At 45.9% G+C, this 66,138-nt stretch overlaps 2 protein-coding genes across 2 annotated transcripts; one reads left to right on the forward strand and one right to left on the reverse strand.

Annotated features, from left to right (window-relative positions):
* The first annotated feature begins 7,921 nt into the window (after positions 1-7,921).
* On the forward strand, positions 7,922-21,355 carry LOC103913536 (cytochrome P450 3A29-like). Its single transcript, XM_009320034.1, has 13 exons — positions 7,922-8,027; positions 9,052-9,145; positions 10,273-10,325; positions 11,681-11,780; positions 12,202-12,315; positions 12,919-13,007; positions 13,611-13,759; positions 14,265-14,392; positions 14,736-14,820; positions 15,811-15,971; positions 16,185-16,411; positions 17,883-18,045; positions 20,205-21,355. Exons 1-13 carry the CDS (start codon positions 7,960-7,962, stop codon positions 20,298-20,300), a joined length of 1,527 nt encoding a protein of 508 aa, XP_009318309.1. The 5' UTR covers positions 7,922-7,959; the 3' UTR covers positions 20,301-21,355.
* Positions 21,356-47,931: 26,576 nt separating this feature from the next.
* Positions 47,932-59,255, reverse strand: LOC103913537 (cytochrome P450 3A9-like). Its single transcript, XM_009320036.1, is given in 14 exon segments — positions 47,932-48,030; positions 48,251-48,413; positions 49,248-49,474; positions 49,913-50,073; positions 50,474-50,558; positions 51,225-51,352; positions 52,394-52,542; positions 53,556-53,644; positions 53,912-54,025; positions 54,641-54,700; positions 54,702-54,741; positions 55,860-55,912; positions 56,345-56,438; positions 59,185-59,255. Coding segments are annotated over 14 exon segments (1,533 nt in total).
* Positions 59,256-66,138: the final 6,883 nt, after the last annotated feature.

Raw genomic sequence — 66,138 nt, forward strand, 5'->3', positions numbered from 1 at the left:
GGGAAAGATTCAAACTGCTAAGGAAAGAGCTCGTATTCTCCTGTTCCTGAAAGGGATATTATAAATAATGCAATGTTGTATAAATACAGGCAGCCCTCTGCGGCTGGTAGCTTGTAATAACCCAGAGGTATCGATGTACCCATTTTGAAGATGAAAATCCTCAAGCCATAGAATTTCGTGAGCGAGACATTATTCTGCAAAATTGCCGTAAGATGCAGAAATGCTTTTTTGAGGTCATTCGGCTCCGAAGCGTATCATCCTCCCGCTTCCAGCCCTTGCTCTTCTCAGGACGCATTTCCTCCGCACGCGTTTTTATGGTTAGGAGTGAAGCATGGGCATAAACACGGGAGTGGATGGGAAATCTGCCACGGCATTTGTAGCCTAAACAATACCAGAGAAAACAGATTGGCTTCCCGCCCTGCCCTGAACAGCACAAGCAATGGCTCGACTGAATCGAGTAATCTGGGCTTTCATTACTGACCCTTTTCCTGCTATTTGTCTCATTTGTTTCCTCTTCTTCCCCCTGCGTTTTTGCTCCAGGGCTATTTATTTTTCTCCTTGCTCCTTTTATTTTCATTTTTTTAAGCCTGCTTCTTGTTTTTATTTTTTTTTTCTCCTCCTCTTGCCTCGCCAGTTATTTTCATTTCAAACCTGTGTTTCCCACAAAATCAAAAGGAACTTTATCTGAACACACGTTTTTGTTGGGTTTTCATTCACTTCCACTGTGCCCCAGGAAAAGGAGTCCTTTTGCTTTGCTGCCTTGTTTCCTTGGAAATGCAGGGCACGTCCCTCTAAGCCAAGGCAACCTGGCCGCTGCCTTCCCAGGCCGGTAGAGACCTTCATTAGGTAGGCAATCGGCATGTTCATCACCGTTCGTTAACAAGTTAGGATAATCCTAAGTCAGATGAGTCTGACATGTGAAGTCATTCTGTGAAGTTTTACAAGTCAAATTTCTCGCCAGCGCGGAAGCCGGTGAAGTCATTTGCACAATCAGAGAATCTGCACCTACGTATGGAGAAACAAGCAAACTGCAAACTGTCGGTGCCGAACGGTGACGATAACGCGTCAGAGGAGGAAGCGACCAATGCCCATGATGTCATTCAAAGGAACTTCCCTGCATTGTGCAACTTCTAGGGGGTTCAGTGCACCGTTCATGCTGATCTGGCTCAGATATGCACCCTAGCAAAGCAACAGTGCACACAGCGGCGAAGCCGTGGGCTTGTTGTTTTTCACCTTGATCCTGGATAATCTGAGTTCGTGCAAATCTTTGCACTTTGTGCACTAAACAGATGATGCAGGTAAGGCTAAAAGGCAAGTCTGAAAAAACATGTGTAATATAGCCTGGGGCCTCATGCCAAGAGTGATAAAATGCCTTACAAACACAGGTGACTTCACCACAGCCCTGTCAAATTGGAAAGGATTAATATCCCTCTTTTGGTAGAAGGGAATTGAGGCATAGGCCAACTTTGCCTGTGGGACCAAGCCACAGTTTGTGTGACTGCTATCAGTGTGCCCAAGTGGCCTCAACTGCAAATGTCCTCAGCACAGGGCGAAGAAAACACATCTTTCTTACAAAACAGCAGGATGAGTTATTTTTGGGTCTCTATAAATTGTCTGTTTTCAGCACTATCATTCATACCCTACCAGGGGAACATGACTGACCTAATTAGAGTCTAATTCCAACAGTACAAGACTCAACTTGTAAATACAAACTCTTTTTTTTAAATTTTGATTTATTTTTTATGTATGTACAAGTGCATCTGATTGGTCTAAACACCCCAGAGGTGGGGGGCAGGGGAGGAGCAGGGCAGTAGGAGTCATCAGAGAAGCTGAACTATAGAAAATTTGGGATGAAGCAGGGCAAATTTCCAGAGTGATTTATGAGACTGTGACTTAATCTGCTGGGAGACTGGATCCTCTGGGATTAAACCTCACGTAACCTGATGGAAATTAAGAAATGTTTTAACCCCCACCACGGAAAGGACTGGCAGAGGAAGGATTCAGCATTTCAATCGTCCATCCAGCAAAAACCATCCAGTGTGACAGATGAAGACACTTTGATTGATCCATAGCTCTCTCTGCACCACAGAAGAAATTAAAGAGGTGAGAAAATGATGCTCATTTTCAATGAAGCCCATTTCATGAAGCAAGTAAGGGTTAATCCAACCAGCCAAAAGCCTGGCTTTAGTTGCTATAGAAAATCCTCCCAGTGAGGTTGAGTGAGAAACCTCCAGCCATACCTGCTGGGTTTCTCGGGAGGGACTGTGCCCAGACGTTCTCGGGATGACTCACATCCAGCACCCACTGATAAGGAGCCCACAATGCTAAATTAATCAGGAGCCAAATAGCTTCATCCCTGCCCTTAGTCCATGTGCTGGATGCACCCTGGAAAAAACAACCACAGGCCAGGCACCGGTGCTGCCGGAGACAGAAGCGATGGGCCAAACTCTGCCCTTGGGCAGTGATGCCGCTCTGAGCGCCGGGTCTGGCCCAGCAGAGATCCTGGCTCTAAAATGAATCACATCCACTGGGCTGTTTTTAACATGTGTCCTCGTGAGATAGGGTGGGTTTGGAGATAAAGGGATCGCGGTAGAAAGGGCTGTATGTCGCGTGTTTAAAGACGATGTCTTCAGGGCTGTGTCATGGGTTTTGGTTTTTCTCTGGCTTGACTTCTGATTTGGAAGTGGCTTGGCAGAAATTGAGGTCATTGCAAATGTGGCAATGCCACTTCACTTTCTGGAAAGCACTGGCCGCTTCATCAAGTAAGCCCGAGCTACCAGCTGGGAGGTCTCAAAAGACAGAGAAGTTCTTCTCTGGTACAACATGAGACGGGCAAAGGAGAGGCTGTCCTTGGAGGAGCCGGTGTCCAAGTGCGCACAGCACTGCCCCCTCCGTGCTTTCTGTAATTGGTTTTATGCTGTAACACTGGCTGTGGTTTATATTTTTCCATCCTTGCTTGGAAATTATAGAGGAGTGAAAGGGAGATGGGTTTCAGCTGTCGATGCTTCAGGACCATTCAGCAGCGTTGCTGGATGAAAGGAGCAACATGGTGTTTTTGCTCTGCAGAGGTCTCAGAAATACCCAGGCATGAAGTGCTCTGTGGTTTTGGGCTCGGTGAGAATGAAGGCAGGAACCAGTGCCAGCCCTCGGTCATTCCCTGGCTGCTGGAGCTCTTCTAGGAAGTCGTACATCTGGTGCTTTCCCATTTAGTCCTTTCAAGAGGCTTATTTGAGAGCAAGGTTTGTAAGGAAGAGCCAGAAATAAACAGCTCGTGATCCCATTTGTGGGATGAGAGGATCAAAACAAGAGAATTGTTAAAGATGGGACAATCAGTGAATAAAAGCCTGGTTTTTAACAAGGCTGACATTTTGGTATGTCCATTAGAAGACCGTTGTCTGTTACAATGTGAATTTTTCCATAGCATGTGGAGGAAAGGAAAACCTTTGGGTCTACAATACAGCCACTAAAGAAAAAGCTTGAGATGTAGCAGAGGACGTGTCTCCTGGGGGTGGTCTTCTACCTGTTGGTCTGTGTCCACGCAGGACTTCTCTCTCCTTGGTCTCTTTCAGTCCCGCCAACCAGACGGTGGTAAAATCCCCTCTCCTCTGGGGACGACTCTGCAGTTTAATAGTTTATGTACCTCTGCCTCTCAAGGAGTTTTTACAAGCAGAAGGGGTTTTCGTTTGTCAGCCCTGGTCCTCTGAAGTTCTGCATGAGGTTTAATACCATCTTCTATGCCCCATCAATTCAGTCGTCATTTCCCTGGTTGCCCTAAGATGCATTGTCCCATTTTTACAGCTGTGACACTACCAGTGACTACGGCCAGTTATCACAGCTCAAATCACCTTGTTTGTATCAACCATGGTGACCATCAGCTTTTGAATCCCCACATATCTACTTTGCTTTGCCACCTGTCCTCTCTCGGCGTAGAGGAGAGGAATGCAGGGTGCTGGCCACAGTGGAAAGGCGCTGTGCTCCGGGATGACAGTAACACAAACGCAGGTAGAGTATCTGATGCATGAAAGCCAAGCACCCTGGCACTGCTGCGATGAGGAGTGGTAGATAGCATGCGAGTTAATATTGAACCAGGGTTGTTGCCAGGGTGGTGTGAGAGGAGCAAACACTCCAGGAGCCACCACGGTGCGATGGACCACGTGGTGGCCAGCAGACGAGCGTGGGAGGCATGCAGGGTCATGGCTTTGGTGGTGTCAAGGACCACTACAGGAGACCTTGCCATGGGGGAAGCAGGGGTCACACTGAGTCAATCCTCCTCGCCAGTATAAGAATATATATAGTCTTTTTATAGCACTGTGCACATCACCAGGAATCCCGCAAGCCTCTTTAGGGTCCTTGGGTTTTCTTACTAATGGGGAAAGCAACAGCACTGTGTTGGTCTCAGCACGAAGGACGATGTCAGAGGGGCTGAGGCCACGTCTGCTCATGACCCCCAGGAGGAAGTTCCTTTTGGATTACTCTGGGTCAGATAATTAGACAGATTATCTGTCTATTTATAGACAGATAATTAACCCTGGAAACATCACTAGGGCTGTAAACCATCTCTGTCTTCTCATATATAATGGTGCCTGTAGCCCGGTGCACTGAAGAGGCTGCTGGCCGTTGATGTGACTCTTACTGATGGGTTTAACAGCTCTCACAGAGACGTTTCATATTAAATAAGTTATTATCTGAAATGGGGGGGGGGGAAGTGACAATTTTGTGAAACAGGTGAAATTAGAAGCAGCATTGATGTCAACTCGCAGTCTGCTACTGCTGCTATTTTTCATTTGTTTTAGCACATCTGCTGCATGAGCAGTGTGGGGAGCACCCGTCGCTTCCCCTTTCAGTACTGCAGGACATTTTTTCAAGGTCACCAGCCTTGGACAGATGAGAGCTGTGTAGGGACCCCAACCCAAACTTGGGCAACTTTCTTCCCTTCTCTCAGACAAGGTGCTGGGATGCCGCAGCAGCCTCACCTGCAGCACTGTTGTGTGGTTTTCTTGCCCACAATGCTAAAACCCTTTAAATGTTGCCAGGAAACATGTTCTGGAGAACCTTCCCCTCTGCTTTATCCCTCCTGGGTGCCATTTCAGTGATACTCACATTAAAACAATAGCCTCAGTAAGTACACACTCTACCATTGCATTTGGTCCAAAGGGCTGCGTAAGTATAAAAGCATCGCTTTAATACCTCCATTTTGTATAAAAGTATGTGATGCTGAGTGTTCAGGATTGCCCCACCTGCAGCTCTGACCTGTGGTTGCAATTTTCGTTGGGAGGTGGAATTTTTATCAACTGATCTTCTCAAATCTGTGGAGCCAGGGAGACAACAGCACTCTGAGAGACATGCGGGAAAAAAGCCAACCCCAAAACAAAACAAAAATCAGGTAAATAAGGAGTTTGCAGAAGTTCTGCAGCCATGAGCGTAACCGGCGGATGTGGCTCTTGTCGGGGACGCTGCAGAGCCCGGCTGTGGGAGCCCTGCGCAGTAACATCCTCGCCGCCAGCCATCAGGGTTTCCCCTCCTGAGCGTTCGTCCCTGAAGGGTCACGGGGAGGTTAGGAGAGCGTGTCGCTGCTGGGGAGAGAAGTGGTCCTGATGTGAAATGGGTCAGGGGGATGGTGTCACTGTCGTCCCCCCCCCCACCGGCTGCATGATGGAGCACCATGGGTTTGATGAGGCCCTGCATCTTGTCTTCTCCTTAGAGTGTCACCTCTAGATCAGCAGATTGCTCTCACTCAAACCTATTTTGGACAAACGAGCAATTTCCTTGCATGTGAAGTTGCTGCACAGTTTATTTACTTCTTTTTGAGGTAGCTAACATCCTTGTTCTCCTCTGAAGTCTGGCTTTGCCTCAGTTTCTGTCTGAGAGAGAAGAAAATACTGATCCGTAAACCTGCTTCCCACTGAGAAATCACAACGGCTGTTACAAGAGGTTATTGGAAAATCAAAGGGTTTGTGCGAGGGAAGAAATGCAGCTAATCCTGGCCAGGGGGTTGCTGCCCTGGCACCTGGTTTCTCCTCCCACCTCTCATCGCAGTTCTTGATGCCATTCTGGTATGGGACCCTGTGAGGGGGAGAACTGGCCTTTGGATGCAATGCTAAAGGATATCTCCCAGGGTATGGTTGCTTCAAGGTGTCTTATAAGGGGGAGACGCCATAAAATGGAGAATAAGGTTCCCGCCGCAGCCCTCAGCCACAGCACGCTGCCGGGTTTCAGCTCTTCAGTGCAGCCTGGGGAAGCAGGAATCAGGCACATGCCTCCATAAACCAGCTAATAGACTCCTGTCAGCCCCTGATTACATGAATCATGGAGCACATCGTGGGCATGCAAAGCTGGGGATGTCTGAGATGTTGTCCTACCAAAAATGGCAGTGCTGCTGCTTGGTTCTTCTACGTGGGTGTGGAGGTGACCTCTGGACCTGCTGGTGGCTCAGCACCCGCTGCATGTGTTTTATGAGGCAAAATAAATATTCGGGCAGAGGCAAAGAACGCTGCTGGCCTCTGGGCACGGCCACACGCAATCTGCCTGCGCTGACTGGCAGATAATTGCAAAAGCACTTGGGTTTCTTCAAGGCTGAGTGTGCCCAAGGCAGAAGAGCGATGCCTGGTGCAGGGGAGTACGGTGCATGTGGGCTTCTCATCTAGGGCTCGTCTCCCCTTAGCCATGTGGGTCTGCCGGTGGGCTCAGGGGACACGGGGAAGGGGACTGCGCTGGACTGCACAGAATAGGAGACTCATGGTCCTTCCCAGTGTGATGGGGGCAAAGGAGACCACGTTCTGACCCATCCCCACAGCCACCCACCAGCACAGAGAGTTTGCATACCTGGAGCTAAACTGGCCAGAGGCTCCACTGCACAGTCTGCCCGTATGCATAATGCATTTTCCCCATTCCTCTGGTAGAAAGCAGCTGGTTCCATGTGTGTGTCTGGGGGACACTGAGCTGCCTAAAGCCAAATAACAAAAGACATCTTGTGCAACCCCACGCCTGAGAGCAAACAGAAAGTCAGGAGCAGAAGTGGAATGGAAACCCATCCCAAAATGCCATGGCTGGGGAGCGTTGGCGCTGGCTGACCTCCTTGTGAGCGCAGTGCTCAGCGTGCCAGCGGATTGCTCAGTCCTCAACCACCTCCTGCATGGATGCCTATGCCCTGGTCGCTTCCTGGGGCTTGAGCCATGGGCAGGCAAGTCAACAAAGCCACCAAGCTGTGCAGTGGGACGTCAAGAGAAACTCCCATCGGCTCAAGTGCACACACAGGTTGTGCTCCTCACCAAGTCTGAGGTCCAGAGGGCTCTGCCTGAGGATGACAGACCCCTTTCAGTCCTGGGCAAGTGTTTCCCAGCAGGTCTGTCTCCTCCAGCCCCTTCTCTCCTGGGCCCTAAATAGGAGGTGCGGGAGGACAAAATAAAAGGGGATGGGAGCGGGGAGGCACGAGGGAAGGTATATGGTGATCTGGGCAGCCAGAAACCCCCCAGGAGCTGGGTCGGGGAACAGTGGCAGTTCCTGGGCCCTCCCAATTATACCCCTCAATAAAAGCAATGAAGCCAGCAAAAGCAAGACTGGACAGGGTAAGGGGGAGCAAGTCTGCTTCAGCATCGCTGCTGCTGCAGGAACAGCCAGGGGGTCCCCCTCAGGCCCACATGAACCTCGTGGCTTTCGTGTGAGAGGCAGGAAGAAAGGGTTAAGGAAGTTCATGCCCTTTGCTACCTTTTCCCCTTGTAAAAACTGTCCTTTCAACAGTTTCAAATCTCAAGACATGTGGCGCTGGGCATCTTATTGACATCTCAATCCAGGGAGAAACCTGCCCAAGGGTTAAAGTTTGAGCAATGGAGCAAACAAGACAACTCCTCCTTTGCCGTCATGAGGGCATGGCTGTGGCTAAAGGCCGGGGAAAAAAAAATTATAAACCAAAGCTGCGGCTTCACAGGAGACGGGTGCTCCCAGGACAGGCTGGAAGACACAATGGTTCTGCCAAACTTTTCTTTTGTCACTTGGCTGCTTCTCATCGTTTTCCTTAGCCTTCTGCTCCTGTAAGTAGAGGCTGGTCCCCCAGGGTGACCAGGGTGGAGGAGAAGCCTGTGCCTGCAGCTGGGGAGGGGCTGGGGCAATCACCCTTGGTATGAAGTGCCCAAGTACATGAATTAGTGTTAAAAAAACCTGATCCTCAGTCTTCCTGTGCTACCTTCAAGGCAGAGGCAACGGCTGATAAAGGGGGGCTGCAGGGCTCCCCTGCGCCCTCCCAGTGCCAGCTGGAAGGGAAGGAGGAAACTGGGCTGGGTGGGGAGGGAAATAAAAAGGAACTTCTTGATTTTTTTTGCTTTTCTCAGCAGATCCAAAAGGAGAAGTAACTTCCGTGCTTTTAACCGCAGCAAGCTCTGGCTGGCTGCAAAGTGGACAGGGTGTCCCTGGCTGGGCTGGGCTCTGAGAGCTGGGAGGCAGGGCAGTGGGTGATGTCCATGTCTGCCCGTGTGCTTGTGCCAGCAGAAGCCCCTGTTTAAATAGTTATGTTGACAAAATTGCCCTTTTGCTTATGTCACTCAGGGGAGCTATAGTGAGCTATACAGGCAAAAACTTAATTTTGCTATTATAATTTATGTCCCTGCTCAGCTGCTGTGCTGCTGTGGCTCTACCACCTGAGCATCACAGTAGGTCTTTGCAAAGACAAACACAGGGGCAGGTCTCAGCTTGAGAACTTAATCCCTCTGAGACCTCTCTTCAGCCACCTGAGGCACAGATCTCTGATCTGGAGAAATAAGTGAGGCCCCTGAATAAAGACCTGAGGTGCCCAGGTATGCTGTGTTTGCCTAGGCTGGGCTACAGCTCCTTTCAGCCCTTGTCTTGTATCAAAATGTACCCTGAATTATCTTGTACCCCAAGTGATCCTGCATTTATTGCAGGAAGAGGGTATCCTCTGCAGGTCTGCTGCTGCCGCTCCATAGTTTCAGCTTTCTCTGGGTGGCAGGAACTGGCTATTTAAGCTGTTCGCTGTACTCAGGATGAAGAACCTTCTCTTTTCATTGCATAAATGTATCTCACATGCTCTTTGCTTGGCAGCTATGGGATATGGCCCTTCCAGGCCTTCAAGAAGCTGGGCATTCCCGGGCCACGGCCTCTGCCATTTTTAGGAACTCTCCTGGAGTACCGGCACGTGAGTACCGGCAGCTGCTGCTCCGTAGCTGCCTGAGATTCTTACTTGTAGCTGGTGCTGCTTTTCCCATCCTTTGAGCATCTCTTTCCTCTGCCCTTGATTCAGTCGGGTGGAAATGATGCTTTCAGGTAGGAAGTTCTTTGGACACACAGAGAACGCAAAAATTACTTTAGAGTCTGGTTGACCTGAATGAGGTGTGCTGCGTTTTTCAACTATTTTGTAATTTAAGTTATTAATTTCTCCCCGGATTTCTACCTGCTCCCCAGCAGCTGAAGATCTGCTGGAAACAAAGAAAAAAATAAATTAGAGAGGTGCTTAAGACTGCTAATTTCTGAGAACTGCATGTTTCTTTGTGCTTTGTGTCATCCCCATGAAGAGGCTGAATTAGCCCCAGCAATGCCCCATCTAGCCACTTGCTGTTGGGCCAGCCTGAGACTAAGCCAGGTGAATAGATTTCTAAATAAAACTCAAATATTATCAAGTTACCAAACCTTACCAAATAACTAGGTAGTAGCTGGTCCCAGGTAACTGACTGTAAATGCAGAACACAATTTATTGCTTCAGTGAAAGAGGTGTTTTAGCTTGTGTTTTCTGGGCTTACAGCATGCATGTGGTCTCCCACTAATGGTTTAGTTGATGCATGGTGAGTGTTATGTGTCCCATAAGTTTCATCCTTACATGTAACATCAGTTAAAACCTTAATGGAAACAAAGCAAAACAAAAAAGCCATCATCACTCCGGTTGAGTAACTGCAGTGGAAGATCTCATGAGGACAAGGCAGAAGCAGCTCTAACTTGTTGAGCTGAAGATGAAAGGACACCCTGGGATCTAGTTCTGCCTGCTGACTCTGCTCACGCCAAAACTGTGTACCCTCTCATTCCTTGTCTTCATTACATTTTTAGCTCAGGTTGGCTAGTGGAAGTTGAAAGTGTTGGGTTTTTTTTCTCTCTCTCTGCTCTCTTTTCTCCCTCCAGTGCAAATGTCCCCTAAGCTCTTAAGAGCTACCATGCATCCCCCAACCTCTGCCACTTACAATGGGTCTGTGGGATGCACTGCACTGCCAGCTGTGACCTGCTTTGATCACTCTTCGCTGGCAAACGGTTCATTTCTCCTTTCTTCTTTTGCAGGGAATCACGAATTTTGATTGGATGTGCTTTGAAAAGTATGGCAAAATCTGGGGGTGAGTTTCTTTCTGCAGAACGAAACTGCCTGTTTGGGGTGCTCCGCGGCCCCAAAATAGAATGGAAAAAAGTATGATGCCACCATGTCTCAGCACTGTAATTCCAGCAGTGACAGCTTGGGTCACGGAGAAAATCCAGGTTCACCACCGGCAAAGCCTCCAGCCATCTCTCCAAGGCTTTTCTCCTGCTGGGATTTCAGTACGGTGCAGGGCTGGGATGACGGCGGCCGGTCTGGAGGGTCATTTGTTTGCATAAGCTTTGAAAATAACCTTTTTTTCTTTTTCCCTTTGGGAGCATTAAAAACAAAACAGCAGTGTTAGTGACCTCGGGGCCAGGAAAGCTTGCACCACAGAGCACCCAGGGAGCTCCCCTTGTCCTCCAACACCCGCCAAATCATCACGGCCATACCTTTATCTCTTAGCTCCAGATGCATCAGTGAGGGAAGGCACCAATCATTTCCCAACCATGCAGCCTGCCCAGAAAACTCCACTGCTTGGTGTCAAACTGAGCCTCATGCCTTTGAAGCTGCTCTTCTGTCTGTCTTGAGCAGAAAACGAGCTGCAGGCTGCCGCAATGTTTTTCATCTTGCTCCCTGCCTCTCCCAGAGCCGAGGCACGAGCTACCTTTCAACCTGCCTCCCCGCTTCCTGCACAGCGCTGGTTTTGTGCAGGGGCCTCTTATCATGCTTCTCTTGGGAACCTCTCAAACTGAAGCAAAATTGTTGCACAAAAAAAATCCTAGGAGGCTTCATGAAACCTAGCACATTTTTTGAAAGATTAAATGTTCTCAAGCCTCTTGAAGATGGCAGCTTCCCTCGGCTGTGGCCCAAGGCTTCCTGCCCTTTAGCCCACACCACGGCTTTTAAGTTTTTCTGTCTCTGTTGATTGGAAAATGGAGGAGACAGACGAGTTTTTCCCCTCTCATTGCCTCATAGGCCACGCAGAGAAATCTCTTTACCCCACAGGTAGGCTATTCGGTGTGGATTTATTGACTCCAGCTACCAGTTGTGGAAACAGAGCTCAGACAGCCCAAGTGCAGGGGATCAATGTCATGGCAAAAGCTGCCTTTTATCTAAACCCACACTGCTTTGGCAACACTTTAATACCACAGACGACTGCTAGAAATGCTCATGCTGTCTCTGTTTGGCACTTTCTTTCCCTTTCTCCTGTTTTACTACATAATAAAACAGTTTCAGCCTCATCCCTTTGGCTGTTTTGTCAGAGGGGACTCAGCTGGCCCAAACCCTCTGGGCTCCAATAGTCAATGTGCATGGCTCTGGCCACAGACAAAGCAGGCTGCTTTTGCTCCGACTGACCGTGAGCGATGGACTGACTGTGGGTTTCTCTTGGCTTAGGATTTTTGATGGCAGGCAGCCTGTGCTGATCGTTTTGGACCTCATCCTCATCAAAAACATCCTGGTGAAAGAGTGCTATACGGTTTTTACCAATCGCCGGGTACGTATCTAGTCCTGTGCTTTCCTCTCCAGTACAGAGTGCATGGAGCAAGAAAGAAATTGTTTCTTCTTGGTCTCTGTTCTCTTTGAGCCCTTCAGCAAGTAGTTGCTCTCCGTTGTGTCCCAGTTTATTGATGGTACCAACAACAAAACTAGGGAGGTGTAGAGGCCACTGTGGCTGGGACGTGGGGACATCAGCCTGGATGTACCCTAGGACCGATGTCATTTATGACTCTTACGCTTTTATTTCCATTTCTGTTGTTTGCTAGTTGAGGTAGACCTGATAGGACTTCAGGGGCCAAGTCAATACTTCATGGTGGGGGTTTTTTCTGACATTGCTGTCACGTTGAAGGGGGTTGGAAACCTTCACCCATCTCCATGTATAACCGTGTCCCTTTTGCTGTAAAATTCTCCTTGTGCAGAACTCCAGTCTGAACGGGATCCTGGAGTCGGCCATCAGCGTGGCTGAAGATGAGAAGTGGAAAAGGATTCGCACTGTGCTCTCTCCAACCTTCACCAGCGGGAAGCTGAAGGAGGTAAAGCAGAGGCCACTGGTACTTTGCATCAATAGCTGGAGGAGGACCGGGCCATTGCCGAGTACAAACCTTCCCCTCAAATGGGAAAGTCACCCCATTTGTCAAGACCACATTCATTAGCACCTGTGTTGTTCGGTGCAGTTCAGCAACACGGTGGCTGTCTACCATAATGGGGAGGGAGTCAGGAGAAGGGTATGGGGGATGAAATGTCACACAAGGTATTGCAAGCTGAGGCTGTTGGCCCTATGACCTGTATTTTCTTCTTGCTAAGCGCATCACTCAGACCATGGGTGCCCATTTTCCATGCACTTGGAAGCCATGTTCACTCCCAGCTGGAGTGGAGGCTTAGCTGGAATGGGAGCTGCGTGTGGATTTTGGGAGGAGAACCTTGCTCAATTATAGAGCTCAGATGAGCTCTGTGGACTGGTTATTAAGATGAGAGAAAGCCATGTCTGAGGCCTGGCAATGATACCTTCCCCATGCCTGCCCTTCCTCAACAAGGCAAAGACTGGGCAAGTTGCAGAGGGCAGTGTGGAGTTGCCCAGCCTTGTTTGGTGGAGGTGAAAGAGTCAACAGTGCCTTCTGCTTTGGTTTTCCTTTCAGATGTTCCCTATCATTAACCACTATGGTGAAAAATTAGTGAAGAACATTGAGAAGAAAGTGGCTAATGATGAGTTCATTACCATGAAGGAGTAAGTAACTGTGTGGGGCTGACAGGAAAGAGTTTGTATTCAGTGTGGGGAAGGGGCTATTTTGGAGAGCCTTTTCCATCCTGCAGCATAGATCCCTTGTCAGCTATGGAGGCAAATCCCATAGTGGTCATGGGCATGGTATGTTCCTCTGCAGTGGGCTTGCTGTGCTCTGTTCAGACGGGGTGGCTGTGCTCTATTCCCCGTTTCGTTTCTCTGGGGATGTATTTTGAGGAAGGAGTAGGGCCATTCCAGAAGCCCTGCAAGATATGGTATTTTTTAATGCCATTTTTACAATCTCTTTTACAGACGGAAATCAGAATACAGTCTTTGTTACCCAGGACTGCAGTGCTTTCCAACTGCAGCCTAGGTTTTTGACACTGAGAAAAATTGGGGGATGAATGCAACTGGGGAAACTTGGAAAAGTATAATGCCAGTTACTGCCAAATCAGGACAGGACCTACTATGTTAGGACTCTGCACTGAGTCCTTGATTAAAAGAGATTCCCTCTCAAGGGATTCCCTATCAAGGATTGTTCCTAGAAGGGCTCTTATTTACTACCCTGGTTGGGTTCATCCCATTCACTCTCTCTTCTTCTCTACCTAGCATTTTTGGAGCCTACAGCATGGATGTGGTGGCCAGCACTTCTTTCAGTGTGAATATTGACTCCATGAGCAACCCCAATGACCCCTTTGTCACCAACATTAAGGAATTTCTCAACTTCAGTTTCCTAAACCCCGTGTTCATACTCTCAGGTATGACACAGCTCATCTCACACAGCCCTGAATCGATGTCAGAGGTGGTGACCACCTCCATTTCCTGGTAGCTCCCTTAGTAGCTCTGAGTCCTCTTTGCCATGTGGGAGATGCTTAGCGCTTTGCAGGATTAGATTCACCCTAGCAGGTCTGTAGAAACATGTAAACAGGGAATCCACAGTCAAGATTTGTATAACCCATGTGGGTCTTTGCAGCATCCTCCTACAAGCAGAGACCCTGTTTACAGAGACGCAATGGAGAGCTTCTCTGTCACAGACACCTGCACTTACTGTGGCGTTGTGGCCATACAGTGATATATGGAGGAGATTCTCAAGTGCTATTGCATGCCAGCCATGGTTAGGTAAAAAGAGAGCTGAAGAAAACAAAAACCAATTTTTTTGGGTCAGGGTCCAGATTTACCCCTCTCCTTTCTATGCTTTGTGCCAGTTTTTAGTTTCTTGGGCCCCTTTGAGCTAAAACATATCGTTCTCATCTCTCCTTTTAGTGTTGTTCCCTTTTGTTATCCCAGTGCTGGAAAAGATGAATGTGACAATATTTTCCTCAAAGGCCATGGACTTCTTCAAGGGCGTCTTCATAAAAATGAAGAAGGAACGGGAAAAGGGCAGCAGCACGGTGAGTCCAGCCCAGGTGGCCTCTTCTCTTCACTGTGCTGTCCTTCTGAATGCAGGAGGGACTTGGTAGCATCTTCAGAAGCTGTGGTGTGTTGCCTACTCTCCATAACAGCTCCCAGCTCATCAAACCTGGGGAGGGCCAGAAGCATGCCCCACCTGGGCTTCCATGTGGAGAAAGTATCTGTGTTCACAGAGGGTCTCTAGTCTGAACCTCAACATGCATTGAAGCCATGAGACTGCTGGTGGGGCTGCAAATGGAGCAGGTGTCTCAGCAAGGAGCTTGTGCTAGACAAGGTTTGCCTCCTCCCCACCCACGTCTTCTGACTGCCTTTGTTTCTCCACAGGACCGGGTTGATTTCCTGCAACTCATGGTTGACTCGCAGTGCTCACATGACAGCTCCAAGTCTGCTGAGACTGACTCATACAAATGTATGTCTTGAGATCTGTCCTCCTCTCAGCAGAAAGCACGGTAGTTCCTCGTGCGGTTAAAGGAAGGAAGTAGGAGAGGATTTTAGGCATTAATCCTACGCGAGATTCAAGGTCTCAGTAGTTGGGCCGTAATGATGTTTATCACATATCAGCCATATTTTATTATATCCCATTTCCTGGGATAAATCCTGAGGTCTGTTTGTGCAACAAAGAGCAAACAGAGTGAATATCTCCTTACTCCCATTTCTTATTTTATCTTCTCTGAAAGCCAACAAAGTTGGCTGTATTTCATAAAGCACACAAAGCACATATGCTGCACGTACCTTGCTCATCTGTGAGCTCATCTCTGTTCCTCATCCTAGGTAAACTGTTAGATTTAGAAAATAATGGCTCAGCCAAGGCATAGGCCCAGTCCATCAACCTCAGTCAAGGCAGGACGCTCGTAAACTTTTGAGGTGCCAGGACAGGGTATTTGTACGGCACCCTGCACTGCAGGCTGCATCCTGGCAGCGCCTGGACACTACTGCAGTACCAGCGTTAAATCCTGTATTTTCCTTATTAACAATGCCACATTATGCTCAGGGCTACTAATCCCTCAGCAGCACAAGGCTCACCTCGTGGCTTAGAGGAGCTGCTGGACATCTCTTCATCTCTGATTTTTCCTGGCATGTGCCCCTATTTTTTTTGGCCCAGGAGCATGGTCCCAGAAGATAGCAGAGACTTTCTGAATCAGGCTCAGGCTGCACATACCCTGATTCTGCTCTTAAAGAAAGCAACGTAACACTGCTGATTTTGACAGCAGTTTTCTGGCTGTACAACAGTGCCAGACCCACCCCTTTGTGGTACCAGAGGGTTAGCTGGATGTTTCCTTTACCAGCTGTTAAGAATTATGAATAGCGTTACCTAGATTGACGAGTGGGATCCTGAATTCCCAAGGGTTAATCACTGTAGTTTTCAGCTTCTTGCATGTGCTTTTATGCCTCTTTTCAGCATTAAGTGATGAGGAGATTCTGGCCCAGGCTCTTATCTTCATCTTTGCTGGTTATGAGACCACCAGCTCCACCCTCAGCTACATATCATATAACCTGGCCACCCACCCTGACGTGCAGCAGCGACTTCAGGATGAGATCGATGCAAACCTGCCCAACAAGGTAAAGGAAGGTGGGGAGATGCTGGTGTTGTTCCACCTGTGCCTTGTAGACCCTCAGCCAAAAGCCAGGTTGGAAACAAAACAGAGTGGAGGAGGTGCTGGCACTGAGATTTCCCCTCCTCTGGTCTCTGATGCCTGAAGGGGAAGTGTTGGGGGGGTGTTGGGGTGGGGAGTGAAGTCCCGTGTTCATAGCCATCCTGATTCCTCTCCCCAGGCTACTCCCACATACAACGCCATCAAGCAGATGGAGTACCTCGATATGGTGGTGAACGAATCCCTCCGGCTCTACCCCCCTGGGAGCCGGCTTGAGAGGATCTGCAAGAAGGCGGTGGAGCTCAATGGTGTGACTATTCCAAAGGGCATGGTAGTCATGATCCCAGCCTACGTGCTACATCGTGACCCGGAGTACTGGCCGGAGCCAGAGGAGTTCAGGCCTGAGAGGTGAGGGACAGGCAGGGGGAATAGCTGCACGCTCAACCTCAGCCCTGGGAGTGGAAATGGCAGGGAAAGTGGGGAATACATGATTATAACATTTAAATTAGGCATTTATCATTGTCTGACATCTAGTCCCAGCATTACCGTGAGGGGAGTTTTATGATCTACATCCATAAACTGTGCATGGAATTTAATTAACTGCATTGAAGGGAGCAACAGTGAGAGCAGCTCCCAGCAGCTGTAACACTGAGGGGTTTATGGCCAGATATTAAAACAAGAGCCATTGGGTGACTGGCACAATGCCGTGCAAATCAGCAGTGGAAGGGCAAAGACAGGTAGGAAATAAAACTTAATTTTCAACTCAAGTTATGAAAAAATCCTTGCTCAGGAGTCTCTGTCAGACCCTGCGAAATGAGGCAATAGCCCAAGGCAGACCCAGGAGACCCTGGGCCTGCCAGTCTTCAGGTGGCACAAAGACACTGAGGGCTGGTCCAGAGAGAGCAGAACCAGATCTGTGCCTTTGCATCAGGAGTTGAAATGCCCCTGGAAGCTAACCACAGTGTGGAGATGTGATTGACTTTTGAGACAAAACGTGGCAGCAGTATCAGGCAGAAGTTAGGGAGGGAGATGGGTGCTGCTGAAATCCCCTATGGACCCCTATGGTCACCTCGTGTTGAATGCAGAAGGAACCACTCAAATGGGAGTACTCTGGCAATGGGCATGTTACACCAGTTGCTCCAGTAGCTGCATCCTTACTCCAGTTGACAAACTGGGCATGGGTAGCTGGACAGGAGCTCTTTAGGGATCACTTGCCTTGCTGGGAGTTCATCAGAGCTATGTGCTGGTGTCTCAGTAGCGAGATACTTCACTGCTGACTTAGCATGGCTGAGGTTTGTACCTGGACCTCAGGCACCGGGAATGAAAAGCTTTCTGACATGAAAACTGACTGATCACTAAGCAGTATTACTGAAACTGCTCAGTGGCAAATTTCTCTGTGAAACTGATTGTTCTTCCCTGTTTTTCATGATGAGGAGAGGAATGGCTGGCATGTCTCAAAAGCAACCCTCCCTTTTGTCACACAAGGGGAGAACGTCTTTGTGTTTGCTCAGTCCTTTGATCTAAAGGGAAGACGTGAAGCTGTAGACCTCTGTGGTTTAGGGTTGGAAATCCGGGTTTAGTTTTTGAGCTGAGAGGGAGTTCTGAGAAAAGTGTAGCTGTGAAATCCATTAGCATATTTCAGGTATTCCCTGTTCACCTGATGCATCTGGAGACACACAGCCAACTCCAAGCAGCAGGATAAAAGCAGCGGCATAAGGTTTCTATTGAGACAGAAATAAGGGACTTAGCTGGGTTCTTCTAATACATACAGAAACACAAAAAGCTTTTGCCTTCGCAGACCTCTCATCACTTCAGATCTGAAAGCTGACATATCCTGGAACAGTAGCTCTTTCTAACTTTTTTTTTTTTTTGTAAACAGGTTCAGTAAAGAGAGCAAAGACTCTATTGACCCCTACACCTTCCTGCCATTTGGGGCTGGCCCCAGGAACTGCATAGGAATGAGGTTTGCTCTCCTCATCATGAAAGTAGCTATAGTTGTCCTGTTGCAAAACTTCTCATTCAGAACCTGCAAAGACACTCTGGTGAGGATATGGGATGATGTGTTTTATTACCTGCCCTTTAGTCCCACTGAGATGGTCCTGTGCGCTCTCTTGCCTACATCTCAGGACAAATGGGGAACAGTCTCACATGCACATTAAATACCTCTCTTCCCCAAGGAGTTCAGAGACCACTGAACCTTGCCTGTAGACTTGAGTTTTACTACTTCACACAGAGATCAGGGAGGAAGATTTCACTGTGGATTAGAGAGGCATATGGGAATAACTGTATTTAAATCTTCTCAGTTAATTTAAATGGTTTACCACAAGTTACTGATACATTTTTTTAAGCCTCTACAGAAGCAAATTTAATGTTGGTGGAATATGTCAGGCTGAAATCCCCAAAGTCCTCTGCGTCTCTTTGGGTGTACCTAAGTTGTAGGGTGCTCGCTCCCCCATGGTGCACTGCCAGTCTGCCCTGACCCGGCTTAGGAAGACCCTGCTCCAGCGAGCAGAAAGGGAATATCCCCCCAGCCCGCTCCAAAGCTGCGCTTTGCCGCACAAACATGTTTATTCTCTGTGAGAGATCCCAAGACACCAAAACTCATCTCTTACGGGCCACCAGGCAGTCTCTAAAGGCTAACAATTTTCAAGCAAGCGCAATCTGAGCTAAATTTGAATTGGCGACCCTCTCCCCCTTTGAAGCTAGGCAGGATCCCTCCAGGTTTTGGTTTTGCCCGGCATCCCAGCGAATGCCGCATGCGGTACTGATGGGACAGGCCCTGCAAGATGGGGCTGTTTGACATAAAGTAAATGCGATGGCTGTTGGAAAGTGTATGTCAAGCAAGCCCTCCTGAAAACATGGCAACTCCCTGAGACTCAGAGGCCGGTAGCACTATGTTTGGTGTTAGTTTCCAGCCCCGACCCTGCTCTCTGCACTGACTGCTGCAAAAGCCTGTGCCATTAATACATTTCGTTCATGAGGCGAGCTTGGGAAACCAGAGCAGAGGGGGCAGCAAGTGTACTCAAAGGACATTTCTTGTAAGAAACAGAAAAATCCTTATTAAATTGTTACTTGGCATGGGTGCTCGGCTGGAATCTCTGCAGATTCAGATTGCAACTCAACTAGTAACCTGGAGGTGAAAGACTGTAATAGTCCATTAACAATGCAGTGACCTATCCACCCTCCCCCGAGTCTAATGACATTTTTCTAGTCCTCTGCAATCCATAAAATTGATTCTTTTTATAACTTCCTTTAATTAAAAGGAGACAAGTTAAATATGTATTGTATTATTGGTGCCCATAAGTTTATGGGGCTCTTTCAGCCCTTTTTTCTACAGAAGATGTCATGTACGTGAGATAAGAGCAGGAGGGAAAAATTCATGCCAGAACATCCCTTTGGAATATGTATATGGAAGCTGCAGCCTCCTCTCACTCCTCCACTGATGGCACATTGGGCTCCAAGCCACATTGTTTAAATTTCCCGAAACAAAGCTTACTGGGATATGGGGATTTTAATGTAGCTTGTTGGGCTGGGGGTGTATCACCTTTGTCCTGATGGGGAGAAGGAGAGCCGGGATACGAGCAGCATCAAATTGATGGGGGAGACTTGGTAAAACTCTCTTCCCTCCCCTGTAAGATGACTCTTTCCAACACCCACTTTAAATGTTCTTTTTATTGAGATTTCCAGCCTACCCATGGGAGCCTCTCGCTTTTCTGTGTGAGGATGCTTTTTCTTTGGTATTCAATCTGAGCAGCAATCTTAGTTTCGTTCTTCCCAGAGAGGTTATTGCTTCTCCAGCTCCCATTACGATCTAGCTCCCCTTAGCGCTGACACACTTCAGCATTAAACAAAATGGCACTGCGTGCCCCTCCTTAGCTGCAGCTCCCCAGGTGGATTTTGGCTGCTTTTCCCTCCATGTGCAGCCTGTTGATCAGTGCACTGAGCTCTCCCTACCATGCCATGTGAAAGCCAGAATTCACTAACCAGTTTACTCAAGAGCTGAGGGCTATTAAACCCTAGCTCGTAGCTGTTTTGCATGAGCAATAGTGATGGTCCTGCTATAAGTACACCTGTAAGTTAGGAAATGCGTTGAAAACAAGGGGTGGCTGAGATGTATGTGGGCTGTAGGGGTCCTGTCAGTGTCATGACTGTCCTTTTTCCCAGCTTAATGGCTATTTTGGTTTTTTGCCTCCTGCTCTAGATCCCGCTGGTTCTGGACACAAAAGGTTTCATGCAACCAAAGAAGCCCATCGTCCTGAAGATGGTCCCCAGAGCCCATGCTGATCTGGAGAAGTGAAGGAAGCAGGAACAGATCAGAGACTGTTGTTTGATGGTGCCTCCTCTAACTCTTGAGAGGAGACCCAGGTTGATGTGTGTGCTGTAGAAATGTCAGTGGTGCAACCCCCCATTTCACAACAGGGCTTGAGGGGTTTGGCCCAGCATAAATACATGAGCATTATCCTAATGAACACGAGCCCCAGGTCCTGCTGTCCCTGATCACAATAGGCATTTTGCAAGACCATTTGCACTCAAATTATTTGGGCATTTTTTTCTCTCCCTCTGAAGAGGTACTTTTCTAAGCAATTTGATTCCAGACACTGTCAGTCTCTTCTGGCAGTGTAATTCAAATCAAGATAGGGAGAGCAAATTGCACATAGTTAAGTAATGCTACCATTGCTCCTGTTCCTACTGCCTGCTGGGTGACTCTGTATGTCTTCTGGTTCTATTCTTGTGGGAATGCAGAGTTGTCCAGGGCTATTTCCTCAGCTGTGTGCTATGACCCTGACAAGTGTTAAAGTGGTCACATCCTTGTAGGAATGAATGCCTGCGGCAAATTTTCTGATGCTGATTTATTTAGATTTTCTTATGGTTTTAGATGGCTTTTGCATGATTCAGATTGCAGATGAGTTAACTGGAGGAGGCCAGAGATAAGCAGTTACCCCTAATGACTGGAGATTTGCAGAATGGGAGAGAAGTGCCCTGCCCGTTTGCTTATTTTACCACGGGCGTGCAGCCATCTCCCATAGAAGGGATTGTCAACACAGGCACCATCTATACTGCCGTCATAACACCTTTTAATCTCTGATTTATATTAGGCCATTGTAAGACCAGCTTAACTGAATTAATAATGATGCAGGGTGCAGCACTGAGAGCCTTCAGATGTCCTGGAGAACCCTAGTCTGGAAGAAAGGTGTTGCCTTTGGCTATTGAGAGCCGGGAAGTCTTGCTAGACTTTGTCATTTTTGTAGATTCTAGAAGACCTGTATGCTCACATTTCATATTATTCCTCCAGAAACTGCTACTGGAGGGCTAAATGCAATAAAAAGCTCACTTTTACCTCTTCTGTAACCAGCTGATGCCAGTCTCTGATTCTGTTCTTTCCTCTATACACAAGTGAATCCATCTGTAGGTCTCATAAGCCATTGGCCAGACAACGATGTGGTCTCATCACCTCTCCCAGCTGGGCTTCCTCACTTCTTTGGTGGGATTCTCAAAGGAATTCCCTCTGCCTCAAAAATCAGTGCCACAGAGTGGAGATAGAAGTCCTGTCTTGCAGTTCATTCTTCCACTGTCACCTTGTAGCACCACAAATTACTGAGGGCGCAGCCTTGCTAGTCTCAGCCAGCATTTGTCTTTCTGTGAAAGCAGAGGGCTTTGATTCCAGCATCTGCTCCATGCTGCAACCAGCTGACCTCATGCAGGGTGTAAAGTGCTCTCCATGCTCTCTCCTAAACACCTCACGCACCTGCTTCAGTGTACCCTTCCACGGGAGGATGTCTTCTGCTTCCAAGCTGTCAAATTTCAGCGCTGGGTGAAATACTTGCATGTGCATATGTATCTAACCCGGTCACTACCATGTATAATGCTGCTTGCATTCCTAGAGGATGAAAACTCATCATATCCTGAATGAATCCAAGGCGTTACCCCATGTGTACCATCAGTAGTAAGAACTGCTTCTGGAGATGCGGCGTTTAAGATATCCCAGTCCAAAATAAATAGCTGAGCAGAGCCATTGATGGTGTGAGGTGTTTTCCATTGCGAAATTGGGCTGAGGAACTTTAGTCACCAGACAGCAGGTTTTATATTTCTTTTGTATTCTTAGATAGATAGACAGATATATTCTTTTTGTATTTCCTTTCTATATTTTTGAGGAATTGAGTAGAAAACCCCAAAAGAGACATAATAACCTTTCTGCAGTAGATTAAACTCCCCTGTGAAAGACACCCTTGCCTGGAAACGTAAGGGGAAGAGTAAGACTGCTTCTCTAGAGAGTCACCAATGAGCTGGGTGAGAGGGTTAGAAAATTCCGAGCAGCTCGGGCAGCCACGGCTTCCCCTTCTGCCTTCGTAATCTGCAGCAGTGCAGCTCCCTTCAGCCACCAATGTACAAAAGCGACAATTTGTCTTCATTTTCAGCTGTTACTGTCCTTTTTTTAAAGCCATGGCACTGTGTTTGACTGTGATGGCACATCTCAGGGGAGAACAACAAAATATAGAAGCAGTCAGAGCCCTGGAGAACAAACAGCCGAAAAGTGCCTGCACCGTCACAGCGGTTCACAAAAAGGGGCATGGAAAATCCTCAGGTCTCTGCCTTGAGAGGTGACCGAGAAGATGAGGGTGACAAAGTCACACACAGTGTCACAGGTCAGGGATGAATTAATAACCTTGCTGGAGCAAAGGCCATAGCTTGCCCGGTTGGCAGCGAGGGAAGGGTTTTGCCTCCTCGCTCCATGCCTGTGGTGGAATTAATCACTCACATGCAAATGTCAACACTATGGAAAACATCCTTCAGGATAATCTCTCTCACAAAGCTGCTTAACATTTTGGTAATATACAGTTCACTTGCAGGTGTCAAAGGATTTCAGCCTCTCTCATCTCTGTTCAAAGGCGTCTTCACCTGCTGGCATCCCGTGCCGATGAAGCGGGTGAGCAGGCTGCTGCGACCGGCAGCACCGACGTACCCGCGGAGAGACCGACCGGCGAACGCACAGCACCGCTTTATCTCCCGGCACCTGCGCGGGATTCTGGCAAGGGACAAAATGATGCTGAGGCATGCCAAATCTCGTCTTCATTTCACTGAATTCGGTCGTGCTTAAGAGCACAACCCCTTAAGTGCACACTTTTGCCGGTTCCCACTTGTCTTAGAGGGAGGTTTGCCATCAGATTTTGGCTTTGTGGAGTAGCTGGGGGTGACCTTGCAGTGGGGAATCACTCGGATGCAGTGAGCGTACCAGCAGGCACAGCACACAGGACACTGTTTCTTGGCTTTATTCCAGACTGAGCAGCTATTTGGGGGTTGTTCTATGTGAACCCTTTCTGGTCCGATTTCTGGGGCTAACGAGCATGCACCACTCCCCCGTAGCTAGAGGGAAATAGAGCTGTGCTCTTCAACGGCTGCGTGCCTCAGTTTACCTCCATGTAAAATTTTTTTTAAAATTCTTTACAGCTAGGCAATAGTGAGCTTTGGCGTGCATCCACCTTATGCCATGCTTTGATTCAGATCACAGCAAGGTCACAGAGTGAGCAAATGGGTTTCCTTTTGGACGACGCTAAAGCAGAAGTGCTTCAGCTTATCTACCGTGCTCCAGCTGCTGACAGCTTGAAGCAAGTCCCCCTAAAAAACATATAGGATGAATATAGGGTCCTCAGCATCAACTCCTTTGCTCTACACATCCCTCTCCTATAGCACAGCACCGCTTCCGAACGCAAACATAGCTTCAGCTTAGCAACAGCTCCTTCTGTAAGGATAGTTCACCATCAAGTTGCATCATTCAAATCTGGCCCCATTCACTCATGCTTCAATTATTTAGGCTGGTTTCAAGTGAGAGCACCCACTCGCACTTAACATGGTGCTCACTCGTTGAAGTTGTATCGCTGCCAGGCTTAACATGTGTTCGAGTGCTTTGCTGGCTCTCGGTCCTCTGCCATCGCTGCGTGAGCTGGCGAGCGGGGGGTCCCCCGGCCGGTCCCTGGTAGAGTGGTCGTGCCTGGCGCAATTTGCAAGGCGCTTGGAGCTTTCCTGACCCTGACCCAGGCTTGCATAGAGGTTGTCTGTATTATTGCTGCTGGTGCTGTACTGGACCCACTGCTGAAGAGAGACAGGCCTCCGGACACCCTTATTGAATGCTCGATTTGGTTAAAATCGATGGAATAATCAGCCCACAGAGTCTGCCTAAAGGTCAGGAAGCAGTGATTTTTTTTCCTGCAGCAGCTTTGCTCCTGAGCTCTTGTTTTAGTGTGAGGACTGTGAGCAAAACCACTTCAGCAGGTAGGTTATAAAAGTGTTATGACTGCTGGTATTAAGCTGAAAGGCTAATGTAAGAAGTGCATAACAAGGTCTCCTAAAATAGAGAGGTAAATTCTTTGCAGCGGTCATTTCTTAGACAACTCAAAAATGAGCTGGTGACGGACACGGCACAGGCTGGGCTGGAGTCCTGCAAGGCAAAATGCAGAAGAGCCTCAAAGAGGAGCCAACCAGCTCTACCAGGAGGTAGAGGGTGCCAGAAGAAGGGGTGCCAGACTGCAGGACGGGACCAGGTGGAGAGACCCCCTCTTTCTCACCCCATTCTATCCCACGGCCCCAGAGTTCGTCCCCCCCACCCTCTCCCGTCTGTCTGTCGCACAGACACACCTCTGTGGCTCTTCAGTCCCACGTGTGCCAGCAGCAGTCATATGCGGTGTCAAAGGACACGACAACATCACCTTAACAGGAGGACCCATCTTTACACCTCTAATCACTCAGGCACATGTATGCTATCGGCTAGACACACGACTTACCGTGGCCTGAATTTGCAGAAACACTTTGATCTTTCATTTTTAAGCCCAGTGATTCAATCTCCCACAGAGCTAAGGTAAACGGCTGCGATGCTGCTTCGGTGGATTCAAGGTTTCAAGTCAAACAGCAGTCATTTAACCACTCTTTTAAAGTTCATATCATTTGAATGTCATATGTCAAACAGATGCTACTTCCACTGAAGGCAAATACATGTTTATTCCCCTCGCAGCTGGCCAGCAGTCTGACATTCATTATTGAAGCCTTGCAGCTGCCAGGGATTGAAGCTACCTGTAGGAGTGCATCTATCAAAGCCTTCCACCTCTTAAGGGTTATTTCCTGTAATATCAACTCATACGTTTTAGTTCAGACTCATTTTATAGCTGCCATAGGTTTGCAGTTGTTTTTTCCTATGTCTGGGCAAGGTCAGGCATTGTTTTTTGCCCATTCCCTCCAAAATTATGTCGTTACTTCATTTTTCATGGCTTCTCCTGGGTTCAGACTCACCGTCACTGTGCACCAGCCCCTGAGGTTTATGATGTGAATGTTTCTCTGCTTGGTCTTATGGCTGTGGGCAGCTGCCAGCCCACAGGACCACAGTGCTGGTGGCCCAGCCGTGGCATCTTGATGCAGCTTCAGCCCACCTTGGGGCACTGCAAATTCTGTTTCTGGGGAGTAAGTTTATGCATGAAATACCTGATATTTTGCAGCTTATTGGGCATTAAAATGTTCAATTGGTGCAGAGGATTTTACAGAAAAAAAAAAAGACAACAGGGATGATCAGATTCATTTGCATTTAGACGGTGCCCTGAACCTCACAGAGCAATTTACACCTGTACGAAGAGCCTGCGGAGTTATATTGAATCAGACCTGGAGCATTTTACAGCCACTTTGCATGAGCATAAATGATAACATAAGGTGCAAAGGAAACAGCCAGCCGGACAATTACAGAGCGTCTTCACACGCCTTATTAATCCTCATTACAGCCCTCTGTGCTGAGACTCGGCATCTTCCCTTCGCCGACAAGGGCCGGTGAGGCTGTGGAGCCAATTTAGCCACCTGCCAAACTCGCAGTATCTGACTGCTGGTATCAACGTGTCCTTGGTCCTGGAGAGCTGGCTGCTCCTTGCCAGTGTCTGAGATGCATCTTGCTAAATTACAGTGATGGAGCTCACAGCTGCCTCCTGTCCTACCAGCCTTCTGAGCAACCTGTGATGTTATGCTCAACTATATGTATGTCTTTGTCTATTTTTTTTCCCTAAGCTTACCTCCATAGGTATCTCAGGAAGGGGGGTGATGTTCATCCGAAAGACCACGGGCCCCAATTCCTTGCCTGTGCTGATACCCCCATGAAACAGGTCTGGATGCTGTGTGTGCATGCAGGGTCGTTAGCCTCAGGACGCAAGGAAATGGGCTAAAAGAGGGTTATTCAGCCGCTCTCGGAGCGAGAGGCTGAAAGCACCACCGGCACGTGTCTGAGCTGTGCTTGTGCACTCAGGTTAACAACCCAATATACAGCTGCCGGCATCGCTCTGTATCTACAGTAACATTTCATGAGCAGTATGATTGTTTGCCATAGCTCTTACATTTATGTCTGATACTGAAACTCCTTAAAAGAGAGCAGCTACTCGGTGTTTCTCAGCTCTCCCAGAGCTCTTGCCCTATTTCCCACTTGGAGCCTCTTGCTTAAAAGCTGGTAGACCTGAACTTTTCCCACTGAAGATGACAAGAAAGACCTGGCAAGTGTTGAGCTCTGCAGGCAGGAGACAGCCTGAATAGTTAGACCAGTTGTACGCGTTTGGGAGACTGGCTGTCTACTGTTCTTTCTGGGAATCTTATTAATGTTATCTTATTATTTCATAATAGATATAACCCATGTGCTAGTGCTGGCAGGCCGTAATTGGGCCTTGCCAGGGAATTACTCATATTTTTCATTCTTGAAGGAATGAAGAGCATATTCGGTTATGCTAACGACCTCATTTGTGTGGATTCCATTCACTTGATATGTCTCGCCTGTGAAGTATTACAGCTAAAGCAACGATTTCTCACTCAAAGTAAACGTCGGGGTGTCTCGAAGCAGATGCTCTCCTCTCCAGATGCTGAACGGATGCCTGTGCTGTGTTTGCCTCTCCTTTGGCAGCTGCAGACTCATCCAAAGGTGGTTTTTTTTTTTGCAGAACATGTTTTGCTGGTGGTGATGGGCATCTTTCCTCCGCTCTCAGTGTCTCGGGGTGCTGCAGGAGACATGGAGCTCTTTGAAACGGGGAAAAAAATATTTGTTATCTGTTGCTGTTTTATAAATCCTTTCTACCTATTTACTAACCCTTATTTGGGCCTCGGGCCTTTTGGGGTGGCTTGTAAAACACTATAAGAGGTAGAGTGTCTACCCAAGTTCTTAGCTGAGGGGTTTTTTAACTCTCCACAGGGTACAAATGATGATAGTTTCAGCCATGCAGAACCTTCCTCCCCATACTTACAATTACGCTCGTTTGTGCACATATCAAAACACAAGCAACATATCCTCATCAATAAAAACCCTTTCTAATTCTTTTTTATCCTCCCCAGGGGAGTCCTTAGAGCCCTGTGGAACCTTGAACAGCCCTTTAATTCATCCTGCTTTGGTCCTCGCCGCTGCTTGGGGCCGGTTGTTGTAGCAGCCGCGCTGGCTGTGAAAAATGCTGTTCCTTAATCGAGCAGAGCGGTGGCTGCTGAATGACACAAAGCATTACCTGCCCACGGGGACCCAGCGCGTTGGCTGTTTCTGCAGCGTTATCAAAAATGTTTCCATGCATTTGTTTGTAAAATGTCTTTATCCAGCCAGGAGAAATGTCCCTTGAAGTCAACTAACCAAGTAAATAAATAACAGTCAAAGACAATACAGCAAAAAAAAGTTTCTAGAGGGAAATAACTGACAGATTGAAAGAGATTTGAGGCTGTTGTGTTGTACAACTCGGCGCACAATGTGACAGGAGAGAGTCTTCACTACGCTGCTTCCTGGTCTTCCATTTTAAATGAAGCCCTAAAAATGCTGATTTAAAAGAGTTGGAGAAACAAAATAAAATAGCCTGATGTACACTTGAACATTTTTTAGACTTTCTGAGTTTTTTTCATAATCCATCTGCTGGTAGCCATGTCAAAATGAAGCTCTTTGACCAGGGTGCAGGAGGGATGCTGGAGCTACTAGAAGTTTTTCAGTGTGTTCATGCACAAATCTGAGCAAAGAGAGGAATGATTTCACTTTTCACATATAATCATAGCAAACAACAGGAATCCTGACCTGGAATTTGTCTTTGCTTTCCAAGAGCATCCCTGAGTGGTCTGTGGAGACCAGAGGAAAATGCTGATTAATACCACCATTAATGAAAATAAACACAGGCTAAAATTCCAAGCACCGCGATTGCTTCTTAAAGCATCCAGGGATAGCAGCAGATGCAATAAAGCAGAAATCCACTTTGGCTGCCAAGGGATAATGTTTCCTACTGCAGACCCAAGCCTGGGGGAGGGGAACATACCACCCATAGCAGAGCAGCCCATGACCTTGAAGCTCTCTCATGTTTGAAAAGCCATCTCAGAAATGCAGCAGACCTGAATGCTCTCGAGGGCTGCGAAGGGTCTAATATCATCTACTGTCCTGCATGGGACCTGGATACTGTTCATATGTATGTTCATTGGCTTTTTCCATCTGCATATTTATCTCATTGATTTGACCAAAGGAATTACAGGATTGAAAGAAAATGAATAGTTCCCTGCCCAGCCAGCTTCTTATTTTGATTCATTCCATTCTTGTCACTTTGAGAGAACTAAATAATTAATCGTGCCACCGAAAATAATTAGGGCTAATATCACACAGATTACACTCGCCAGTTTCAACAATACTGTTGGTAAGAACATCTAAATAACCTGATATTTAATTATAGTCTGGCTTGTTTAGTGATATACAGATTTGGGGTTTTCTCTCGCTCCAAATTTTGGCCAGCTACATTGATTAAATGAGAATTTTTTATAGCTAGTGTTCAAATTATCAAATACTTGCCTAAAGCAATCCCATTGATCAAGTGTATCATTTGTAATACAAATGTTTTTATTAGGAGGCTTTGTTCAAGATAAATGAAGGATCAAATTAACTGGAGATTGGATTGAGTAGAAAATGCTGCAGCTGGATAATTTCAAGCACTGAGGCTGAACATTTCTTTCGAATGACGAGAAGTCATCAACTAAGCTAATATAAAACATGTACACGCAGAGGCATCTCTGTATTGATTTCTCTCATTGCTGTGGCACACTTTATACAAAACACATTCAGGTTTTGTAGGATAGGCTACAAACCCATCACCTCACTGCAACTAAAACAGTCTGAGTTTTTATTCTGGCCAAAATTAGGTATGCTATCAAAACACCAACGTGCACCAAACCCCTCTTCCTGCTCCCTCATTTTTCATCCATGTTCTGCTGCCTCTGCTACCACCCAGTAAAACTCCTTGGGCAGCTCTGCTGTTAACCCAAACGCCTCTTTGGCATCCAGAATGGGGCAATCATTTTCCTCTTTTTAGGAAGGAAAACCACTAGAAGAGAGCCAGCACGAATATTTAACTATTCCAGCATTTGTGGTAGCACAGCAAGGTCTGGACGTGATTGAGAGTTTATCCATGACCAGCCAGTGGAAAATGACCATGTGAGTGAAATGCTGTTACTTTACATATATATACACATTTTAATACAGTCCGAATTAGGAAAGCTATTTGGGATTACATTTTCTTGGCTGTCATGTAGAGCTGTAGATATTAAGTAGTTGCTCTCTGAAATAACTCTCCCTTCTCTACATCCTGCTCCCAGAGCGTGTAAAGTGTTTGCTGATACAGGAATTACAGATGTTGGAGGAGCTGCTATAAAACCTCCCAGGATTTACATCTCCTCCATGAGGTTTCTCCATGGGCTGACTTCACAGGGAGAGGTTTTCCAGGCATTCGGGATCCTTTTGAATGTATCTCCAGAGGCATTTGCAATAATTGGAGGAAATCCCTTGAAGCCCATCAGATAAAACACACAGACTTAGGAAGGGAGCGCGGAGGTCAGTTAGTCCCCATGGACAAACTATTTTTGGCTTATTCAGGGACACGAGGCCAAGTTTCCAACTCATGCTGAGCGCTGGCTTTGTGAAGACCTCCAGATGCTTGCAGCCTCACCGCAGCTCCAGTCTTGTCTGGCTTACAGCATGAAAATAAATGTATATCTCCTAAAACTGCTGGGTTTCTTCTTAATTTGGGGTGGAGAGGAAAGTTCAGCTCTTATACCTGGATCTAACCACTCCTAATGCCCGTCCCAGCACTCCATTGATGTGCCAGGCTGGTGCTTAAGCGGTGAAATACGCAGCACAGCTTTTAGGGTGAATTATTACTTTATTCATTACTTCAGTGAAAGAAGGAATGAGCCCAGGTGGAATTACAGGTCATAAAAAACAGAGACTTGTTTTTCTCAGATATCAGTTGTGACCACTTCAACTATATGTATATGTATGTATGTATACATTTTTATATGTATGCAAGTACCATCCGTATGTAACATACGTATAAATGACAGATATACAAAGGATTACATATATATATGTTTGTCATGTTACATCCATATTTTGGAGCTGCAGGCTCTGGGTTGTGAGGGCTTGTATTTTGCTTTTATGTTGTAGCCAATAATAGCTTATTGCCCTCATCGTAAGGTTTAAAACCTGTGACCATTACATTTGCTGAAGGAGGCTTAAACTTCACTTCGGAAAACTGCGGTGTATTGGTGCGAGGTGTATTTTCTCCAGAAGAGCTACAGCTATTGTAATAAAAACAAGCAAACAATCAAATTTATGGGTTATATTTAAAGAGATGGGGAGTGAGAGCAAATCACCCCCTTTACGCTGCAGCCAGGGCTGCAGCACAAGGACATGGCTGCCATCTGCCCAGGAAAGTGAGGAATGAAAGCAATGGCATGTATCGATAATGGGGAACTCGGTACGAGTCAAGCCATTTCATTTCTATAGGGAACCCGGTGATTGAAAGCAGCACTAATACTGATTAATCCCCCTCCCTCTTTTCTGTCTCCTAATTTCTGGCCGCTCGGTGCTCTTTCTTCCTTTCAGCTGATTTCCACTGTACGTGTATGTCAAGACACCTCATGCTACATGCACTGAATACAAGTAAAATCCTGAAGATTACACTGTTGCCTTTCTTAGCCTGTATCACAGTTTACACCACTGTGTTAATCTCTGCTAAGTCTAAAACAATTTATATAGTTCATTTAATTTCTGTTTTAGTAATTTACCACAAGAAAATCTAGATTTCTCATCAGACTTTCAGGGTTGGTTTTTTTTCAGGTGAGATTTTGCAGCATTGCGTCCCTGTTCAGTTCCCAGGGCCGTTCTCAGAGGATGGGGATTGATGGAATATACATTCCTTCCAGCCTCTTTTCTCAGCCTGGTCCCAGGTACAAGGACAGATAAAATCAAAGGGGAGATAAGGTCATGCTCCTCATAACTGTCCTCATTTCAGGAGAGCTGACCCAGCTTGATTTCACCAGTAATTTTTTGTTTGGTTTGGTTTGGTTTAGTAGATAATCTGATTTCAGGGGGAGGAAAACATGATCTAGGTTTAGCAGTTACTCATGTTTGGCCACCCAAACAATATAACAGCTCTTCAACTCCTTTCTACGTTGGGAAATCTCAGTTAAGTTCAATATCTCACCTCTGCCTCCAGCATCTCCTGGAAAAGCCGTTGAAGTGAGTCATGGGTTGCTTCATCCGCCAAGACCTTTACTGGTTGCTGCTGTTGCAAAAAGAGATTTCCTCATCTGGGGCAGCAGCTGGGCTGCTGTGAGTGGTTGAAACTGCCTGTGAAAGCAGAGGATGTCTGGGAGACAGGCTGATACAACGCAGTTTCAGGACTGAGGATGAAGCTTGGCAGGGAAAGCTGGAAAGGGGAAAGAGCACAGAAGTTGCAGGAACAAAATCCTGATTTTTCTAGCATTGTTTTCAAAAGGAGGGTGACATTTCTGGGGGAAGTGCCAGGATTTTCAGTACATGGCTTTCTTTTCTGAGTGTCAGACAGGCCTGCCCAACAGACATAGTGGTGAGGTTTAATTGATTGGTTTTGAGAAAAAGTGTTCCAGTTACCAAGGCGGCCAGGCTGTATATGCTGCTTAAGAGCAGGCGCGACTTATGTGATCATCTTTATTATCATGCATTAATAGTAATAATAATAATAATAATAATAATAATAATAATAATAATAGGAGAGCTAACAGAGGTTCTCCTTAGGATGGAATAATAAAAAAATATATGGTTTGGGGCAAACTAGTTCTGACGTCTGCCTGAGGTTATGGGCATGAAGTCTATCTGGTCAAGGAAAAACAGTAAAACCACGGTCAACCGGTGTCAAAGAGATGGCTGGGCAGGGGGAGAGCCTTTAGTCGGCCAAGAGATTGTAAACTCTTGCACAGAGAAGCGGTGTCTTGGAGGACTGACAATCAGCCAGGTTACACTGGAGGCCAACGGACTTCAGACTTGGTCCTTGCTGTCACAAGGAGCATAATCCTAGCACTGCTGAGGTTGATTTTACATCTGACTTCAGCCAGAGCAGGCTCGAGGATTTCGTTATTCAGCACCCACTCCATCTGCTTTACTGAAAATGTGTGCAAAGATTAAACATGACAAGGTATTTGTTTCCAAGAGACTGATATTTTGGGATGGGTTAAGAAATATAAGTACCCTCTATTCCCTGGAGAGTGAGGTTGGCTGGCTGTGCCTTTCGGCTCTGGTCTCCTCCAGGTTGGCCAGTACCACGGAGCAGAGCAGAAAATGGTATCACAACCACCACAGCTTTTTGGATTTATTTCTCTGCTTTTCCTACAGACCCCTTCAATTCAAACTCCAAAAGAAAACAAGTTCATCAAATGTCATTTCAAGAATATCCATCTGCATCCATGCGTCGTGAGTGTGAGAAATGACTTGTCAAGCAATACTACAGCTAATGTTCGCCTGTTCCGATCCATTATCCTGTCAGCATTCACACCCATGTTGACAAACTAAATTTCACCTTGATTCCATCTTTCCAGATAACACAGATTAACTGGAAGATGTGTCATTTTTTTTGTTTGCTTTGAAAGCATGCGGAAGGAGCAATCCTACAGAAGAGATACAGATGTTGTCTGAGAAAATCCTGCCCTCCTAGTAAGCGATTCAGACCAACGTATTGCTGGAAACAGAGACACCAGAGGTACCAGCGACTTCTGTAAGACTTTGAGCACAGTAAATGTAAATGCTTGTGTTATTGCGCTGTTTTAATACTGTTTTCATGTCTCCCAACCAGCATCTCCTCCAGAGTTACAGTCTCCATCTTCTCGCGTTCAGCCTGGCATGGCTGGCTGAGGTACTTCTTGAAGTGACTCTAGGAGATCCCTGAGCATCTAATGTGGCCTTGTGTGCAAGGCAAGGGCAGTCAGCCCACAGCTCAGGCAGGCAAGAACAGAGCTGGCGGCTTCATATCCCGGAACAAAACCATTTGTATTACGCTGTACTCAGTATGTATTGCTGTATACACATTCACCAGTGAGAAGAGATCATTCCTTCTCACTCTACCCAGAGAAAGAGACGTAGGGAATGGAGGCTGTGATGAGATAAATGGTTATTATGAGGTATAGGCATTTTTAACTAGCTCCTGCAGACTGCACCACACTGCTAATGAGCTCTTGCCAAGTTTCCTGTGATTCCTCTTTACTTTTTGTAAGTCTGTAATAGTAACAATATAATCATTTTCTATAATAACCATGATAAAACCCAGATAATCCTTCTGTAACTCCTGCATAAGCTTCATGTAATTAAATCAGTTGGTGAAACATTCTTAGTCTAAGGGAAGGATGAATGCAGCACAGCTCTGCTTCCTGATGAAGAAAACGATGCGGAGAGTGTATTCCCCATATCCCCCTACCCCCAAAGCAGTATAAATCCAGTGCAAGAGTGGAATAGGGTTAAAAAGGCACACAGTTGTGTTTGGATCTCAAATTAGTCCATCGTTGCCAAAGCAGATGCCAGAATATTACCAAACCAGTAAACTTGGTCCTGAGGGAAGAGCCTGGTTTGTGTTAGGTGGGTTGGTGACTCGGCAGCTGCTGGGCTCCCAAAGCAGAGAGTAGTTCCCAGATGGGTGGGGAGGTGTGAGAAGGGATGAGGGGAAGAGACATCACAGGAGTCCCGCTTTCATCTGTCCTTTAAAAGAAGGGGGAGTGTTTCTCAACAATGCTGAGAAATGCGATTTAGATAAATAGCTGGCGGCTCCTATGAAGAGTTTATCCAGCCTGTTATCTTTCACTGGTCTGCTCTGATTGATGTACCTCAGGTGGTGTCATACGTGCTTATTCTTTTCTTTCATTTTCTTTTAGTTAGGAGACAGGTTTTTCTATAATTACTCCTCTTATAAGAATTTCTCATGCAAAAGTATATACACATTGCAAAGGAACAGTCTCTCTGCACTTAAGTTGGGTGAACAATTGCAGATCTGCTGCCCTCCCTCCAGGAATCTGGTGATGATGAAGCCTTTTGTGATGCTGTCTTTAGATGAGAACCCAGCTTCTTAGTTTCCTGACTCATGTTTAAGCCGGTAGAGTCTATTTTCAACTGCAAGATACTTACCCTTGGGCAGAGAGAGGCAGCAGCCACCCACAGCAGTGCCGCAGACTGATTCCTGCAAGGATTTCTGAGAGAGAAATCTGTTGGAGAGTGAAGCCATCCTGGACAGTCCTACCACACATCCCCAACCCACAATTTCACAGTCCACAGAGGTGGGGAGATCAGCAGAGATGAGTGACTTTCCAAAATCCCCATCATACATTTCCTGGGTAGCAATTCATGCTGCAGCATGGCCCAGGTAATGTGGCAAACCCCAGCTCAAGACAGGGCAGTGGAAGAAGGTGAACCTGTCAAACAAACCTGCTTTCACTCACTGACAGCCCCACGTGCTCACAAGCACCAAGGGGTGCGTGTAGGTGGTTCAGGGTTAGTTGTGATGGTGCGGAGGACAAGGGGTGCTGGCTGCTGGCTCCTCCTTGCACTCTCCTGTGGCCAGCGACCTTCTGCTGGGTTTCAGATGAGTGTTTTGTACCCATTAGGAGCTGACAGTGATCGGGATGTTTTGTTTCTCCATCTTCTCCTACACCCACACACAAGTCATTAAGCGACACTTCAACTCCTCCGCTTTGTGCCTCTGTCCCCTGTCACCTGTAATGGCTTTGCTCATCAGTCTGCCCTTTGTTTTGGCTGTGTTTTAGTGTGTACTGTGGGGTTTTTGGTCTGGGTGCCCTGCATGTGATGTGCTGTGATCTCCGTGACCTGCTAGCACAGGGACCAGCAGCACAAGGCCATCTTTCACGCCTTCTACTTCCAGCTCTTCTTCTCTGCCGGGTGCTTCCACACCCAGACTTTCCTTGCTCCGCTGTGATCTCCTCACCTCTGAGCATCTTTCTTGTGGCTTTGCTTTAATAACTGACCAGAAGAACAGCTTCAGGGATTTTGGGGAGGATGTTCACATTCAGCCTTTTGAGGGAAGGACTAAGGAAAGGACGTACATCTAGAAAACAGTGAAATGCGTTGTGAAATGGGTACGATGCCCTGAGAACAAAAGCCCATTTCATTAAGAGACAGGAAAATCCTAACCTCAGCAGTAAACTCTGACAGCGTTTGGACGTGCTCTGGTTGGTAGAGCATCCAGACTGTACTGTTTCTAAATTGGGCTCTTAACTGAACCAGGTGCTGAACAAGTGCTTTCCACAGGTCACTGAGTCCAACTTTATTCTAAATAGCACCAGCCCCAGGCCCGATTCACTTCTGAAATAAATGGATTCATTTCTCACTTACAAAGCCACATGCCCTGGCATGGTGCATCTTCTGTGGTAGCCTGCAGCATCAGGAAACGCACAGCAGGCTGATTTCTTCTTCAGCTCTCCTGCGGGCAATGCAGCTACGCACTGGGCCTCGTATGGGTTACTACCTTTCTGCTCCATTTGTTGCCGCAGTTTATGAAAACCTGCAGTGAAAATGTTGTACTCATGTCAAGGGGAGGTGAAAGGACAGAGGAAGCCCAGCATGAAAGTACTCGGAGTGTTGGATGGTCTCCTTCCCTTTGTTTGACCATCTTGAATTTTCCTACGTCTCTCACATCCCGTGCTGTAGGAGCCGCTGCCAAACCGCTGCTCTGTTATGGTCTTTCCTACCTGCTATCTATTAGATGGACCCGATTTTGATCTTACATTTTTTTTCCTCTTGCTGCTAAGAGGCAAAAGGAAAAAATAACCTCAAAACTAACTAGTTACTTACTCCTTACCCTGACAAAGGGGTTGCTGGGGTTGCTCATTTTTTCGGTGCCCATTCTGAAGTACTAGTGCCACATCATAGAATCATAGAATCATTAAGGTTGGAAAAGACCTCTAAGATCATCGAGTCCAACCGTTGACCCAACACCACCATCATCCAGGCTGTCAGATCCAAACACACCGGGGAAAAAAAGGGTAGAAAAGACAACAAGGATGTAGCATTTAAGGCCTGAAATGGCCTTTTATAATCTTCTGCTTCCTACCCATGCATCAAGCTTGGAGACACTCAAACCTCAACTAGATAGGCCCTAAATTGTCAGGCAGAGATTTCCTCCTGCTGAGGATGGAAGAGGATCTCCTGCATCCTCAGCATGGGCAGAGTTTCAGAGCCTTGTGCAGAGCATGAACCTGCCCAAGCACTGACAGGTCTTAACGACCGTGACCAGCCTCATCTGTGCTCTCCACCCCCAACCACCGGCCCAGAGCCCATTTAAGCTCAGCCTGGCACCAGCAGTCCTCTCCCTCAGCTCAGCTAGAGGAGTGCAGGTCTCCAGTCCAAGGACAGCTATGCACTTGCCTGACCACGGACACCCCATCGTCCATCTGAAGAAGGTGGCCTTTCCACCTAACACCAGCATGGTAAGGCCTTGCTTTGCTTAAGGATTAAAACTGGTGGTTTTGTGACTCGTGCTCTGTAAGCGAGCTTGCTGCAAGGGTTGCAGAGGGGGACCGGGGTGCTCGTGGTGGTGCCCAGGGAAGGATGGTGATGGCCCAGCCCCAGCCGTTTGTGTCCCCTTCCCAGCCATAGCCCCATGCCTGAGCACCACAGCCTGTGGTTTAGATAAGCTTTCCTCAGCCCGCTGCACAGACTTTGCACAGAGCTGTGACTACATCAGAAACCTGATTCCTTTAGGATTTGATGGTTTTGGATGTGAACAAGTGCAGAACCCTGGTGCCCCTGGGCAGGGGCATGGGAAGCAGTGTAATTCCCTTCTTACACACAGAGGTTCGTCCTTTCCTATTTACTTCTGAACATTTTTCATTACAATGTTCTTATGATGCTTTAGGGCTGGAAACACCAGGAATATAAATCAGAGCTTGTCACTTACAGGCATCACATTGTTATACATTAATACATGTATAACAATGCTTTCTGTTAAAATATCACACATTTAGTTGTGAATCTTGGCTATTATTAGAAGCTTATTGCAATCATTTTCCTTCTTTTTTTTATTGACATACGTGAAATACTGTCTTTAACGATGAATTGGTTTCTGACTGAAGGAATCAGGCTGTTTGGAAAGTCACAGCCTGCATGGCCTCTGTGGTCTGACTTAACAACTTAGTTGCCTCTGTTCCCCTGGGTTTTACCTCTCTTCCTGCTGGTGAAGGTAGTGAGGGAGCACAGAAAGCCTTTTCTCTACTTCTTCATGGCTAACGCAAGAGCAGAGTGCAGTATCTCCCTTAGACTAAAAATCTGGGGAGAAAAAAATAACATAAAAGGAATCTGTAATTCTGGAAGGATTTGAGGATTTCTCTGGGGAGGCTGAGAGCGGGGAGTCCTCCCTTGTTCTCCTCCCCTGTCACTGTCAGCATCGGTCAGCTGTAAAATGCTTCTCAAGAAATGAAGGCATAGAGAGGGGCAGCTCTCATTATCCTGGGCTGTCTGGTAGGAATCAGAAGGGAGGTATGTAACCAAACGATATTTTTTGGCTGTAAGCCTCCAGCTGCATGACATTTCCAATTATCCAAGAACATACATATGGATGCGCAGACCCCCACGGTGCCGGCACGCTCCGTGCTTCCGCAGCGGCAGAGGGCCCAGCCAAGACAGAGCCTGGCACAGCTCTGCCGCCGTCCCGTTCCTGCAGATGGGCACAGGCAGCTCACAAAGCCTGATTTAATGGAGAGCAAAACTCTGTCCTTGAGATCTCTGTACACTGTCAGGCCACATGATGTTCAGCAGCTTTTTGAAGTGTAGTCCAAAGCCTCAATGAGATCAAAGATACTTATTTCCTACGGAGCTTTTTCCTCCCCCTGATGCTTTAGCTCAGGACAGTGGGCAATTAAATGAATCCCAGGCAGACAAGCTTGGGCATCCTGTAGGACCATGCATGGGTGTCCTGCGGGGCATGAGTAAGGATGCTATTGTTTCTCAGAGGGGTTATTAATGATTGGGAACTTATCCATCCACTGGGGTAAAAGCTGTTACACCCACACAGCTTCAATGAGTCAGATCCCAGATAGCAAACACAGTCTGCAATCAGAGAGCACTGGGCAGGGGGGAAGTAACCCATCATACTGATCAACCCTTGTTGGCAACAGAAAGGTGGGGGGGAGACTTAAAGGATGCTCTTCTCCCAAATTGTAGGAATAGCTGCAGGATCTGGGCTTTATAAACTTTACAGTAAGGTCTGCTGATCAGATATGAAAAATAGATTAGATATTTTTTCTATAAGCTTCATTTATACTCATCAGAGTGCTACAAGAAATAATACCAGGAAATAGATTTGCAGGCAGAAGTATGATTTTTAAGTTAACGATGTTCATTTAATTTCAGCTCTTGTCTCCTAGATATGCCTCCTCCTAATGCTCTAAATAGCTCCTCTGCCTCTTTGATGTTTACACCCTTCAAATGCATAAAGACAGTTCTCTACAATTCCTCATTTTGCTAAGCAATACATACTTAGTGCTTTTCATCTCTCTCCATAAATCAATCCCTTTCCTCCAACAGGAGCTAGAATAGGATTTTTTTTCCTTATTAGATTTGTACTGAGAATTTCTTTTCAGAAACAGATAAATGATACAAGGTTTTTTCATGACAAAGCATCCTATCATACATTATTAGCAAACACTTCCACAGTAGAACAGGAATAAAAATAGAAAGTGGGCTATAAAAAAGAATGTATAGCAGGATGGCATCTAATCTCACAGCATGGTACTAAAAGTGAAGCAGTTCCTTCACATTTCTTTGTAGATCTTCAAGGAAAGATCCAGGAGGCCTAAGAAACACTTAGCATCTTTTACTTAAGGATTTCGTTAAATTCTGTGCGATCTTTGACATCAAGTTAATGAATTTTCTCCTTATTCAAAAAGCCCACCTACTGCTTGCAATGTGTTTGAAGCTGCAGATCCTTTCTAGCTGGCTTAGCTGCTGCTCCCTGCCTTGCTGTCCCTCTTCCCTGCGTCTCAGCACAGCAGTGGCTGTGCATGCCCTCTTCCACAAAACATTAACCGAGAAACCACCTGAGTTATAAATTCTTTCAGATCTCACTTATCTCAAAACCAGATTTTTTTATTACTGATTTTCAGTGGAAGCCATAAGACATGAACTACTTGAGGTTCTCACCTGGCAGGCCAGGTTAACAAGTACATAATGTGCTTTTAAGATTGCTTCTTCTGACGGACCTTTCCCAGGGATCACACCCTCTGACTTAGATGGTGGGCTTGAGAGGCTGCAGAGAAATAGGCTTGCCTGGGAAAAATAGTCACTCTCAGATTTCCCATATTTCTGAAAGCAATTTTGGTTGAAGTCCAGCAAACCCTGCAAAAATGGATTTAAAATGAAATTACAAATGAAAGATGAATACTCAAATGGACAACAATTTCAGCAGCTATTTGTCAGGAAAAGCTTAAACTTTGGAGATTAGTCTGCCTGGGCAATTACTGCCCTGGGACAGAGACACGTGCAGGTTGCACTCAGACATGTGTTCAGCTGAGTGTCATTTGGCCTGATGTTCTTTCCTGCATTGCTCTTTCAGCTATGAATATGAAGAGTGAGGAAAGGAGAGGCTGATCAATGGGTTTATTTTCCTTGCTTGTGGCTTCAGGGGTGAATTAGAGAACTGGAACGTTCCCCTGGGGTCAAACAGCCCAGCAGGGCTGGCTGCTGGGTCTCAAAGTCTACCTGGGAGCCAATACAGAGACGGGCAGAGGCAATAAGGTTTAAACCCCAAGCAATTCAGTGATAATATTAAGCAAATGTGGAAAATAACAAGCTGTGCAGCTGCAGCATATATTCAGGGAGGGAGCCTGGAGGTAGCTTCTATTGTCTTGCAAAGGAGCAGGTGCTGCAAAGGAAACCAATATCTGAAACTTCTAGCAAAATGCCAAAGATCTTCTCTAGAGCTGCTGCCAGCAAGCAGAGAGAAGGCAGAAAACCTGATGTGGTTTGTTTATTAGAAAGCCGATGTGGCTTTATACCTGGAGGACCAAACCCATGCCAGAAGTTGTTGTGCGCAGGGTTTTGTGACCATGCATTTTAATTTCTTATTGTTCTTGCTGTTCTTAGAGCTGGGTTAGCACAGCAGTGGGCCTGACCACTTCCCTGTGAAGGATTCTTGTTGGACACCATTACAGATTTCTGCCTTTTGAAGCACTGTGTTCTTGTTGCTTCCACCTCGGGGCCTGCTGGGTCCCTATGAAGATTTATGCTCTGGCATTTTGAAGCTTGCCTTTTGGTAGTTTAAAACAGCTTTTGAATATATTTGACTCGGGGTGGTGATTACAGAATCATAGAATTGTTTGGGTAGGAAAAGACCTTTAAGATCACTGAGTCCAACCGTTAACGTAGCACTGCCAAATCCACCACTAAACCACATCCCTGAGCACCATGTCTACGCATATTTTAAATACCTCCGGGGATGGTGACTCCATCACTTCCCTGGGCAACCTGTTCCAACGCTTGGCAACCCTTTTGGTGAAGAAATTCTTCCTACTATCCAATCTAAACCTCCCCTGGCGCAACTTGAGGCCATTTCCTCTTGTCCTATCGCTTGTTACTTGGGAGAAGAGACCGACCCCCACCTCGCTACAGCCTCCTTTCAGGTAGTTGTAGAGCGTGATAAGGTCTCCCCTCAGCCTCCTCTTCTCCAGGCTAAACAACCTCAGTTCCCTCAGCCCCTCCTCATAAGACTTATGCTCTAGACCCTTCACCAGCCTCGTTGCCCTTCTCTGGACACGCTCCAGCACCTCAATGTCTTTCTTGTAGTGAGGGGCCCAAAACTGAACACAGTATTCGAGGTGCGGCCTCACCAGTGCCGAGTACAGGGGCACGATCACTTCCCTACTCCTGCTGGCCACACTAGTTCTGATACAGGCCAGGATGCTGTTGGTCGTCTTGGCCACCTGGGCACACTGCTGGCTCATAGCCAGCTGGCTGTTGACCAGCACCCCCAGGTCCTTTTCTGCTGGGCAGCTTTCCAGCTACTCTTCCCCAAGCCTGTAGCATTGTGTGGAGTTGTTGTGACCCAAGTGCAGGACCTGGCATTTAGCCTTGTTGAACCTCATACAATTGGCCTCAGCCCATTGATCCAGCCTGTCCAGGTCCCTCTGCAGAGCCTTCCTACCCTCGAGCACATCAACACTCCCGCCCAACTTGGTGTCATCTGTAAACTTACTGAGGGTAGGTTGCTAACTTCCAGGGCTGGATCTTTGTCACCCGTTATCACTTCAGATCAAGACCTTTGTAAGAGAAATAGTAGCAAAAGACCTTGCACTGGACATTAAAGAGGACAGTGGACTTTTATCAGGGATGATTTACTTCTCAATGACGTTCTTCATATAAACCTAAGTGCTGATAAATGCTGAGACCTGAAGCTGTGACAGCCATTTACGAATATCTGTATAGTGTTCACTCATCTGGTGCCCTGAGGTCTATGGCAGGTCCTGGGGCAGGACCTGAGGACAGTGTTGGCGCCCAAGCTCTGCCTGGATGTGTTGAGAGCCATCTCTTCAGGGTTAGCAACACAGGTTAGGGACAGGTATGTGTAAGGGTGGCATCTGCAATAGCCCGGATCCAAGGACTGAAAGTACTTGGGTACTTACCTGGAGGAGAGATTTTGAAGTGTTAGCACTTTATAGTTCTCAGTGTTGCTGACAGTGTAAATCTCTGCTTTCCATCTTAGAAAAATTATATTCTTTTATTTTTAAGGTGGTACAAAACCATCTTAAACATCAATAACTAAATGTGGTCCCTCTCAGCCAACCAAAACTTGAAAGGTCAACTTTTTAAACTCAAAGGCCGATGTTTCAAAAATTTATAGTACTCTTTTCACCCATTTTAATTGTCTTTCCTGACATGTGCTTGAATGTCACTGTCCCTCCATGGGAAGGCTGAGAACTGCTCAGTTTTTCTATTGCTACTGAAAACAGATTTCTGTAACTGCTCTTGCTGTTGTTGCACAGAAGTTTAGCACAGCAAGAAAATAACAGCTAGGAACTGGTGGTGAGAGGGTTTCTTAAACTCAGGTTGTGGGTTAGGGAAGAGCGCAAACTGACCAATTCTATTTGTCATACAAAAAAAACCCCACCCTGAAGATGGCAGTGTCTTTGTATTTAAATGTTGCTGGTAAAGAGCAGTTGTACACCTTGGTGGTGCAGAGCAGGTAAATGCACTATGCCATGGTCTAGGCACTAAGCTTCTCACCCCAGACGCTCCCCAGGTGGATATCAGACCTGGCATTGGAGAATCTCTCCAAAGACAAAACAGATACCCCTCGGCCCTTTGTGTATGTTTATATGCCCACATATGCGTATGTATATCTACATGCTTGTCAGTCTGTAATAGCACAAGCTGTCTGTGTTTGCTGCACATTCTGTTTCTTAGGGCAACATTTAGATGGTGAACTCCCTGAAGAAAAGACTATCTTGCTGAGTGTTTCCAACATGCCTAACCCTCCTGGGCTTTCATTTCCTGACTGGCTCTTAATGTAATGTAAAGAACAGAAATAATATCTTCCATTAAAACTTTATTAGGTAGCTCTTCCACTTGAGAGCTGTTTCCCTTACTCCCGGCCAAATGAATTCCAGTCATTGAAAGCTAAACATGAAAATTCAGGAGGGGGAAGCAGAAAGCCACCTGCAATCTTGAAAAGATGAGAAAAAACAAGAGTGGTGGGTTCAGCGACCTGTCTGAGAAGATGTACATAGCTCAGTGTGGAGTCCTGGGCCAGAGCTATATGTGGCAGGACATGAGAGTACAGGAGCCAGTGTGGGAAACACTTCATTTCTTGGCAAGGGGAATCTGCAAATGCATGTCCCCCACTTCTACATCCTGCTGATTTCTACTGGAGTCTGTTATAATTATTGGGAGCATCAGACATCTGCTTGCTTCCATGGATGTTGCTAAGGCTACTGGTGGGCTGATTGATGTGTGGTTACCACCAGAGAGCAGCCTGAGTGGCAGCAGCTGACCTTCTTAGGAGCATCTGTATTGCTCCTCACCTTCCCTCTGGCTTTTGCTGTGACCTTTGGATACAGATCGATCCTAGATTAGTGTTTGTTAACATTAAATACCCTAAAATTAGGATACAAGTAGACAAGTTCTGAAAAGGTTAGACAAGCTCGGGGCAAGTTTGTTCAAGACTCTGCTTGCCATGCTGGCAGTTGGTCTGTGTGGTCTATTTTCCAAAAGTATTTTCCAGTCCTATTACCCACGATTCCAGAGCAAAACCAGCTGGACAGCCCCAGGATGGGGGAGCTGTGGTATGGCACCTGTACCTTCTCAGCTGGGCTTCACAAAGCCCTGATATAGTCCAGGGGATGGACTATAACTTATCTTTCTGGGCACTCTGTGGTGTGTTGATGGAACTAGTATTTTGCCAAGCAAAGATGGGTAAATGCATCCAGCTGGACTGGCTTCAGTTCAGAAGTGGCAGGCAAGGTTTTTCATTTTCCCTTGAACAGTTATATCGTCCTCCCCGCTCCGTTTGCAAACTTCTGGCTACACAAATATATCAAAGTACACTTCTACATTATATATATGATATGGAAGCTGTAGGCCATACAAAACAAAATAAATTCGTATCTGTACATTGTACCCAGCCATGTAGGAAAGCCCATAGAGAACATCACTGATCATCAACTATGAACTGGTTAAATAAGAACTTTGATCCATATCATCAAAGGTATTTCGTGCATCTTTGCAACATCTTCAAGTGTTCAGCAACAAAAAAAGCTCTGAGGGGAAAATTAACTGTGTCATGGGTGATATAAAGCTGCATCAGTACCTATAAAGCGCCCTAGCAATACAAGAGAATTGAAGTAATGAACAGAAATGCTCAGTTAGACTTTTTTCCATATTTTATGTTAATCATGAGGGTAGAGCTGAAATTAGCTTTAATTGATATTAAGGGTTGGAAAAATGAATCCTCTGGAGAATGAGTCTTTTTAACCTTTAATGATGCAGTAAATAAAATATCCTGTCAACATTTGTGTGATAGTAAGGGTTTTCAAAATTCCGTATCTGTGCGGTGAGCGATTCAATACGCCTAATTCTCTCCATTACAGCAGATAAAGGTGATGTTGGTGCATAAATTCAGTTTCAGGTTTTCCATGTTTCCAAGCTATCTGTCATACCCTGGTAACTCCCCCCACTGGCTTGTTACTTCTAATAGGGAGATGGAGAGAGGAAGGAGGGACTAGGAGAACTAAACAAATTCTGCATGCCGGCTCTTTCATCTGTGCACCTTCTGACTTGTAGGCTTCTGATGCCAGAGTATCCATAGAGAAACTGTGCCTCAGTAGAGGGTAAGGTAAAAGGAGCAACGATACCTATTCTTACTTTCAGTTGAAATATGCCTGAAAATGTTTCATTTCTCACTTTAAAGGCAAGGCGGAACTGCAAAAGACTTAAATACTTTAGGGGCACTCAGTTTGGTAATAGTCAGACCATTCTTCTCTCTGTCAGGGCTCAGCCTGGTATTGAAACACCTAATAACTGACTTGGTGAAGCACATGAAATATTCCTCTGCTGTAAACAGGAAACCTGTTTTTCATAAAATCCATTTGATCGTTGCAATCAACTGGAAGTATTCCATCATTTAGGCACGTTACTGTAGCATTGACAGTTACTCTGCTATAGTTAACTGAGAAACAGAAAACAAATCTCCCCGCTCATAACCATCTCCGTCTTTCATCAGGGCTGATACAATAACAGTTCTCATATCATGGGGTATATATCCTTTGGAAAGTTCCCAGCAAGCCTTTCTGTATTAAGGGGAATATTTTTCTGCATACTTACAGAAGTCTTCCTGAGTGATGCTAGTGTTTTACCAGGGTGCGAGTCCATTACAATTGCACAGTGATTTGACAATAACTTCTCTGATGAGACACGGTTGTAAAATCTTTGGGAAAAGCATATTTTTTTAAAGTGCTGATGTAGCATTGATTTTCTTCATTCTTTTTTTCCTTTTTACTTAGGGTTTGGAGGGATTTAGGGAGGAAGTGAAACAGAAGTGTCCCCAAAATTAACTTCTACCTTGTACTGTGTTTGGAAGCTCTTTCCTCTGACAAAGACCCAGTTATCTTGGGACCATACGATGTCCCAGGCCTGCCAAGGATGTGTTGAAACAGTTAAAGGAATCAGCAAGGTCTAGATAAAGTAAATATGTTTTATCCGCAAAAACATTCAAAAGTTATTTGTCCGGTTTAAAGAGGAAACAGCCAAACCAGTGAAAACAAACCTGATGAATGCACAGCTACCAGGACCAGCAGACTCCTGGCCAAGTCCCATCCATTTCTGAGGGATGGCCTGCAAAGCAATGGAAAGTTCTGGGAATGATGGAGGCAGCCATTGTAAGCAAAGTAACTTTATGGAGTTAAGACACAGAGGATCTAATTTTCTTCTAGAAGACTCATTACCATGATTTTGTTACACATTATTTATGGGCTGTTATGATAGTCCTGGCAGGTCATAATTGGCTGAAGCCAGAGAATTAGTCACATTTTTCACATTTGGAAGAATGATCTGTGCAGTAACGCTAATGACTTCATTCCTGGAGATGCCGTGCACTGGGCAGGGACTGCCTGTCTTTGGGTACAGCTGGATTAACCCTTTCTGGTTCTAAGCACCAGACAAAGGCGCTTGATTTTGTTCATGAGATACCAGAATGACTTTGCTTCAAAGCAGCTGTTTGGCATGTAAGTGACTTGCTGCTTTCATGACGGCTTCCCCTTTCTTTCCCTTTCCTTGAATCTGGAGTTAGTTTTGCCTAGCACTATTTTTCTATGGGTAAAATGCATTTTTTTAACTAGTCTGTCCATGCAGGGGCATTGCACTCTCCCCATCGGAGCTGCTTCAGCTTTGCAGCAGTGAGACAGGCCCAGCTCTTCCACTGATGGTTTTTAAGAGATGAGCAGCAGCTTAAACTGAGGAAGGGCCTTGTTGGCAGCACTCCTAACTATGCCTTGCTGTGTACATAGCAAAACCCAAACAATTTTTCACAGATGATGAATCAGAAGGGAGCACTATAATTGTTTTATCTGCCTTTTGGGACAGCACAAGCTGCTTACTCTTGAATTAGAGACTGGTGAATGTTGCTGTATCTTCCTGAAAAATGGACAGCTTTGGGGGATTTCCAGTGATCAGGAATCCACTGCACTGTTGGCTGACCACTCTCAAACCCCTAAATTGCCGTTGTTGTTAGAATGGACATGAATTCTTGAATAAATCTCTACTATGTTGGATTGTAGCATTTGGGTCATGTTGCGGTTTTGTCTGTTAAACTAAAGAGAAAATCATGTGGCCGTGGGAGAGAATTATAGACCGTGATTCGGAAAATATTGCCTTGGAGTGAAGGATGCCAGGAGAAAGTTAAGGGGTGACTTGATCTGGTTTGCAGCTCTTCTAAAAACCTTTCCCTTTTTACTAGCATCCTTCTTGGTTTGTAGGTGTCAAGACCAGCACAATATACTGGGGTTAATTAGTGTGTGAAATTCAGAGCCGGGAGAACCTCCCACCTACTTTTTGATATTCCTTGCTTATATGGTCAGGGATGGCATAAGTCCTTTGGTCAAAGCATCACGCTGATGGCAGGACCAGCCCTTAGGGCCCAAGCTGTAGAATGCTCTGGAGCAGTTCAAGAGCAAAGCAGTTTGCAGCAGGCTAACATCCCACCATGGGCAATGTGTAAACCCCATCCATGGCTCTGGGAGGCAAGCCTCAGCTATAAGCTGTGTCCAGACAATTTTGCCAGGAGCAGTGGCCCTCCTGCAGTGCTGTCACCACCTCCTGCAAGCTGCTCCTGCTGCTCTCTGCAATCCAGCCTCTGTCGCTCCAGCATGGAAAAGGGTCGGCCAGTGCTGAACTGAAGGCAACCTCTTAAACTAAGAGGTGGGATTTATAGTGTTTGTGAAATACTGTACAAATGGGAGGGTTTGATCACATTAAATGAAGGATTAGATTCATTAAATTAAGTAGAAAGCAATGTACATGGTTAATTTAAAGGGTTGAATACCACCTGAATACAGTTTTTAAATAGGAAGTGATCAGCCGCTATACACGACAGAGCAGCTCTCAAACATTTTTAATGACAGTATTTGTACACGCTTTAGTCTAATTAACACATGGCACAAGAGAAGTTTGGTAACTAGGATGTAGTCTCACACCAGTTGTCTCAATTATAACACATGAAATTTCAAGCATCAATACACCAAGAACATCACCCGTCCCTGCCCAGCAAGGTCTGGTGATTTGCATCTCCATCACACCTTGTTTCTCTGGGATGTGACAGTAATTCCTTCTCTCCAGATGGAGAAGTCCCCTTAGAAGTAAGTGGATGATCAGCTTCTCATTTGGATTTATTTCTTGTTTTCTGCAATCAAAATTAAGGGGACTGTGTATTGTCACTGCCCAGTGATCCACATTACATTTGACAGCTATGTTTATTAGTAAATATGTAGTAATTGCTTCCAGAATTAACTAGAGCTCCTCTGCCGTGTCTGTACGTGTAGGAGAGATTTCCTGCAATGTGTGATCCCTTTGTTAGCACAGCACTCATTAGATGCCAGAGAATTGTTGCACACACGGCTGGGTTTTATGCCTCTGCAGGTGCGGTGTGGGTTCGGGGAACGAACTTCAGAATAATCGGTTTCTCTGGTTTTAAGGATCCCTGTGAACTCAGCTTAAGAGGGATCTGCAACAATAAGAGGAAAAACACACTTGGAGATAGACAAATTAAATAAGTAGAGATTAAAGGAAAGAAACTTGGCCGCGGTTTGGACATAACTTGATCCATAGTGCCTGAAAGTGCACCTCCCCCTGAAAGTGCAAAGCATCTGGTGTCAGCACCCACAGTGAGAAACCAGGCACCTGGCTCTTCATGTGCGAGTTTCAAAACGTAATGTGCTCCTCACCTGAGTTTCTTTGCAGGTCTGGAAGGTGAAATGTTGCAATAGGATGGTGATGGCAACTTTCAGGGTGAGGAGAGCAAACCGCATCGCAATGCAGTTCCTGGGACCAGCTCCAAAGGGCAGGTACGTATATGGGTCTATGGCCTTTTTGTTTTCCTTACTGAACCTGGATAATGACATGGTTGGGGAAAAAAAATGAAGGCAGCAAAAAACCAAAAAGCTACACATCTGTATTACTTATCCAGAGATCTCTTGCTGGTGCCCTACAGAGACTTGTTTGGTTTTTCGCTAAGGTATCTCAGCATACCCCAGCAATTGAGTGCTGTGTCAGAGCCCTCGTCCAGGATGGGGTGCGATCCCACTTCAGGGTTTAGTTAACTTCTACTCTGGATGGACAGAATTAAAGAGTGATGGGAAAATCTACACGCTCTCCCAATATAACTGATATTTCCTATTTGTCGTATTTAGTGAGAGAGAAACCAGGGGTTTGTCTGTTAGGATCAGCTTATGGCTTCAGGCTTGCTGGGAACGAGAGGTTGATACCGATTATAAAAATAACCAACTAGGGAAAAGCTATCGCTTCCTTGAAAACAAAGAGGGAAGGCAACTCTGGAAGGATCAACTCCGGTATGTTTTGTAGCAAAGCCTGGGTGATGGAAACAGGTGCAGCAATGAAGATTATACAGCAAGATGGCTAGCAATTACAAAAAAACCTCACCACTTACCCACTCTGTCAGCAAGCCTAAAAACTGTGTATAAGATGTTGTGAGGTATCAGTGTTATTCCCCCAATAAGATTACATTGTTTGAAACCCTGCTTTAAGTGCAAAGCTCATTTTCTTCTTAAAATGACATTCCCATGAGCCTGCAATTTCTCATCGGTATTGTTTGTAAAAAGATAGGAAGAACACCATTAGGAAGCTAATCAGAGATTAATACTTAATTACTACATGAGGAAAAAGCAGCATGATATTTCTTCCCTTTCATTATGCCTTTTGTACCTTTCTGGTCTGAACTCTTCTGGGTTTGGCCAGTATTCGGAGTTGTAGTGCAGGGTATGGGATGGGATCATAACAATGGCTCCTTTGGGAATGGTCACTCCATTTATTTCTACGTCTTTCTTGCAGGTTCTCTCAAGCCGTCCTCCAATGGGGAAGAGCCGAAGGGTTTCGCTCACTGTCATGTCAAGATATTCCAAATGCATCACTGCCTCATATGTGAGAGGAGCCTGTAGGATGACAGGAGAAAGGTGACCAGGTATGTTGGCATGAGGATTGGATTGTCCCAAAATGAATGCTGAGACCAGAGTGTCCCCAACCCTTGCTGCCCCAACTCAGATTCACTGAAGAACAAAATGCAAGGAAGAAATTGCGTAATTGGTTTCATTTTCCATCCCTGAGTGATGGAAATGCCTGGAAATCCACATCCACTCGTGCATGGGTGCAGAGTTTGGCAAATGGGTTTGTGCAGTGGGGTGGCCTGTAAGGTGTCAGCTGCCAAAATAAAATCACTACAGGGCTGAGTTGTGTCAGTGTGTGTGCCTCTGAGAGCTGTCAGAAGATCCCAGGAGGAGGGTCTTTAGGAGCTAGAGATTTCTCATTGTCTTGACTGAACAAGGAGGACAGCAGGGTCAGAGGGTCTTCACCATCACTCAAGGTCCCCTTACCTTGTTGGGTAAAACGGTGTCGATTTCCTCCAGCAATTTTTGCTGCACGTCGGGATGCGTGGCCAGTGCGTGCGCCAGGTAACAAAGCGCGTTGCTGGTGGGCTCGTAGCCAGCAAAAATAAACATGAGTGCCTGTGACAGGATCTCTCTGTCAGTCAGGCCTGTGAGGAGAGAGGATGTGAGGAGATGAGCAAAACTGGTGTTGGTTTATGGTCTCAGCAAGGAACGGGTAGCAACAAGCGGGGTTGACGCAGGTTTGTTGTGGTCGTTTTCTGATAGCACATTTGTAGCTACTCTGCTATCTGTCTGGAAAAAGTCATTTGATAGAGGACCCAGATGATTTCCCAGGTATAAATAATTGACACAGCAGTCCTAGTCCCTCGCAAAGGACCTGGGGGATTCCCCTTAGCCCCAGTGCTGGCAACAAGGGACAGACTACTGCCTGGAGCTGGTCGGTGGAGATGGTGGTGACCCATTGAGCCTTTCTCTGGGAAACAGCTCCCCATATTCTCCTCACTCCCACAGCCCCTGTTCCCATGATGAATATTTGGATGTTGTTACCTTTAAATGAGCGATTTGCTTCATTGCTCCCGTCACTGGTTGAGTTCTGGGATTCAATCATCAGCTGCAGAAAATCTACTCTGCCCTGAGAAGAAAAGCAGGAGAGTTTCTTTGACAGGTCCCTTGGGGGGCTCAGATAAGCAGATTTCATAGCCTAAGCACAATTTTTAAACTGAAAGTGTCCACAAAATGCACGACTTCCTTGTTGTAAAACACAACACTTGCATTTTTATTTTGGAAACCTATCTGTCCTTTTCATGAAGCCATCAGGTGGGAGAGCAGTGTCTCGAATGAATTTCAGGATAGGGATCCAAACTCTAAAAGGGAGAATTTTGACAGGAAGCAGCTGTAATTTTTGAAAAGCGAGAGGGGAAGACACAACCCTGAAAGGTGATATTGCTGCTCTTGTGCTGCTTACTCTGCGCTCTCTTATCCTCTGCCTAATCTTCTTCAGGGAGTCTCCTACTTTGTTGACTTATTACAAGTTTTGCAAACCCAAGCTTAATGCAGTTCTACCAAGCCTTTATCTGGATTTAGCTTCAGATCATGAATGTACAAAGTCCATGTCCTTCTCTGCCAGAACGGGTCAGGTGAGGCTTTTCTGACAGTATTAAAATCAACTGTTTACACTTAAGTAGATTCAGGGTTTTGTTGAGTCATTGTACTTTGGCTTCACCTTTGATACAATCACTCTATATTTCACTTAAGTGTATTTTCTGCCACAATTGCTAGCAAATTCACGCTTGCTTACCTTGTAAGTCTCCTTTTCACGATCCTGCTTAATTTTGGAGATGGAGCTCATGAAGAAATCTGTAACACCACTGGGGAAGAAGCTTCTATTCATCTTGACCAAAAGAGGAGTAATGAATGGACATACAGCTGAAAAACAAATTGAGAATAAAATCGCACACTGTAAACAAACTCCACCTCATATAAGATAGCTATGGGTGTTACTGAGGAAGTAATCATGCTGCTGAGAACTTACTTCCTCTCTTGATTTCTTTACCTGGGCAAAGCCTGGGCTTTGCCTTTTTTTCCTTTCTCTTTCTTGGGTTAGTTTGTCTTGACGCAACCCTCCCCCAAGTTCCTGTCAACTGGGCACAACTGAGGTGGGTATAACCTTTGCTTTAAGAGATGGCCAAAGCATATGCCACCTTCTTTTTCTAAGGCACTACTTTCTAGGGAGAGGTTACTTCTGTGCATTGAACAGCACTATGCAAGGAATGTGGCTTAAGAGAAATATGGCAAGTTCTGAACTCTTTTTTTTTTTTCAGGCTGAGCTATTCACTGCTGTGCTATGCTCATGCAAACATTTTCAAGTCCCCTTCAGAGCATTTCCTTCATTATAGAAACTGGATCTTGAGCTTGTGTATAGATTCCTTATATCTACAGCACCAGAACCTCCTCTATGCACAGATCACAACTTTCCCTGTGTTTTAGCAAGGTATCTAATCTTGATTTAAGCTTGCAAGTGATTTAAGGTCCATCTCCATCACCGTAAGCTATTGCACTGCTAGGAAATTGCATCTAATTACAGTCCCCACTCACACTCTCTTCCAGAAAATGCATTTCACCACCCCCCTCAAGCCTCGCAGCTGAACTTGCTTTTCAACCTTTGAACGATTTTCCAGCACTTATTTGGATATTGGCAGGGGTGTTCATATGTTTCTTGCATTGTGGATGCCAAAGGTGGAGGAAGTTTTTACCCATATCCTTCCCAGAAGGATCCTTCCCTTCTAGCATGAAGCTAACAATGAGGAAACAAGACGAGCCATTAGGACTTCCATCCTAGCTAGTCAAGTTACCTAAGCAATAGTTGATTGGTTAATGTATAGGATGCACCAGTCTGATCTGCTTGCTAAAGTCACACTTCCGTAGTACTGACACCTGAATGAAGTTTTCAACAAAAATGTCACCTACATATAAAGAGAAAGAGTGGGCTAAGAAAGTCAAACTTGACCAACTTCTGCACCTCTCTGACAAAGGGGTCTTTGGGGTTGTTCATGGAGTCGATGTTCACCCCGAACGAAGTGCTGGTGGTGATGTCCATGCTGTAGCTTCCAAAGATGCTGGAAAGATGGAAAAGATACTATGGTTAAATATTGGACCAAGTGAATATATTTTTTCCTAGTGTCTGTGACATTCATACAAATTCTCATAAGACCTCCTGCCCTGGTTTTGAAAAGGAAATTGGATATATGGGAACTGAAAAGCACTTATAGTGAAAGGGATAGATTTTTAGAGAGCTTTGGTTTCAAGCCTGCATGGGTTTTGAAATCGGACAGCTTTTCTGAGGATTTTAGAACAGTGTGTAGCTACATGAACAGGTTAGTGCAAGAACAGCATGTGGCTCTTGAGCATGTTAGCTTCTTGGGCAGGGGTGGTAACACACCTTGCTTCTAACATGCCATGAAAATGGTCTTGTTCAACCCAGCACATCCCTATAATATTACAAATTGTCCAAGCCCTCCTTTTATGGGGTTTTTAGTAGGGGAGAGCTCTGTTGGTGTGTGACTACTGGTGCGCAGCTGCTCCTTCTTCATCCCTGCTTTGAAATTAGGGGTGAAATACACACGTTTTGTTCCAGAGCCCATATGGAGGGCACAGATGAGGATGACGCACCTGGGGCCACACTACAGCCTCCTGCCCCACTCCCCCCAGCAATGGGACAAGTGATGGATGAGCATCCCACAGTGCTGTGTGGGGCAGAGAGGCCAGCATCCTGCGGTATAAGAAGGTGGTGCACAGAAATCCTGAGTATGTGCAGGGAAAACTGGGTTTTGCTGGTGGATTTAGGGTTATCTTGGATCTGTGGATTCACAAAGCTGTACTGGAGCATTTTTCTCCCCATCCAATTCACTTTAGAAGACTTCTCTCTGGGTCTCTGCCTCTAGGAAGTTTCACTAACATCCCAGCTTAAATTTTCCCTTTCAAATTTCCAGCCAGGCTTTCAGCTAGTCCAGCTCTTCATTTCAGAGGTCTGGTTTACCCAGCGAGCAATCTGCATTGCCAGTAACAAATGAACTGCAGCACTTGCTAACAAGGTTTGCTGCTTAGCCTGCTGCTCCTAGCAGCTACTCACTCCTTTACAGGTAGATTGTTGTCCTTTTCTGCTCGCTTTTGAACATTTTTCACCAAAACTTCCCCATAGTGCTTCATTATAGCAAACATCTGTAACACAAACCAGAGATGGTCACTTAAATATAGTACATTTTATTCCTTTAAGACAGGCTTACAAAGACTACAGGGTGTTTCATGAATATTTATAAATAAAGATCTTTCTGCTAAGGTTTTATTTTAAGCCTTTTTCATTTTAAATTAGGCATAAATTAAACAGGCCAGCTTAGTTGCCAGGCTCTGACTAAAGAAATCAGACCCCTATAACAATCTCAGCCTGAAAACACTGATTTAGTTTGTACCTGCTTCTCTGTGTTTTACCTCCTTTAGTTTCCCACTGGTGAAGGTTGGAGAGAGCACAGTGCGAATCCTTTTCCACTGTTCATCTTCGGCTAATGAGAGAGCATTGGCCAGCTCCCCTGCTAGATCTACTCGCTAGAGGGAAAAAAGGCAAGGTGTTAACCCCAGAAAAGTTGGCGGCTTCCTTGCAAGGGTGGCAATGTAGCATGCAAGTCCCTGCCCAGGCTATTTCAGGGGCATTACTGCTGGCAGCAGGCTAAGGCCTTACAAACAGCCTCTCTCAAGACACACATACATAAATAATCCCCTTTTCTGCCGTAAACCAGCTGTGAGATGCCATTTCTATATCCAGAACAAGTAACCCAACAAGCCCATCACCTGTATGTATGTGTGTACCCACACCTAACCATGCCACCCAAAGCCTGCATCCCAGCTGGAGGCACATGCGCTAGCTGGACCCTTACAGATTCCGGCACGCTCACACAGTCTCAAATTCATCCGTATATATAGGTGTGAGAGCAGAATTTGTCTGATGTGCAGGCTGTATGTCACTGTTCCTCTGCCAGGCTGGGTATGCAGTCCCCAGGCCGTAAGGCAGGGGAACAGTGACATACAGTGGCCATTTACAGTAATCCCTATAGTGCAGTCACTCGTCTCCTAGGGGAACCCTGCTGTATGCTTGGCATGCTTGTTTCCTCCTGTACTTTGTTTTTTGGACTCTGTGACACATCACAATGCTTCTGCTCTTACCCTCCGGTTGGTAAAGGTGGAGTAACAGTCTTTAACCAGCACAGATTTAATGATCTGGGGGGTCCATGACAGCCACCACAGGTTGCCTGCCATCATAAATCCTGGTGGGGGGAGGAGACAAATAAACAACCCTTGAAGTGCAAGGCTTGGCTGATGCCCATGAAACAAAATGCATTAAACAAACGTCCTCCATCACCAGCCTTGCTGTTCTGCAGATGCCTAAGTACAGAAATGTAGAAAGTAGAGATGGAAAAGAACTCCCAGGCCTTCTCCCATCTGGTTTTGTAAATGATAAAGGGGGCTAAACACCTTCCAAATTCACTGGGAAATGAGCAGGGCTCAGTCCCTCAAAGGACCAGATACTAAATGAAGCAAGTGTCTTCACTTTCTCCCCTGACTCTGTGTTTTTCCAGGCACTTAAACACGTTACAGTATTAGAAGGAAACTTGTTCGACCCCTTTCAGACTCTTGAATTGGGTGTCTGGAGACAGGCTGACAGCACTGAAATGTCCTTGGAGATGAAACTCAATCCTTGTTTTTGTCTTTTTAAGCTGCCAGTTCTGAATGCTTTCCTGGAACAGATGTAGATTAAGTGGATTTATGCACTTCCTCGTTTATATAAACATATCTTTTCCAGACTCCATTTTTTAAAGTTGCTATAGGGACCAATGGATGCATTATAGAGGATATGCAAGTTTGTAGCCCAAGTTATAACAGCAGCGATAAAAGTCATAGGAGATGTCCAGAGCAGAGCAACGATAGCTGTACTAGCTCCCACCGCAGCAGGTAAGGATCAGCAGCGCAAGGATGTTGGCAGACTTTGGATCTGCTTCTTCACTCGGTATTGGGAGTCACTCACATTCCTCTGCTGTTGGTAAACCAGAGGAACCCAACCTCCAGTTCCAGATTCTCCCTTAAGTAAATAGTAGCTTTGCTGCTGATTTTTTTAGGAGCAGGTGAGGGCCTTTTGTTATCAGCTTTAAAAGAGCTTTCATAGTATAGGTCAAAGCAACTTCCATATAGCGTGACAGCAGCACAGCCCTGCAATCATCAGGCTTTAATGTAAGTCACCACGAGCACCCTATCGTTGGTGTTCTCATTGTGCCGGGACCGACAGGGCTGCAGGTAGAGAAAAGGGAGCTTTCCTAATGAAATTTTTTTCTCTGCTTTTTATGGATTCTAGTTTTACCTTAAGAAGAGATCAGTGGTTCATACTCACCCCCAGACTTTCCCATATTTTTGGAAACATTCATTGTCAAACTCCAAGAAACCCTGTGGAAAGCAATTTAAAAATTATCTCAGTGAGGATGCAGTGGAGGGGATGATGCTGGAGAGGCTGGGTTGGGTGGAATATCTGTAAACTGATGTTCAGAGCTGCCTTCTGAGTTCTCCTCCTCTCCAAAAACATCACGAAAGACAGCATAAACATACATAGTGCTTGTGAATGAGCTGCTTGCCAGGATGTGCCAGCAAAGGGCAGCTGTAAATCAGCCACCCACGAATGCTTGTTTGGAGATGCTGTAAAGGCAAGGCCCCATGGCCTGGGTTACTGAGCCCTTATCCCACGCTGGCCTTCGCACAGCCTGTGCGTTACAGCGGAGCTTGGCATTTGGAGATAACTTATCATCGCCATGTATCTGCTTAGCTACAACTGTATGAGCAGGGGTGGATATTTCTGGAGCAGGCAAGGCTTCGGTCACTTACTTTGCGATACGCCAGGTATGTCCCAAAGAAAGGCAGAGGTCTTGGCCCAGGAATACCCAACTTCTTGAACAAACCAAATGGCCATGTCCCATATCTATGGGACAGAAAAGACAACTGAGTGCTACATCACCGTGGCCCTGGGGCTGTGAGCTCTCCTAAATCTGGAGACTGCAGCAACATCCCTTTGGCTCTAAGTAGAGGAGGTTGATCCAGGAGCTAGAAAAAAGTGGCCCAAAAGAAAATTGCCCTGTAAGAACTGTTTAATAATCATGGTAAGGCTCACTGCTGCCACACAGAGCTTCAGAGAGATCACTTTGATGTAAACGCAGCTGTCTCCTGAAGGCATAGGTGCTCTGGTGGAAACAGGACCTTAAAGCCTTTAGCAAAAGTCAAAAGAGGAGATCATTGCCAACCAAAGGAGAGGCAGAAAAGGGAGCTGGAAGAAGGAATGCCAAGCTTACATGTTTTTATTGAAGAGAAATCAAAGCAGTGCCAGAAGTGATGTCCCAAACAGGGCTTTTGTCAAGTTGCACTTTAATTTCATTTATTGTTCTCCCTCCCCTTAGCCTGGCATTAGCTCAGTGGTGCGTCAGGAATTCTTGTCTTGATGGTTTTCTCTTTAGATTTTATTGACAGCTTTGCAGATTTCTTTCCTCTGAAGCACCCTTTTTGGCAGCTGTAAAGTTATTACTTCTACCTCGGGGCCTTCTGTTTCTCAACAAGGGCCTGGGCTGCAGCCTTTTGAATCTTATCTTTGGCTGTGTTGAAAGAACTCCTCAAAATATTTGTTTTTAGTTAGCAGCTGCAGCTTCCCAAGTGAGTGGTTCATCGCAGAAGGGACGTAAAACTGCAAAGGTTTGGCAGAGGGATGTTATCAGAGATCCTTTTTGGGCCGTGTGGCAGCAGCCACTCAGCCAGCATCTTGGGGATGCTTTCCTGAAAAGCCAGAGTCCAGGCTGAGACGTAGGGGGATTTCCGTTGCAATTAGTAACACTTTTCTAAATCTGGGGGACCCCAAATGAGATCAGTCCCCCCAGCACAGGTTCTGCCAGAGCACAAAAGCAGACCTCATTTTTATGGCCCAAACAGAGCAGGCAAAAAACAGGTAACGGTGTGTTTGCAGGTGCAGAAAGGTTTCAGAGAGCTCAGTTTGTCAACATTCAACCTTTTCTGTCAAAGGCTAATTCGGTACTAGGTATAAAATGTTTGTGGATTCTCATTTGTAATGTTTATGGGCAGCCGGGGCTGCGGGAGGACCAGGAAATGCTGGGCTGGGCTGGTTACAAAGCCCAGAAACACTATAGGAACATAGGCTAGGCTAGGCTTTGTCCATTTGAAACATGGCCAGGAAAACAGTCTAATGCTTTTACAACTAAAACGTGACGTGGTTTTCTGCAGGCTGAGAAGGACTATTCAGTGTAAAGCCAGAGAATAATCATCACTTCTTCTTACCATGGATGTGAACCAGAAAAGCCTGATATTCCTTCATGTCTGAACTGGAACAGCGTTGCCCCAGATGAAAAAGAAACATCTGAACAACCTCGCTGTGCTATATGGGCAGTGAAATTTCTATTTTAGCTCAGATATCAGAGCACAAAGATCTGGGCTTTGTCCCTTTTGCCACAACAAAATTGTAAGTGGCTGCAGAAGGTGGGAGTCTGGTAACCAGCAATCTCAGATGGCCACAGTTATTGAAATATGAGGGTTTGGGTCAATAATGAGGGTGGTTGGGTTTTTGGGGGGGTTGTTTGTTGGTTTGGGGGTTTTTTTTAAGAGTCTGCCCCAAACAAGCTTTCGAGTGATCCAAATCACAGGAAAGAGTTTGAAAAACAGGACTAAAAGTTTCAGAGCTTACTGAACTGCCATGGTTGGAGCATTGCCAGGGCAGACAAATGGGTTGTGCTCGTGTGCACCACATTAATCATTAAGGTTTACGGCTAGCAACATTCTGTCTCTGCCTAAGGGCTTGTCAACACTACAGAGTTTGTCAGTCCAGCCTTGTTGGCAGGGGCTGCCAGCGGAGACACTGTATGTCCCAGCAGAAGGGGGTTTTCAGCCAGCCCTGCTACGCTACAGGGCCGAACAGCATCAGCAAAGTGGACAAAAGCATTTTCTCGCTAGCATGGCTCCTCTGAAGCAGCGGGGTACACTTCTGCCTGATGGAGTCTGTCTGAAAAGCCAGGAGCAGAGAGCTGACCTTGCTCTGGGCTTCATTTCTTCCCCCAGCAAGTGTGGGCTGTGGGGACCGGCATGGGATGCTGTCCCTGCAGGCGTGTGGCAAATCTAACTTCTGTAAAGTGTCCCTCCTGGTCCAGGTGCCCGTGCATGGAGCGTCTTACCTGACCACTACGGATGGAGTCAGGAAGAGTAAGAACTGATCCTATGAATTTCTGGTGCCTTTCTGCTGCTCTCCACCTTTACAGGTCATGCAGCAGTGTCATCTACTGCCTGCTCCGCTCCATAGGGCAACCTCAGTCAGGGAGGCACAGCCTTCCTTAGACTGTATTTCTGTGGAAAATAACCTAACGGATCATGATCCTCACTGAAGCCAGCACCCTGCTGGTAACGAATGCCTGGCACCATTATTATTCGATTATTGCTTTGATGCTTAGCAGCAAGCTCGTAACAGTGCACGGGAACACTCCAAACCTTGGAGCAAGATCACGCGTCTGTACGGTCTTTAGACTCCTCTGCTATTTCCCAGAGCCTCGTTAGAGGCTGGAAATCTGGAAATCACACCTACCTCTTTGCTCTTTGGCAGTCTAGTTGCATGAAAACGAACAATGGCAAGAACAGGAAAATGGTATGAGCAAAGAACCAATAAAGAATATTTTACTCACGCTACCAGGAGGGCCACAAAAATAAGCAAAAGGGCCCATGTCTCTGTAGAGAAGGAGGGCAGCAGGTTCATTTTGGTACTTCTCTGGTTGGCTTCGAGTTCTGTTTTGATGTGTTTGTCCTAGCTCTGTGGGAAATAGGAGCGTTTTGCAGTGTGCAATCTTTTGTGTCAAATCATATGATTTAGGGGCCGTCCTTCTGTCGTGAAGGAGGAGTGGAAGGCAAAGGTAGCAAACTATGCTAACCTGAAAAACACGATTCCTGTGATAGATAAATGCCTGGCTGAACTGTCTAAGGTTCAAATTATTTAATACGTCTGTTGCCAGGCATTCCAGCTAGTTTCTCTGTTGTAATACTAAGTAATAACTGACTTCTTATTGGGTAATGCTCCTGGGCTCCTACACCAAAATAAATAAAACCAAGTTACAATGAAAAGGTAAATCCCAAAGCAGGTGTTGGTTTACAAAAGTGAAAGAGAAGTGAAAAGGTTATTCATATATTGTACGACAAGATCTTTTCTGGCAGCTGAATTAACTTTGGTAGAATTTAAGATTTGGTTTAAAATATCTTTCTTTCTGTGTTGTAAAAAGCAAGTGCTGACTGCTTCTGCCTGTGATGGGTCAGAAGCAGCTTCTAACAAAGGCAGGAATTTGCCCCTTATAAAGGCTTTAGAAGTCCACCTTGTTTGCTGGCTTGTGGCCAGGCGTTTTGTAAGAGAAATACTGTCATTCCACAACTGCAAGCAGTTAAAGTACCATCATCTCCAAAACACCAGCTCATGAATAAAAACAGCATGCACCCTTCTGCAGCAGCTGGCAAGAAGACACAAGCAAAGGGAAAACAGATTTTGTAATGGTTCTCCTGTAAGGATGGTGCAGAAAATTGATAGCATCCTAGAGGTATAGATGTGCTAAGAGAAGATTACGACGGTGGAGAAAGCTGGGCTGTTTGGATGGTGTTTGTTAGTGGCCATAATGTTAGGGCAGGAGGCTATATGGTTTGCACAGATGCGTACTACAGCATCTTTAGGGCTTCATTCAGAAGTCTAAAATGAGCAATTCCCTTCCTATTGGCAGAGCTGCCATCTTCAAAAGTTTACTGACTGCACGGGGTGCAAATAACTGGGTGTTATGAATATTTGGCACATTAAATGCCTCATGTCTCCAAGGACGTTGCTGTAACTGATTCTGAGTTGACTGATAAGTGGGTCTCAGTCCACATGGTGATACAAGACATTGAGAGTCATCATCTGACTTATCTCAGCAGCATTTGTATCTCATTTCACCTTTGCTTGGCCTTTGCTCTGACCTTCAGAGACAACTCAGTTGCAGATTATTTTGTAATAAACACAGTCTACTTTAGTTTGACATGAACAGGCAAGTTCATGACATAGTTATAGAAGCCTGTGTTGGGTCCTACCTTGCTTGATTCAGAGACGTTGAAAGACCATGTGATTAAATAGGTGCTTTCCCATTCAGGAGCTTATCACAGTAGTGATTGTTTTTCCCTTTGCACATTTTGACATAGCCTTGAAATCTGAATTTACTGAGCACCAAATATTCCTGACTCACCATGTTGGGAAACAGGTTAATACAGTTTATTCACGTAATAGGATTGCTGTACGGCTGTCCATCCTCAGTAAAAATAAGCCTCAATCCTTGTCCTGTTTGGATCATTTTTAAGCATAAGAATAGTCTCTGGAAAAACTTATAAAAAAACAGATAGGTGCAAAGTCTGGTTGCTGGTTTTGCATTGCGGTCTTACGACCTCTGCCAAATGGACTGTGGCTATTGACTTCAAACAAACAAACAAAAACCCACCATCCCCTTGAGAAAGCTGATAGATAAACAAAAGAAATCCTCATGTGCTTAATCCATGCCAGAGGAAAGTCAATGACCCAGGAACAAATGACTTGATTTTCACGTCACATGTAAGTCCAGCTCAGAGCTGGGTTTGTGCCCTAACTTTCCCCATATTAAAACTGTAAACCTCCAACTCTAGGCTGTGGTGCCCCCTAAACTGCTAGGGGGTACAGCATGCTAGCCGGGAGGTCATGTTTGAGAGGTGGCTTGGGCACCTTCAGAGGGGAGCCCGGGGAAGACTTCTCTTCCTGCCCTCCATCTCTGGGAGGGAGGAGAAACATCAGCTGTTTGGCATCGTCTTCAGCCAAGGCTGAACTGCACCTCACAGAAATGGTGGGAAGGAGGAGACCTGCATGGCCAAGCCCGAGCCTACCCTCTCCCTTCCCAGCTGAGGTCTCTGCCCACCTGGATGCAGTGCACCAAGCCATCATGATTGTCCCTTCACCCTATCCGAGTCCTTTAGATGTGTCTTATTCCTTACCACCACAGCTTTTAGGCCCGTCCTCTGCTTCTCCTGGACATTTTGAAGTGCACTGCATCCCATCATGGGTTTTGGTGAGCGCACCACCCCAGGCGTCTGGAGCAGAGGCGCGCTGCTCAGGGGCATGAGAAGGTGCAAGCCCAGATGGAGGTGCAATTATACCTGTGGGAACACCCTGCTAGTGACACAGCTAGTCTCATTCATGGGTGACAACATCACACATGATGTGCAGTGCACAGTGGATATGCGGCGCTCATCCTCGTCATTTAGGCTGCTGCATTGTATGGTAACTCCTGTGTTGCCACCGTGCCTCCAGGACAGCCACAAGCTGAGGGTGACAGGTTTAAAAAGCCAAAGTTTGCAGCAAATTCAGAAGAGAGCTGAGCTGCTTTTCCATTTCTAATGCCCCTAAGTAGCTCAGATTAATGGCTTTCAGGAAAGCAAAATAACACCACGTTGTTATTTGCAGTGTAATGAAAGGAGTGCTCCTAATCCAGGTTGTGAACAAGGTGTGATGAGCAGGAGGGATTTCTTGTATAATAATGACTGGGGGGCTGGGCAGTAAAATGGAAGAACATGTATTTCTTCCACAGGCTGTGAAACCAATTGATGTAGGGTGAGAAAAACACTGTGGAATAACAATTATGACTGGGGCACAGGTGTGAAGAAAGAGCAGTTCAGAAGAGAAAGAGCTATTGGCAAAAAAAAAAAAAGCCACAGTGGGTAACGTTTTGTGTTCATGATGAAAAGGACTGCATGGGCGTAAGGAGGGCCGGGCTGGATAAGCCTGAATCTTTAGGTCTAACTCACTTTTGAGTACAATCATGGAAGAGGTTCTCCTGAGATACTTTGGGGAATTTGTTTTGGATTCCCAGGGCTGTACCAGTTGTGGTAGAGACTCTGCAGTGCTACTTGGGATATAAATATTGCTGGGGAGTTCTATCATTATGGAGTACTTTAAACTCTCTAGATATGGATCATAAAAAATGCTACTAATCATGCAGAACTCAGATAATTTCTGTATGGGAGATGGCAGATTTATGCACTGGAGAAACACCAAACTGGCAAGCAGTGGAACTGGTTTAGCTTCGGTGTTGATAAGTAATTTAAGATATTCTAGAAGAACAGTTAGGAGCAAAATTACCTTGGGCTGAACGAAAAGCATTCCTTTAGTTTAATGTAAGTAGAAGTATAAACAAAAATAAGCTTATAATTAAGGCTCTCTTTTGCAAGAGGGCAAATTAATGAAACAAACCAGTGGAAGATCTCAGGGCCTTGAGGGTAGACTGTGCCTGCTTCCTTTTCAAGTCAAGGGTGCTAATACTATCAGCCAGTTGCGTGCCGAGAGACTTGCAGGAATGGACTTTACACCAAACTGGCTGAACAGCTACATTAAAAAGGGTGCTCAGAATAAACCAACCAGATAGGAGGTGGAGAAAAAAAAAAAACAACAATGACTTTGTAGTTCAAGGTATACTGTTATATGTTCTGCCCATAAGATCTTCTGGGATGGGAGCTTGTTTCTGTGCCCGACTCAGAGCAGCCCAGTGGTTGAACATACTAGCTCGCTGGGGTCCAGCGTATCGGTGACACTTCTCACCCCTTTGGAGACATGCCCCGAAAAACCTTTGTTTGTTTAGTCTAGCTAAATGATAGCTGGGTTGGAAGGTGGTTGCTATAAGGTAAATGCCAGGTAGAAGAGCAATTTAATCAAATTATGATGTTGGCGCAGGGACAAATGGGTATAACCCAGCCATGAATAAATGCTAGGTTGGAAATGAGCATAGTCCTGGCCTGGAAAGCCAGGAGTCTTCCCATTATGGGGTTAAAAGAAAGAAAAAAAGCTCAGATAATGCAAAATGGGGCTAGATAAGACAGCTGCTGGTGGGAGGAGGGAGCAATACATTAAATTTCTTACCAGTGCTCTTCTGCCAGAGCAATGTGAGGAGTTCGCTTTCTGCATAGGCAGATGATATGGGGAGGCAACTATTTATTTTCCCTGATACACAGTGGTTTAGTTACCCACAGGAAAATACTTCATAACGAAGTCGACATTTTGTTGTCAGTAGTTAAAATATTGATACACTGCTGCTGGACAAAAAAATCGATGTATTTGGAGGGGTCTCTAATGATACTTTGTATAGTGCTGTGTATAGATCACTGATACCCTCCTGCACATAGATTTCCTTGGGATTTAAAAAGCTTACAAAAAACCTCAACAAAAAAGTAATTAATTCCCCTGGATGTTTTGTTCCAAATACTGAGCTTTGGAACTACACAGAAACTAGGACATTTTCCTGATGTTTTTTCAGTTAAAGTAATATCCCTGATACATACCAATCTTCCTTCATAATCTTTACAATATATCATTATATTCCTTTTCATTCTAAGAAATGACAGCCACAAAAGCTATATGAAATCTGGACAGCTAATTAACTCTGCACACTGCATTCTTCTGCCCAATCCAATCAAATGTACGTTTGAGGTTCTCTCACTTTAACCTTATAAAATGAGTTAAGAAAAAATAAAGTATCCTGCTAGCTCTGCACATGACTTCTTACCTGCGATGCAATGAAAGATGGGGTTACATCCCACAAGGGAGCAGCAACAACAATCCTGGACAAATGCAAACTAGAAGAGATGCATTTCCAACACAAGGTGTAAGATCATGTTCTTTCCTGGATATTATAGGGAATATAATATCCTTGATGGGGCAGCTGCGTGCGAGTGCTGCTTTGTTATGCCATAATTTTGGCAAAGTCATTCCAAGAAGTGTCTGCGCACATCATTGCGCAAGCAGACTTCTGCATTGGTGTGTCACAGCCCGGTGAAGTCAGCGCACTTGACTCAGAGCAATGGATCTTTTAAAGGTTGACAAATCAAATTGTTCATCCGGAGTATAAGGATTTTGTTATGCAAAGCACTGCATGGAGATTGTGCCTGAAGCAGGAATAACGTAATGTCTTCAGTCGTTGTCGCTGCCACTGCTGCAGCTTTCCACAGTGACCTGCTCTGACTATATCTCAGCAGGTTCAGCTCCACTGTGGTTGTAGTTATGCTAGTTAGTAAGGATCGTGAGACTCAAGTATTTGTAATAAAAGAAACCAGAATCCTTTCTCAGTGTGCTTTTACACCACAGATCACTTGCCTTTCCATCACCTGACCTGGGGGGGCCGAGGGGGGGGGTTGCTTTCTTCAGTGCTCTTTGGTGGACTAGGATAGATGAGGCCACCTCTCATGATGATGTGCAAAAGCAGTTGATGTCAGGGCTGTCGTGCATGGAGGTTCATGGAAAGGGCTGTACACGATAACAAGGGGCGGGGGGTGTGTGTTAATGCATCTCACCTAAATATGACTGTTTCCAAATTGCTGCTCCCTCATCCCCACTCCCTCTGGTCAGCTACCTGATCTGCTCCCAGCTATCTGTAATGCTAGAAAAGGATTATCTCAAGGTTATTTTCCTATCACATGTCAGTGCATCCTGATATATTCTTTTTCTCTTCTGTTTTCTAAATAGCATTTCCTCAGGGTGTAAAGTTTCAGCTTTAAATCAGACCTTTTCTTTTGTTAAGAGTAAATGGGATTATTTTGAGAACCAGTCCCTAAAATTATCTTACGTGAGCAAAATACACGGGCATTTAGGTCAACTCAGCTATACAGGCTGCTGTTTGAATCACTCTGTGATAAGTCCTTTTTAGTATGCATTTGTGGTAAAATAGTTATGCTGTAAAAAAAAAAAAAGGTAAAAAAAAAAAGTTGTCATCTCTATTGCAGGTTGGAAATGAGTCTGAGAGGTCAAATGAGTTTTAAGTACCCAGTAGCGTGGACCCCTGGGTCAAAGAGTCCCTGGAACTGGTTTATCTGAACTCAGGAGCTTGTGCAAATAAGTCCTTTGGGATGTCACAAGTTCTGATCTCAGGTCTGTATGTAAAAACATCTCTCACTGCCCAGTTTGCCCATGCAGTTTACCTTGTTGAATATTTAACCAGTTACTAGTCTATGTGACGACATTTCAAATCTCTGAGCCTGGAAATCCTTAACAGAGGTGCGGGAAAGGATGGGTCCTGCCAGAAAAATTTCCACCAGTCCCGAGAAACTAGATATCTAGTTTCTCCAAACCAGGGGGCTTTTATTTGAGCCTTCTGTGTTTTTATGCAATTTTGTGCACCTCTAGCTTTTGACATATTAATACCAGCCCCCCCTCCCTGGCAGGAGGCACTTTGGCTGCATGTAGAAACACTTGGCTTGGCTGATGAGGGCGTCTCCAGCCCCAAAGCCCCAAATCTTTTGGGTACTTTGAGGAGCAGAGAGCTTATCTCCGCAGCAAGGATGCTTGCGCTGCCCCCAGCTTTGTAGGCGGCTCCTGCTGCTCTTTTAATTTAGAGAGAAGTGTATTTTGGAAAATAGCTCGCCATGCTCTCACCGGAGAGCTGTGGTGCCTTCGCCGCCTCTGGCTGCAGTTCCAAGCTGGCTGGTACCGATGCCTCAGAGGTGAATTCAGGTGCAAATCTGACAAGACACGTATAAATGGCAAGGACAGAAATAGTAGCTTTAAAACACAGTTATTCCCTTAGGTTGATGCTCCTGCCCAGCAGCGCGGTGGGTTCTCAAGG

Source organism: Pygoscelis adeliae, unplaced genomic scaffold (assembly GCF_000699105.1).
Source record: "Pygoscelis adeliae isolate BGI_AS28 unplaced genomic scaffold, ASM69910v1 Scaffold242, whole genome shotgun sequence".
Classification (NCBI taxonomy): domain Eukaryota; kingdom Metazoa; phylum Chordata; class Aves; order Sphenisciformes; family Spheniscidae; genus Pygoscelis; species Pygoscelis adeliae.

Excerpts from the sequence above, each read along its gene's own strand:
- LOC103913536 (XM_009320034.1), top strand. The coding sequence starts at position 7,960 with ATGGTTCTGCCAAACTTTTCTTTTGTCACTTGGCTGCTTCTCATCGTT. Across the intron at positions 8,028-9,051 it reads TTCCTTAGCCTTCTGCTCCT|CTATGGGATATGGCCCTTCC; the intron begins GTAAGTAGAGGC and ends TTTGCTTGGCAG. Across the intron at positions 18,046-20,204 it reads GAACCTGCAAAGACACTCTG|ATCCCGCTGGTTCTGGACAC; the intron begins GTGAGGATATGG and ends CTCCTGCTCTAG.